Here is a 71,930-nt window from a genome sequence, read left to right as displayed (position 1 = left end):
CTTTGGAAAACAGTAGGACATTCTTCAAGATGTGCAATTCCTCTCCTCATGCAGATGGGCACAAGGAGACATGTTCAAGGTTATTCATAGGAACACTGTTCCTTTTTTATTATTTTTTAAGTTTATTTATTTTGAGAGAGAGAGAGAGAGACAGAGTACACAAGAGGGGGAGGGGCAGAGAGGGGGAGGGAGAGAGAGAATCCCAAGTAGACTCCACCGTTGGCACAGAGCCCAATGTGGGGCTCGAACCCACGAACTGTGGGACCATGACCCAAGCCGAAGTCAAGAGCCGGACGCTTAACCGACTGAGCCACCAGGCACCCCAGGAGCATTGTTCTTAATGCAGTCGGAAATATCCCATATGTCCATCTGCAGTAGAGTGCATAGATAAATTGTGGCATATTCATATAATGAATATGATTCTACAGTGATTGTCAATCTTTTTCATCCCAGGACTTCTTTACTTCTTAAAATCTACCAACTGCCCTCAGAGAGCTTTTTTTTACATGGTTACAGCTCTATGTACTTGCCAGATAAGACATTTGAACTGAGAAACTTTTGATATATGTATGTATTAATTCATTCTTAAAATAATAAACATATAACATAACAATTATATTGTTATGAACAATAACTTGGTTTAAAAAAAAACTAGCAAGAATGGCAGAATTACTTTAAATTTTGGCAAATCTCTTTAATGTCTTCCTTTATAGAAGATAAATGAGTGGGGTGCCTGGGTGGCCCAGTCCATTAAGCGTCTGACTTCGGCTTGGGTCATGATCTCATGGTTTGTGAGTTTGAGCCCCGTGTCAGGCTCTGTGCTGACAGCTCGGAGCCTGGAGCCTGCTTCGGACTCTGTCTCCCTCTCTCTCTCTGCCCCTCCCCTGCTGGTATTCTGTCTCTCTCTCTCAAAAATAAATAAACGTTAAAAAAAAAAGAAGAAGAAGAAGATAAATGAGTTCTTGAATCTGCTTCTGCATCCAGTCTGTTGCAATACTGCACACCGTGTAGCTTCTGGAAAGCTCCACAGTACCCTCGTGAGAGAATGGAGATTAAAAAAGGCAAATAACTTCTCAGGCAAACTTATATACTATGGATGTGTAGTTGGTAGTATGAAAACAGTTTTGACTTCTTGGATGGCCTGATTTTGAGAAGCACCACAATGTAGCGATGAAAATGTGCTACATCAGTATGTGGGATGTCATAGACTGCTCTCACAAATATCATATTGAACAAAAGAATACATTTGGGGGGGAGGGGGGTAGAGAGGGAATGGGGAGTTATTATTTCCTGGGTACAGAGTTTTAGTTTTGCAAGATGAAAAGAGTTCTGGAGATGGATGGTGGTGAAGTTTACACGATCCTGTGAAGCACTCAATACCAGTGAAATGTATACTCACAAGTTGTTAATATGGTGAATCGTATGTCATGTGTATTTTACTACAATTTAAGTTTTTAAAAGAATATGTTTGGGGCGCCTGGGTGGCTCAGTTGGTTAAGCGTCCAACTTTGGCCCAGGTCATGATCTCGCGGTCCGTGAGTTCGAGCCCCGCGTCGGGCTCTGTGCTGACAGCTCGGAGCCTGGAGCCTGTTTCAGATTCTGTATCTCCCTCTCTCTGACCCTCCCCCATTCATGCTCTGTCTCTCTCTGTCTCAAAAATAAATAAAGGTTAAAAAAAAAAAAAAAGAATATGCTTGGTTAGATTCCATTCATATAATAACATTTCAAAACAGCCCAAACTAAACGAAATTATTTAAGTACACATACATGCGTAGTAAATCTTTAAGACCAAGGGGAATTATTATTGCAAAATCAAGATGGTCAGTACTCTTGGGAGAGAAGAATGGGGCTGTAATTGGAGATTGATGTGACTAGTACTGTACATACTCTTTTAAAGATTTTACTTATTTTATTTATTTATTAAAAAAAAATTATGTTTATTTAATTTTGAGAGTGAGAGAGACAGAGCACAAGAGGGGAAGAGGCAGAGAGAGAAGGAGACACAGAATCTGAAGCAGGTTCCAGGCTCCAAGCTGCCAGCACGGAGCCTGACATGGGGCTGGAACCCACGGACCATGAGATCATGACCTGAGCCAAAGTCAGACACTTAACCAACCTAGCCACCCAGGCGCCCCTTAATTTTTTTTTAATGTTTACTTATTCTTGAGAGAGACAGAGACAGAGTGTGAGCAGGGAGGGACAGAGAGAGAGGGAGACAGAGAATCTGAAGCAGGCTGCAGGCTCTGAGCTGTCAGCACAGAGTCTCACATGGAGATCGAATTCACAAACCGCTAGATCATGATCTGAGCTGAAGTCGGACGCTTAACCGACTAAGCCACCCAGGTGCCCCAGATTTTTTTTTTTAAGTAATCTTTAAACCCAGTGTGGGGCTCAATCCCACAACCCCGAGATCAAGAGTCACATGCTCCATCAACTGAGAGCCAGCCAGGCACCCTGTATGTAATTACTCTTTAAGCTGAACATATTTTATGCATTTTCTACATGTATATGTATATATAATGGATTACTCTCATTAAAAGTCAAAAGGCATTCAGAGAAGAAAGGACAGACTATTGAGCAAACAGTACTATAACAATTGCAAACCTATGTGCAAACAAAAATAATCCTTGACCCATAGTCAAAAATTAACTCAAAATGGAGGACAGGCCTAAATGTAAAACCTTAAACTATAAAACGTCCAGAAGAGGGGTGCCTGGGTGGCTCCACTGGTTAAGCATCCAACTTCGGCTCAGGTCATGATCTCACAGTTCTGTGTGAGTTTGAGCCCTTCATCGGGCTCTGTGGTGACAGCTCAGACCCTGGAGCCTGCTTCAGATTCTGTGTCTCCCTCTCTCTCTGCCCCTCCCCCATTCATGTTCTTGTCTCTCTGTCTCAAAAATAAATAAAACATTAAAAAAAATTTTTTTAAACGTCCAGAAGGAAACATAAGGGATTTGTTATCTCGAGTTATGCAAAAAATTCTTAGATAAGACAGAAAAAGCACAATCCACAAAAGAAAATTTTGATGTGTTGAACTTCATCAAAATTTTAAAACTTCTGCTCTTTAAAAGACATGAAGGAAATGAAAAGACAAACCTAAGAGAAAATATTTGCAAAACACATTCTATATATACAAGAAAAATACAAAGAACACATGAAACTCCATAATAAGAAAATGAACAACACAGTTTTAAAAAAAGTTAACATATTTGAATAGATAATTCACTAAAGAAGATACATAGACTGTCAGTGAACAATCTGAAAATGAAATTAAGGAAATGAAAAGACAAGCCACAGACTGGGAGAGAATACTTGCAAAACACATTCTATATATATACGAAAAATACAGTGAAACTCCATAATAAGAAAATGAACAACCCAGTTTAAAAATTGTCAAAATATTTGAAAAGACAATTCACTAAAGAAGATACAGACTACCAATGAACAATGTGAGAATGAAATTAAGAAAACGATTGCATTTACAATAGCATGAAAAAGAATAAAACACTTAGGAATAAATTCAACAACAGAAGAGGAAGATTTGTACAATGACTATTACAAAACATTGTTGGAAATAAAGAAGACCTAAATAAATAAAAAGCCACTCTGTCTTCACAGATCAGAAATCTTAATAATGTTAAGATGGCAATACTTCTGGTTGACAAATTCAGTGCAATTTGTATCAAAATTCCAGCAGGAATTTTTTTTGCAGAAATTGATAAGCTAATCATAAAATTCATATCCTTGAATATCCAAAACAATCTTGAAAAAGAACAAAGTTGAAGGACTCTCAATCACTTCCTTCAAAATTTGCTATAAAGCTGCAGTAATAAGAAAGTGTAGTACTGGGTTTAAGGATACACTTACATAGATCAATAGAATAGATTTGAAGAGTTCAGAAATAAACTCTTATATTTATGGCTAATTAATTTTCAACGTTGGGTGCCAAGACTACCCAGTGAAGAAAGAACAGTCTTTTCAACAAAGAGTCCTGGGACAGTTGCTCTCACACATAAAAAGGAGTGGAGTTGGACCCCTACCTCACACCATGTGCAATACTTAACTGAAGGTGAATCGTAGAACTAAATATAAAGGCAAAACTATAAAATGCATAGAAGAAAACATAGGAATAATTCTTTGTGACTGTAGATTGGGCAATGATTTCTTAAATATGACACCTACATATATATATATATATATATATATATATATATATAAAATTTTTTATCAAAATTAAAGCTTTTGTGCTTCAAAGGACATCATCAAGAAAATGAAAAGATAAATCACATAATGGGAGAGAAAATATTTGCAAATTATATGTCTGATAAGGAACCTGTATCCAGACTATATAAAGAACTCTTATAACTCAATAACAAAAAGACAACCCAATTTAAAAATATTCAAAGGATCTGAATACATATATGTCTAAAGAAAATATACCAATGGCCAATAAGCACATAAGATGCTCAACATCATTGTGTCATCAAGAAAATGAAAATCAAAACCACAATAAGATAGAATTTTATATCAACCCACCAGATGGCTGTAATCAAAAAAGAGGACAATCATGAGTGTTGGTGAGGATGTGGAGAAACAGGAACCCCCATACATTGCTGATGAAAATGTAAAACAGCATAGTTCTGTGGGAAATAGTCTGGTGGTTCCTCAAGAAGCTAAGCATAGAGAGACACCTGGGTGGCTCAGTCGGTCATGACTGACCAACTTTGGCTCAGGTCATGATCTCATGATTCACGGGTTTGAGCCCTGCATCAGGCTCTGTGCTGACAGCTCAGAGCCTGGAACCTGCTTCAGATTCTGTGTCTCCCTCTTTCTCTGCCCTTCCCTGGCTTTCGTTCACTCACTCTCAAAATAAATAAACATTTAAAAAACTTTTTTTTTTAAGAAGTTAAGCACAGGGGCGCCTGGGTGGCTCAGTTGGTTAAACATTTGTCTTCACCTCCGGTCATGATCTCACGGTTCATGAGTTCGAGCCCCACGTTGGTCTCCGTGCTGACAGCTCAGAGTCTGGAGCCTGCTTCGGATTCTGTGTCCTCCTCTCTCTCTGCCCCTCCCCTGCTGTGCTCTGTCTGTCTGTCTCTCTCTCTCTCTCTCAAAAATAAGTAAACATTAAAAAATTAAAACAAAGAAAAGAAAAAAGACCGACGATGCCATGTGCTAACAAAACTGCGGACTCACTGGACATCTCCTCCATCGCTGGTGGGAATGCAAAACGAAGCTTTGGGAAACAGTTCGGCATGTTTTCTTTTTCGTAACGTCAAACATCCTCTTACCAGATGGCCTGATAACCCATTCTTAGGTATTAACCAAAGAGAAATGAAAACTCATGTTCATGGGGAAACCTACACGTTAATTTTATAGCAGTGTTATTCATAAACGCCAGAACAAGAGGTAACCCAGAGAGTCGACTGCTGAGCATGCCAACAGCGGGGCATGCACCCAGCGGAAGATTAGTCAGCAACAGGAGGGAATGGCCTGCTGCTGTTACAGCAAGAAGGAGGCATTTCAAGAAGCCGGCCTCAAAAGGCAATAATCTGTATAGCTCCATTTACGTGATAAGCTGGAAAATGCCCATTTATAGGAACAGAAAACAGGTCAGTGGGTGCTAGGGGCCGGGAGTAGAGAGGGGCTGACTGCAAAGGAGCACACAGCAATTTTGGAAGTGGATGGAAATACTCTGTATCTTGGCTGCAGTGCTTGCTACGTGATTGTATGTCTTTGCCAAAAATCAGACAAGTGCAGGGGCGCCTGGGTGGCTCTGTCGGTTAAGCATCTGAGTTCAGCTCAGGTCATGGTCTCACAGTTTGTGAGTTCGAGCCCCACATCGGGCTCTGTGCTGACCGCCTGGAGCCTGCTTCAGATTCTGTGTCCCCTCTCTCTGCCTGCCCCTCCCCTGCTCATGCCCTGTCTCTCTCTCTCTCTCTCTTGAAAATAAATAAACATTAAAATTTTTTAAGAAGTCAGACAAGTGTAAACTAAAAAGGAGTGAATTTTTCTGTATGTAAATTATACTTCAATGAATCTTCCTTAAAAACAACAACAACAACAAAACGAGAGGCACAAGGGTGGCCTGATCCGTTGAGCATCCAACTCGGTTTTGGTTCAGGTCACAATCTCCCAGTTTGGGGGTTCGAGCCCCACATCGGGTTCTATGTGGAGCCTGCTTGGGATTCTCTCTCCCTCTCTCTCTGCCCCTCCTCCACTCACTCTCTCTCTTTCTCTCAAATAAATAAATAGGAAGGGGAAAATGAAGTGGTCCTTCCTCTACATCGCTGGACCAACCATTCAATTCTATTTTCCCTTCCCAGAAGATAGTCACTGTTACCAGTTTGTAGATCCTTTCAGGCTTCTCAGAAATAGTCTAGATATATACAAGTGCACATGAATACTTCTATGTGTATATACATTTACATGTGTATAAATTTACATATGTCCTATGTGTATGTATATGTATAAATAACTTTGGGAACATATGATACACTGGTCTTTGCTTTGCACCTAACTATATGTTTTAAACATCCTTCCACATCATTTTATAGCGGCTGGTCTCATCCTTTTTTCTTTTCTTTTTTTTTCTTTAATTTTTTAAAAGTGTTTATTTATTTATTTTTGAGAGAGAGATGACGAGCAGGGGAGGGGCAGAGAGAGAGGGAGACAAAATCCCAAGCAGGCTCCGTGAACTTGAACCCACCAACCGTGAGATCATAACCTGAGCCAAAACCAAGAGTTGCACGCCCAACTGACTGAGCCACCCAGCCGCCCCCTTTTCTTCTGCTTTTTTAAAGCAGGCGGGCAATTTGGCTAACCTCGAATTGCAGACTGCCTCCACAGGGGTGAGTGACAACTGGAACATCGGCTCACTCTGCTTAGCTTTAGCCCTGAATACAAGCGTTCTGCTAGAGGTGCGAGCAGAGCTCATACAGAGAATTTGGGGCTCCCCTCCTCTCGATGTTCCTCTTCCAGGACTCCCGACTCAACACCCCGGGGCTGTTTGCACACCCCCCTGTCCTCTGGCTCTTCCGGCAGGTAAAATCAGGTGTCCTGGCAGAGTTTGGGCCACCGTCTCTCGGCACAGATTTGCCACACCTTTGAAAACGGGACACTCACCCTGGACGTGTCCCTTTCTTCCAAGTGACGACATCCCTCTGGCACCTCCCTGTGTTGGGTTGTTCCCCAGTGTCTTCAGACAGTTTGAGTTTGTATGGGGGGTGGGGTTTGCGATTTTGCGATTTGTCCAGTTGAATGTTATTGTCTGCACAGGATCCATCTGGGAGGAGATCGGCAGCCATGACTGGGAGCGGAATTTTGCCTCACTCTTTAACTGCCACATTTCACCTTCCAGACACCCCTTGCAAGAAAGGTGTCATTCTGCCTCCTGTCTGCAGAGCAGTAGGTGATACGGGCCCATCGGACCCCAGATCATTTGAGCATTTGGGAATGGCCTCTGTTTTGGCTTTGTTTGTTTGTTTTCCTGTTTGTTTTGAAATAAAACACTTTCACTATGACCTTGGAAACGTCACTTAACCTCAGTTCTCATTTGTAAATCTGAATAATCATGAGACTTTCCTCACGAGGCAGTCCCGAAGGGCAATGAAATGGGCAACCGTGGCCGATGTTTATATGCGGTACTTCGTGCAGGGACCGCCCTCAGGGGCTTTATTCCTTGCAACGGCCTATGAATGAGGTATTATTATCATCAGCTCCATTTGACGGTGAGGAGACTGGGGCACGGTGAGCTTACGCGACTCGCTCCGTGCCCTCCTGCAGGCAGTGGCGGAGCCCGGCTTCGGCCAGAGGCTGTGGCGTCTGCATCCGGGAGCTCAGCCACGTGCCCCTGGAACGGGGGTCTTAATCCTGCGTGCGTCAGACTCACGTGCCAGTCCTGCAAATATCTGCTGAGTCAGACTCCCCAGCCTCCGCGTTTGCTATCAACCTCCATGCCTCGGCACGGTCGGTGCTGGAACACAGGCATTCCCCACGCTGGCTTCCTTCTCCTGACTCACCGGCTCTTCACCAAGTTCTAGGACTGGACTATTAGGGTTGCCTCTGACCCATTCCTGACACATCTATGTCACCAGCCCGCATGTCAGGAGGAACAGGTTCTAGCTGCCTCAGGGGGAAACAGCCGTCCTGGGATCATCCTTCTCCACCTGTCTGAAGCTATACCCGGTCATGTGACCAGTGCGAGAGCTACTGTGAGCCACGGTGGATGTGTCACCCAACGTCGCGGTCTTTTAAGTAAACTACACCTGACAACACCGTGTTATCCCTAGCTCCTTCAGTTTCCTGGAAACTCCCAGGATGTTTCAGAAGGCAGAGTTCAGCTGTAACTTGGATGGTAAGAACCCATGGAACCAGCCATAGTCAGATGGCCCTGAACGTTAAAATAGGCTGGCCCTGAGTTCTCATACCCCTTTAGGACATTCCTCTCTCAAATCAAAATTTCTTAGTATGGGTGGGGGTGGAGGGGGGGGGCGCTGGGCACCTGGGTGGCTCAGTAGGTCAAGCGTCTGACTCTTGATTTCGGTTCAGGTCATGATCTCACAGTTTATGGGTTTGAGCCCCGGAGCCTGCTTGGGATTCTTTCTCTCCCGCTCTCTGCCCCACCCCCACTCGTTTTCTCTCTCTGGCTCTCTCTCTCTCTCTCTCTCAATATAAATAAATAAACACTTTAAAAAATTATTTGTTTAAAGAGCTTTTATGGTCCAACATGGCCCCTGCTTATCTCTGACCTGAGCCCAGTCACTCCCCATCACGATCCACACTTGAGCCGCACCAGCCTTTTGACTGTCATGAATGTCACCTCAAGACTCTTACACTTGCCATTCATCCTACCTAGAGACTTCTTCCCCTGGCACCTCACACGGCTAGTTCTTTCTTGGCATTCAAATGCCAGCTTCAAGGTCACCTCCTCACAGAGGCCATCCGTCTGGTGTAAAGTCTCCCTTCTTCTCCCTGCCCCCTCACTCTCCATCTGGCTAACCCTGTCTTATTTTCTTCATAATACGGCTTTCCGTAACTGTCTCCCCTTTGCTCCTCTAGGTGTTTACTTTATCTCTCTAACACTAGGAGAGCGAATGCTCTGCCCGTCACCGTCCCTGCTGTGTCCTGAATGCTAGAAGCCAGCCAGGAACCACGTCTAGAACACTCCGTAAGTATCTATGAGATGAATGAGAGCCTCTGCCATCAGCACTTTCTGTCTCCCTACCCCCACCCCCCCACCCCCGTCCTCCAGACCAGTGTCCTCCAGCAGCAAAGCCAGCAAACTGAAGGCACATTGTGTCCCCGAGACAGGCACAGGTGTAACACACGCCACCAAGAACACCTGGCGGGGAGAGTAAGCTCACCGACTGGATTTGAATCCTGGCTCTGTCACTCCTAGCTGTGACCCCGGCCTCACCTCTGCAGTGTGTGACCTTGGGCTCCTCTCTGAGGGGCCTGTTGTCTTCCTGCGTGAAGTCAGGAAAACAATCAGACCTACCTCACAGGGGCATGGAAGGTGAAATGGGGTAGGACACGTGAAGCACGTAGCACAGTGCCAGGCCCATCAGATCGGGCGTCCCGGAAGCAGGGTCGGGGAGGGGCACGCACAGAGCCTGACAAGCGTCCCCATTTGCACTTCCTCAAGGGAGGTTCAGGAGTCTGAGGGGACTTTCGAGGCCACTGCCCTGCTTTAATCTGCCAAGCTTGTTACTGCCGGAGAAGCCACGCAGAACCACTTATCAAGAGTCCTTTTGGGGCTTCCCAAATAATTACCCAGCACCTGCCAGGTGCCTTACAAAAGACACAGATGAGGCAGATGAGGAGGTCTGGGAGCTTCATCTAGGAGCAGAGACAAGATAAAAGCACACGACCAAAGAGGGTACGTGGAAGACAGACAGAGGAGGGCCAACGGACAGTCTGTTGGCAGTCCCCCGGCTTTGCTCCTCGTACCTGAAGACAGGGCACCCTTCCATGGGCCCCTCTCTAGGATGCCTTGGCAATAAAACAGAGTCAGTGGTTTAGAGAATGCCCTTCCCATGCAGGCACACCCCTTTTTAAATCGCGGCTCCTGTGTGACCTCAAGCACATGACCTCACCTCTCTGAACCTCACTGCTGCATTTCTAAAATAGAGATACCAACTGGGACCCATTCACAGGGTTCTTGAGAGGATTTAAGGAAGTCTGTATTAAAAGTACTTGGCACAGGGTGGTGAATAGGAAACGCGAGTGGCAAATGCTAGCTGTTTTGTTTTTATGTTTATCCCAGTTGGAAGCGGTTCAACTTCAAAGAAACCTCTCTAGCATTTGCCACTTGCATTTATTATCCCAACAACATGTCCACGGCGCTTCTGTGCCAGGCTCTGTCATGGAATTGTCTTAACAACCTCATAAGGAAGGTGCTATTTTTTTTCTTTTTTTTTTTTTTTTAACACATAACATAAAATTTACCATCTTAACCATTTTTAAGTGTGCAGTTCAGCGGTGTTAGGCATATTCACGTGGTTATGCGATAGATCTCTAGAATTCTTTGTGTTCCTTTTTGTTTTTGCAAAAATGAAACTTTATAACCATTGAACATCATCCCCTCACTTCCCCGTCCTGTAACCCCTGGTTTCTGTTTCTAGAAAGGTACTATTTTAACTCTGTTTCACAAGTCAAGAAACCAAGATCAGCTACAGAATTTGAGGGACTCGGAGCAAAATGAAGACGACAAATGAAAATTATGAGGAATATCAAGATGATGACAGCAGAGCATTGCACCAGGCACAATCACATAGGACCCATGAAACGGGCCCTGGAGGAAACCAAGGGCCAGAGAAGTTAAGTTACTTTCCCAAGGTCACACAGCAAGTTTTGGAGCCTCTAAAAATCCTTTATTTATTGTAAACTCCCTGCAGGCAGGGGCTTTGAGGTCACTGGTGGCATGTTCTGATCCCGGGTCCTCAGGTCTCCACGAGTTTGATGGCCAAGTCCCCTCTCTGATTGTTTCTGAACGCCAAGAAAACGAGAACCAAATTATAAACGTATAAGCTAAACACGAGTTTTATTTACAGTTATGGCATTCAGTGCTGCAAAAGAGTTTAAGGAGCTAACCTATTTTTTGTTTCTGTGAAAGAGACTTCATTTTTTCTGTGAGATTCTTTGCTGGTGATGGGAAGAAAGGAGAGATAAAATCTCAGGGGCACATCAATGCATTAATCATGGTCCTAATCTCATGACCTCTTATTATTATTATTATTATGCCCTTTTAGTTTAACTATTCTTTGTTTATTTTCAGTGCAGTAACGATTACCTCTGAACTCACCCAAGAACTAGCTTATTGCTGATAATTCATATCTCCTCTGGGCTCCTTACCCGTATCATTTTCCCATCTCAGACATGATCACTGTCCCGAATGTCACATGTCCTGGTTGCTAGTTTTCAGATGTGTTACATTTGCATGCCTAGCTAAATGATGTATTGTTTGCTTAAAAGCAAATTCATAGAAAGGGTATTTTGAAATTCATAGAAAGGGTATTTTATGCCATCTTCTGAGACTTGCTTTTTTGACTCAAGAATAGCTGAAAAGAGTCCATCGCTGTGTCGTTACATAGACTGGTATTTTATTTATTTTCACTAGTATAGAACATTCCATTATCTGGACAGACTGTAATGTAGTTATCCATTGCCCTCTCATGGGCATTCAGGCTGTTTCAGATTTTTGCTATTAAAAAGAGAGCTTCCGGGGCGCCTGGGTGGCTCAGTCGGTTGAGCGTCCGACTTTGGCTCAGGTCATGATCTCACAGCTTGTGAGTTCAGGCCCCGCATCGGGCTCTGTGCTGACAGCTTGGAGCATTCTGTCTCTGTCTGTCTCAAAAATAAATAAACATTTAAAAAAAAGAGAGAGAGAGAGCTTCCATGAAATTCTCATGTAAGTACATGAGTCAAATTTTGCCTTGGTTATATACCCAGGAGTGCAATTGCTGATTCATAGGGTATAGTAATGTATAGTAATGCTAAAATTTGCAAGAGAATGCCAAATCACTTTCCAAAATTACTGCTCTGAAGTATACCCCCCGGTGATCATAGGGGATCCCACTGATCTCCATCTCCCGCATATGGTATTGTCAACTTTTATAATTTTTCCAGTTGAATGAGTGTTGAATGAATAAATGATCGACTAATGGGGATACTATAGATTGTTCAGAAAAAATAAGTTCCTATGGTCAATCAATAACCTTTAACTTTAGGTCAATCAATAAATTAAGCAAATTAAGTGTGCTTTAAAATGTTGCCAAGAAGACAAAATGAAAAATTTCAAGTAAACTGTTGCAAAAATCTTACGAAAACTACAATCATTCCATCTGTTAGGAAATGCCATAAAATATAAATAGTTAAAAAAACAAAAGATAGGGGTGCCTGGGTGGCCCAGTCGGTTAAGCCTCTGACTTCGGCTCAGGTCATGGTCTCTCAGTTAGTGGGTTCCAGCCCTGCATTGGGCTCTGTGCTGACAGCTCAGAGCCTGGGGCCTGCTTCAGATTCTGTGTCTCCCACTTGCTCGCTGCCCCTGGCCTGCTTGCGCTCTGTCTCTGAATCTCTCTCTCAAAATAAATAAACATTTTTAAAAAATTATAAAAAACAAAAGATAAAAACTCCCTTTATAAAACACATGTATAATTTGCATCAAACCATAATACATATTTTGTGCTTTTCTCCCTTTAACAACAATATATTTCACAATTTTAAAAGGGATAAAATGGTCTTTGCTTTATGTTATACACTATACACAAATAATTCAAGGAGATTACAGAGTTTAATTTAAAATCATGATGTCCAGGGGTGCCTGGGTGGCTCACTCGGTTGAACGTCTGACTTCAGCTCAGGTCATGATCTCACACTTCGTGGGTTCGAGCCCCACGTTGGGCTCTGTGCTGACAGGTCAGAGCCTGGCGCCTGCTTCAGATTCTGTCTCCCTCTCTCTCTGCCCCTCCCCTGCTCATGCTCTGTCTCTGTCTCAAAAATAAACAGTAAAAAAAAATTTTTTTTTAAATAAAATCATGATGTCCATACATAAACTGGGAAGAAACAGAAGCAAATAAATATCTAAGGTGGGTGCTGAGTGGCTAGGAACTACTTTTTACCATGCACAAGGAAAGGCGAAAAACATTAGGAATAAACATTGATGGGCTTTACTGCATAAAAATGCAAAACCTGGGGGGCCTGGGTGGCTACTGGTTGAGCAACCCACTCTTGATTTCAACTTAGGTTGTGATCCCAGGGTTGTGAGATTGAGCCCTGCATTGAGCGCTGCGTTGAGTGTGGAGCCTGCTGAAGATTCTCTCAGGGATCCTGGGTGGCTCAGTCAGTTAAGTGTCCGACTGCAGCTCAGGTCATGATCTCACACTTCGCGGGTTTAAGCCCCACATTGTGCTCTGTGTTGACAGCTCAGAGCCTGGAGCCTGCTTCAGATTCTGTGTCTCCCTCTCTCTCTCTCTGCCCCTCCCCTGGTTGCGCTCTCTCTCTCTCTCTCTCTCTCTCTCTCTCAAAAATAAACATTAAAAAAAAAGATTCCCTCTCTCTCTCTCTTCCTCTCTCTCTCTCAAATGCAAAGCTTTTTGTAGGCTTCAATATTAAAGAAAATATAAAGGTAATCAACCATCTGGGGAAGATGCATTGGTGATATAAAGGATCTATCTTTTGTGAATTTGGGCTGACAACCTGGAGGCCAGACTCAGAATCTGGTAACATGACCACTGTTGGGGCACTTAGTGGGATTAGATTATAAACATATACAGCAGCCTGGGCAGGACAGATCCCATTCTAACTTCCAGAGCCTGGATCGTAGCACAAGTGTCCTGCAGGTGACTGCCGGAGTTTCTTGGGTCTCCCAGTTCTGTTCACTGAAACTGAAATTGTGGCATACTAAAATAAGGTAGGAGATTTACTAAGTGTATATGTTCGGTGGAGATGTGACGGTACAGTGGGTTTGGGAATGACCAAAGTTTAAAATCCTAGGAGGGGGGAGGTCCAGAGTTGCTACATACAAGAAGCTTGGAAAGGTAGGTACAGTACAAAAGGCTTTTCCAGGGCTTACAAGAATATTGGGGGGGGGGGGGGGGGTAAGAAGTGGCAGGGAAATCAGCTCCATATTACCAATGGAAATTTACAAAGTTGTGATTCATTGAGGGATTTAATGAAATGAACCAAATGTAACATTTTGTCAATTAGGCCACCAACTGAGTGAAATCCCATCACAAGCGCCATTTAATGCGGCTGTGGGTGAATTTTGACCTGTTTGATGTGATACAGAATGAGGGCTCCAAAATCTTTGTGAAGGGCTCTTGGCTGAAGAGAACCATTGGAACAAATCATAACACGGACTATGGTTTTTCCAAGGACACAAACTCATCTTCTGGCAGGATGCTAATACACTCTACCCTAAGGATGTGGTTCCCTTTGAGTTCTGTCAGGCTGATTTAAATTAGCATTGAATTAAGTCTGAAGAGTTAGCCAAGGAGCAGTGAAAGAATATAGATTACCACTTTAGAGTGGTGAATACAGATAACAATACATCATTTCCTGTGCACCTTTTCTTTCATCAGATGTAATGTTCCCCCTTTCATTCAACAGATTTTTCTAGAAAAGCAGCCATTCTGAAATGGACCCTAGAGCATGAAAATTTTGGTTACCAAAGAAGATAAAGGTGGGAGCAATTTGTTATTTGCGGAAAAGCACTGATGCTAATGATGTGGTTGAATTAAATTGTATTTGTGTCTCCAGGGCTGCCCTTGACTTGCCAAAATCTTACTGCCATGATCTTTCTATGGATCACATAAAAATGTATTTATTTAACACATTTATTGAGTGCCCACTATATCCGGGCTGGGGTTCTTTTTCTATTTATTTATTTTAGAAAGACAGAGATTTGGAGCCTGAGCAGGGGAGGGGCAGAGAGAGAGAGGGAGAGAGAGAGAATCCCAAGCAAGCTCTGCTCAGAGCCCAACTCCAGGCTCAATCTCACGACCCTGGGATCATGACCTGAGCCAAAATCTAGAGTCAGATGCTCAACTGACTGAGCCACTGGGCACCCCAAGGCTGGGGTTCTAAGAGTTGGGTATATCGCATAACCAAAAGAGATAAAATCCCTATTCTCTGCTGTGGTGGGGAACAGAAAAAATTAAAAAATAAATATATACCATGTCAAGTAGTAATGAATGCTTGGGAAAAAATTAAAACAGTAAAGAGATAGAGAATTGTGGCCATCCTATTTGGATAAAGTGGTCTCAGGAAGATTTTCCTGACAAGACGATGACTGATTTAAACCAAGTTCAGGATGGGCTCCTGGGTGGCTCAGTCAGTTAAGCTTCTGACCAGCTCCGGTCATGATCTCACCAATCATGACTCGTAGCCCCTTTTGGGGCTCTGCGCTAACAGCTCAGGGCCTGGAGCCCACTTTGGATTCTGTGTCTTTCTCTCTCTGCCCCTCCCCTGCTTGGCTCTGTCTCTCAAAAATAAATAAATGTAAAAAAATAATAAATAGGGGCGCCTGGGTGGCTCAGTCGGTTAAGCATCCGACTTCGGCTCAGGTCATGATCTCACACTTTGTGGGTTTGAGCCCCGCATCCGGCTCTGTGCTGACAGCTGAGAGCCTGGAGCCTGGTTCAGATTCTGTGTCTCCCTTTCTCTCTGCCCCTCCCCTGTTTACACTGTCTCTATCTCTCAAAATAAATAAACATTAAAATAAATAAATAAACCAAGTTCAGTAAGGACCATGTGTACGTATTTAGGAAATCCCTGGCAAACTTTGTCCCATCATGGCTGTGTGATGTTGTTCTCAGTGACTTAACTTCTCTGACCCCAACCCTGTAAAAATCCAGAGAGGATAAGAAAAATGCATTGTAAATTGCAGTGGTTACTGCAGTTTATGAATGCAATTTTGTTACAGTATGAATTTTATGGATGTAATAATAACTTCCCCATGCCCCCAAGGAAAAAAATAATCCAATCCACTGAGGGGGTCCTCGGCACAGCTCCCTTCATTCACAATTAGGAATGGGATTTCGGATCTTGCTACAGAGCAGGCATTATTCCCCTGATTCTGCGAAATCAGAAAGTTTTTGATTGCCAGCTTCAGTTCCCTCATCTATAAATCGGAGATAATGGTAGTGCTGAGCACTTAGGGGTTTTTATGATGTTGCTAAAATGACATTTATTGAGCTACATGTGAGACACAATGAACCATATGCCAGGCGTGGTCCTAAACAATGGAAACATATTCATTCATTTAATTCATAACAAGCCGGTAGACCGAGTACCATTTAACCTGCACTACAACCAAGGAAACTGAGGGACGGAGGAGTTAAATCTAGAGTCCCACAGCTAGGATTCCAACCAAGACAACCACCCACCCACCCCCCCCACCCCCGCCCCCCGGTGCCTAATACATAGCAAGAGCTCAATAAATCTTTCTAGTGGTGGTCGGTTCCAGTTAGGGGGCTGCTCCAGAATTTCCACTTAGGAAGAGCGTAAGGTGGCTGGTTTGTTGGAAGGGGAGGCTAGGGGGCGCTTGCATAGCAACCATAGTTCATTGCATAGCAACCATAATGTTTACTTGAACTGGTGGACTTGGGGGAGTTGGTGGGGACTGCGGAGAAAGGGAGTTAACCCGTCACCCCAAGGCACTCCGCTTTGCGGTGGAGACTAACCAGCACGGTAGCAGGAGAAATCCGCGCCCCACCCCCCCGTCCCCGGAGCCGCCCCGTGAGCCGGCCCTCCACGCATCGCCCCCTCCCTCTCGGGGCGGATGGTTTCTTCCGTTCTCCCGGCTGTTTCAGGTTCCGCGCTCCAGAGTCACAAAGCGCGGGGTCACGTGGGCGGGCCGGTGCGCTTTGTGACGCCACGGGCCCCGCCTCCCGGCCCGCCTATCCGCGCACGCCAGCCCCGCCTCGCGCGCGCCGCCCGTGCAATCCCTGCTTAAGAGACCCCGGAGTGGGGCGCTCGCCCGAAGCCAGGCCGCGTCCGCCATAGTGGCTGGCTTGGAGGTGTCGCCGGCGCTGGGTGAGGGCCCGAGAGCGGCAGGGGGGCAGAACAAAAAGAGAGCCCCGAAGCCCTTGCCGTTGCCCGGCCGTTTCCGGGCCTACTCTTGCGGTTCGGGGCCGAAAGGCGACGGGAGCGAAAGGCGAGAGAAGCGCGGAGCACACGGCGAGAGGAAGCGTCGGGGAGCCTCGGCGGCGTCCCCAGGGTCCGCCAAAGCCACCCGGCCGCTGGCTGGGGCCCGGGGTGGTGAGGAAGTGCTTCGAGGCCTAGTTGAGGCCTAGTACCGGCTTTGTGTCTGAGGCGGCGGCGGCGGCGGCGGCGGCGGGGGGGAGGCGGAGCCGGGGGCGGCCTGCGAGAAGGCCTCTCCTCCGCCGACCGCGCGTTTTTGGCCTAGGCCGCGGGCCGCTCGTGGCCTCCGGGGAGCAGGCGACAGGGGTTTGTGTGTGGGGGGGCCTGGGCCTGGGGAAGCTGACGCCGGTCGTCCGGAAGCCAGGAGGAGGCGAGAGGCCGCTCGTGGACTCCGGGCCTAGGCCCTCTCCCCCAACCTTCTCCCGGGGCCTGGGTCACCCCAATCCACGGAAAGAGAGAACAACCGGGAGGTGCGGCCGCGCTATGGACCCCTGACCCCGCGGGGTCATTCGGACTCTAACGTGTGGACTGACCGCTACTGACTGCACCGCCTGCCCCCCGTCTCCTGCCGGCCCTTAGCATGAGCGAGGGGGACCCAGCCGGGTGACATTGTGCCCGTTGGCGGATTCTCGATTTCCCCTTTCCCCGTCCTCGTCCGCTTCCTCCCGTATGAAGTGCTTCTGAGTACCGGGGTCGGGAGGGGCGGTTCTGGATTATTGTTTTTACGAACCCCTGCTTGTGGTTGGGGGGTATTTAATCTCAGGCCTTAGGGTCCTTCGGTGTCTTTTGAGTGTTTCTGTGTGTACATATTTTGCTCTTAAGTTTATAAATATACATATATTGAGAGTGTCCACGTCTCCTCGCTGAACCTTAGGAATCCTTTGGCACCATGTCCTGTGTGCATTATAAATTTTCCTCTAAACTCAACTATGATACCGTCACCTTTGATGGGCTCCACATCTCCCTCTGCGATTTAAAGAAGCAGATTATGGGGAGAGAGAAGTTGAAAGCTGCCGACTGCGACCTGCAGATCACCAACGCGCAGACGAAAGAAGGTAAGGGCCACATGGGCTCCAGATACTTGCTGGTTGAAGATAGATACCGGTAGTGCGAGGGCCTGGCAGGAGACTAACCGCCATTACGTCTCCTGTGGGACTGTTCATTCTAGTACTTTTGGAACAACTTTCCTGGAGACCCGAGGGTTGCTGCAGTCGGCCTGGGAGTTGAACTGGGTTGTTTGATTTCTGCGTTCTTGGGAGCATCGGTAACTGGCTAATCCAAAAACGTGGAAGTCTGATTATCCTTCTCAAATGTTATTTAAAATGAAGATTGGGGTGGGAGAGGCCGGGGGGTGTTACATCCAGGTTCTTGGGGTGCTTGTGCCTTGTGGCGTTTTCCAGCTTGCTTTTTCCTCGGAAGGAGGGGAGGAGAGCATATTGCAGGCTTCTTTTTTGTTAAAGCAGCGTAGAGATACTTCTCTAACTTTGTAATCTGACAGCGGTTTGGGGTTCAGTGGCAAGTTTTCTGTACTCCTTTTCTTCCTGTTTGTGTGTACTTAATTTATTTTTATTTTGGAGTTGCCTGTGTCGTGGAGAAGGGACCTTCACTTAAATATTTTTTGAGGAATTAATCCAGCCTGTCTTGAATGTTTTTGGAATTGCTTTTGGAACTTGATATGTTCTGATGTCACCACTTTTGTGTGTAGATTGCAGAATTAGTAATTAAGTGGTTGAACTCTTAATTCATCACGGTAATCTTAAAATTCAGCAGTTTAGTAAAGATTAGAAGTAAAGGGTTTTCTTTTTTAAAGGAGTAATTGCTAGACTTTACATGATTTTATTGTTACTAGGGTACAGAAAGTAGTAGGCCGCTACCGCATGAGTTTCAAACAAGCCACTGATTGGAATCTTTAAGTTCTTTATCCTTTTTAAAAGCATTTTATAATGTTGAGAATTTAACATTGGGTATGACAATGTGATAAACTGGCTTTTCAGATTATGGCTCTGCATTTGTTTTGGCTTCTTTTTCTCGGTACTGTAATGCTGATGTGTAGTTTTCAGTAGGTCAGTCTTTTGAGTTTTATTAATGGGATGAGAGGAAATAATGTGAAGTTCTAATTAGGTTTAGGGTCTTTTATTGATCACTGAGTTTTTTTTTAATCACCAACTTTGGCTTAAGGTGTGACTTGTGTTCTTTTAGTTGAAATTGGGGGGGGGGGGTCCCTCACTTCTAGCCTATACGAGTTTGGGGTTTTTGAGATTTTATTTTTAATCTCTGTGCGCAACATGGGGCTCGAACTCGCAACTCCCAGATCCAGAGTCCTGCAGGCTCCACCAACTGAGCCAGCCAGGCGTCTCTAGCCTATTGTTTTTAATAGAGCACATCTTGTCATGTATAAGAGCTGTTTTCCATTTATATCCAGGCATAAGTATACTTGCGTTATGTTAAGGAATGGCACTACTGGCATGACTCAAAAATATTTATTAAGGAAGACCTTTATTTACTCACATGGTAACATCTAAAAAAATATTCTCTGCTCCCCTCCCCCTTTTAAAGTGTCCTAAGGGATTCTTCACATGAAACTTTGGTAATTGTAATTATGTGTAGAATCCTCTACTTAAGGAAAGGAAAAATTGCTGATCATCATGAACAGTTGAGAAACATCTGTTTTAAACTAGTATTCAAGAAAATACCTTAAAAATACTTTTTAAGGCCACCAAAAGTGTCCTTTAAGTATTGTCACACTTCACAGAACAGATGGATTTATGAGACTTTCAGGATATATTGATATGTTAATAATACTTGTAAGTAAGAGGAAAGAATATAAATGAAAGTAAAGAATACAAAGACAATTTTAATCATATGCTAGGCAAGTTTTGTCTTTTACTGGAGTATTAAATGATTTCATCATTTGGAACTTGACTTTGTCCATCCTCTCCACCTAGTAATTGAATACAACTTTGTTAGATTGGAGTAAGAGTTGATGGAATTCTTGTCAAAAATCTAAGGGTTTTGTGGCGTTGTTGTATTTTTTCCTAAGCCAGGACATTATATGATGTATTATTTTTACAAACCCTGAAAACCAGGGAAGTGTTCTGCCTAGCAGCTTATTTTCTTTTATATATTTATGTGAACTGTCCTTACTGGAGAAAGCTTTGATGTTACATTGGTTAAGAGAGGGAGCTTCTGGGGCGAGAGCATGTGCATTTTGTTCAATCCTCAGATTAGGGGTGGAAAAGATATCATTGATAGTAGTGCAGAGGGTAGTCACTTAATGAGTTTTAATGGGAAATAACATCCAGTGTCACAGGCAGTTGAATAAGAATGGGTTGGGTTTTAGCACCATCCAGTGAATTAAGAGAGTACAGAATTAATGTTTATAGCCTCATAGTTAGGAGATTGCCCAGGAGAGGATGCTGAACTGGATCACTTTAATTTGTTTGAATTAATGTTTAAATTACCCAGTGTATCACATTTCTGTAAAACACTCCTTATTGGAAATCTGGCCATGTTTAGGACCCTTAAATCTGATGAGACCAAAATGCTTGGATCAGAATTTCATAATATAGATTTAAGAGTCTTGCTCCTTTATCTCTAGACTATATTTCAAAACAAATCGTAAATGATCCTTCCTATATATTTTTTATAGCTTTCCCGTTGTTTTTCTGTGTTTCAGTTTCCCCCCTCCAAAACAAAACAAAACAAACCTTCATTCTGAACTAAGTGTGAAAGATTTGAAAGCTGAGAATGAAGTATTTTTAAAAGACTCTTATTATCTTTATCCATTTCTCAGATTCATCTTGTTTTTCATTCCGAAATCCATGGTCTTTATATTTTTGGGTCAGAAATTACTTTGGCACCTGGAAAAGGTCTTTTGAACCTAACAGGATACTTAGCAAGGTATTTTAAGGGTAGGAAGTCACCAGTGTAATTCAGGTACTTAAAAGGTCAAATCTGGTGTAGGGGCACCTGACTTTTAGTCTGACACAGTATTGTGCCGATCAGATTAATAAGTTGTGGTGGAAAGCTACAGTGAATGCTTTTGTTATGTGTTTAGAAACTTGTTGTCAAGTGTTTTTTGTTTCTAGAATTTACTTTTTGAACATCCCCATCTTCCAATTTTTCTTACTCAGAGCTTGCTGGAAATTTGGGACTATCATGAACTATCAAAGCAATGATGATAGTCCTCTCATGGTATGCCTGAATCTGGGAAATTGCATCACATACAATTTGCTACTTGAAATATACTGAAAAGAACCTTTTCTTGAACAATTTAGTTTGTAACAGGAAATAACTAATAGTGTTATGATTAAAATTAATTACATGTGTGTACACACACACACCCATAAATATATATAAGCTTAAAATGCTTGTATGTGTGATAAATTGAAATAACTGGAAGAACAGAGGTAGTCGGCCACTGCAAGTAAACTCTGTAATCTTATGAACCCTGATGCCTGAATGTGTGATTTAGGGAGATGGGTACATTCTTGCATCTGTCTCCCTGTGGTGGGTTATTTTTCTTTTTGGTAATTTTACAAATCCCTTCCTCAGGAAATCTTTTTACCCATAGTTAAATTAATTGGTCCAGTTTCTCTTTTAATTTCATTCTTCCAGAAGTATTGCAAGTAATAGAGAATTAAAAGAGTAGAAAATAGGATCCATTCATCCTCCCTGTTTTCTTCTCAGAAAGTGACATCACTGTTCTTCCAGTTGCTTAAGCCAGGAACTCGGTTACTTATGCCTTATTGCTCTTTTTCCTTCATCTTCTCCCCTCCCCCCCCAATTAAATCCATTGATTGCCTTATCAGTTCTACCTCAGAACATTCTGATTTCCATGTCTTCACCTGTCACAACCCAGCACAGACCATCATCTCTTACCAGGACTTCGCAGCAGCCTCCTCATTAGTCACCCTGTTTCTACTCTTGTTCCCTTATGGGTTCATTTTCCACATAGATACCAGAGTTATCTTTTTTGTTTGTTTGTTATTAGTGTAAATCATTGTCATTTTTGTTTAAAATCCTTCAATGACTTCCTGTTGTACTTAGAAACAAAATATAAATGAATATGTGTGACCTGTACTTTCTAACTGTAGTTCAAGTCATTCTTTTCCTTTCATTATCTTCCAGCTATGCTGGCCTTTTAATGATTTTTTTTTCACCTGCTTTCTTTCTGTCTTTAAACACTGTCCATCTTTTTTGCACATCTGTCTGGCTTCTCAGTCTTTAAGTCTCAAGCATCAGTTCCTAGAGAGGCCTTGAATCAACATTTTATGCAAAGTTGCATCCCACTACTAATTCTTTTTATAAAACCCTTTTCCTCTATTCAAAACATGGCATAATTTCTTTTGTAATACTCATGTTGAGGGGCTAGCAGAGACAGAATGTCTTCATTTAAATTACATATTTTTTCTCATAGATCAGATGTTTAGCGTTATTGGTTAAAGTGGAGAATGACTTAGTCTTACTGAGATTTGGGGTTCCATAGAAGTAGAGGCACCAGAGCCAAGAACCTGCTGGCAGTATTTGGTGTCCTTTGAAGAGAACCTCCTTATGGATGTGGATATTTGTTCTGACATTATCAGTATTCTAGAGGCAAGGAACATGCTCTCTCAAATTTAAATTCCTTTTCCGTAAAATTTGTCTTTGGTTGAAGTTTTCTAATTCTTGAGGACTGACTTACCCAAATCGCCAAATAGAAATTCAACTCTTTATCTTTTTTACAGAATATACTGATGATAATGCTCTAATTCCTAAGAATTCATCTGTAATTGTTAGAAGAATTCCTATTGGAGGTGTTAAATCTACAAGCAAGACATATGTTATGTGAGTGTTTATCAAATCTCATGTATTTAAGTCCTCAAAATACTTTTTTATTTTGTGAGGAAGAACAAGTATTTTAGAACTGAACTCATTACTTTACCCTAATAAGTATATCTTCTTAATCCTTAAAACGGTGAGGATGGGTTTGTTATTTCCTATCTCTTCCCCCAGTTAACCTGTAGTCAGTGGTAAGAGCTATCAAGAAGAATTTTTTTGCTTTGTAATATTTACAGAGACAAAATGATGCTCAAATCGGCGAATAAGTATTTGCATACATACCCTTTTGTTTTTTATTGGCACACTTTTATTTCTGACTGTTCTTTCACTACACAAATATATATACCTATGTATACATATATGTGTATATAAGTGTGTTGAGAGATTTGTCCTAAATATTTTGACAGCATCAGTAATACATTTGCTTCTCAACAAGGGGCTTTTGTTGGGAGGCTGTTGAGTATAGGATTTATTAGCACAGACTGGAATCAGGCTTAGGTTTGACTCCAGTTGCTGCTTCACACCAGTTGTGTGACTTTGGGTAAGTTCCCTAAAGCCTCAAAATAGATTCCTCAAAATAATATAGGGATATGAGTACTTCCCTCCAGAGGAAAGCTGTAAGAATTGAACAGTGCCTGGCGTGTGGTAGATGCCCATTATTGGACTAAGAACACTGCAGTATCTTAGCACTAGGCTAGAGTTTAAGAAATTCGGGAAAGGAGCAGGATTCACACTTAGTCCCTGCTTTCTTGTAATTTTAATGGTGATAGAATTATGCTAATGTGAAAAGGGTAGTGATTTGAAATTCTGGCAAATTCTACTTTTGGCCAGTGAAAAATTCTGGAATTTCCCAGTGCTCGGAAATGGAATGTGTTCTTGGAATTGAGGTAAAACAGTTATTTCTTGGAGCTTTACCTTGTAGGGGCAAACACTCATTCTAAGACGGTCATTAGTTTGCTATAAAGTTATATACTCCATATCCCAGCATTGAGATCTTTTGTGTAATACCTTCTGTGTAGTAACAGTTTTAAAACCTGAATACTTTGTTTTTCTTGTAAATACCAAGTGAACTGTGTGCTTTTAGCTGTGTAATTTTAAGAAATTATAAGGAAGTAATTCCTAGAATTTGTTGTGAAATTACATTTTAATTTACTAAGTGCTTTTTAAAAACAGTAAACGTGTAGTTTTCAGTTGATTTTTTTTTTTGGATACTAAGAAACTTAGAGAATTATTTGAAGTACATGGGAAAATAAGTTGCCTCTTACAGAATTGCTTGTTAATTCACTGTGTGTGAGGTTGCCTTTGTAATATATTTGCCTTGTAAAATGGCTCTAAGTTTGTTGAGAAAAGGAAAGCTTCATTTTTATCTCAGGACTTCCAAATTACATGCAAACTTAGAAACTCCTTTCAGATGTTCCCTCACATTTCTCTGTAGTCAGGACAGCATAAACTTCATCGAAGCATTTGAGCATTGTATTTAGAAGCTCAACCCCCATCCCCTTTCCTGTGTGGACTTTTAAGAATTTCTTCTTGGGCTTTATTTGTTATGTACTTGAAAAAATCAATCTGTTCATTTCTTCATAACCATCAGACTCATTCTTTGAACTAAAATAGTGTCAGAGTATGTTGCATTTTTCTGAAACTTAGAATTCTTGTTTAACTTTGGTCATTGTTTTGAGACTTTTTAAAAAATTAAAGTAACTATCACCTGTTTTTCTGGATTTGACATTTAGTTTTTGGAGCCCAGCAATTTCTCAGGGATCCAAAGTATAAATGTTACCAGTGGTCTTCTTTCAAGAAGATCTGATGTGTGAAAGTTTACATTTGTTACCTATTAAAAAAAACTGGGGAATGATGTACTGTGGTTGTTCAGTCTATTAAATAACTACAAAGTTTCTTAACAAGATCTTCATGCTACCTTTGAGAAAACATTTATTGTTTTCACGTATTCTAGAATTCCTTGGTATGGAATTTTTTTTTTCCTGCAGATCTGTCTTAAACTGTTTAAAGGTGGTAAAGATTAACCTAAGTAATGTATTTATTACTCTAGATACGCCTATTCTAGAATTCCTCTGTACCAAGTTGTTTTGTTTTTTCTTTTGTTGTGTTTTGTTTTTGTCGCAGGTATGTCTTAAGCTGTTTAAAGGTAGTAAAGATTAATCAAAGTAGTGTATTTATTACTTTGGAAATTGGCTGTTTTTAAATGTTTGTACAAAGGAGAATTGTGTTCATAAAGACATGTAATTAGACATATGTGTTAAGATGTTTTAGCACAATTCAAAAATAACTCATAATTAATGTTGTTTTTGTTTTTGTTTATTTTTTAGAAGTCGAACTGAACCAGTGATGGGAACTTCAAAAGCAGTATGTAAAAACACAATCTCACACTTTTTCTACACATTGCTTTTACCTTTATAATGTAGCAGTGAAGTGAATCATTTAGAACTTAATATCCAACTGATCATAGTACATATTGTAAATAAAATGTATTTTGATGACAGTTCAGTTGAATATGGATATATGTGGCATAATTTGCAGACTTATTTTGTAGAAATGGGTAATTTGTGCCCCCCAAAAAACGCTGTTTCATATTAAATATAGCATTCTCCCTGTATGACACTGTGTTGTACAGTTAATGTATGATTCTTTTTAGATCATGTAGGTTTTACACTAATGAACATGATAACATGTTCTACATCTGTCTGTCTATAGTTAGTATTTTGTATGTATGTACAGGCTGTTGTGTGCTTTTTGTTTCTTGCAATAAAAAAAATGTTTGGAGTGTATATTTTGCCATTTTTCACGTTGTATCACTTAGTTTTTGTTAGTTTTTTTTTTTCTGCCTAATTGATGGCTTTAAAAATGCATTAGCAACATGCAAAACTAATATGAAAGTTTGATGCTTTCTCCAAGTTCAGACACCTATAGAAAAAAGCTTTCCAAAGACTTTTGATGCAGCTTTATTATTCAGTTTTGCTTTATTTGGCAATTTCCAGCTTTTATTCTTTGTTTATATCTGTACTATAAAAGCGAGACCTGAAATTTGGGCCCCCTGAGTACATAAACGTCTCAATGATGATTTATACAATTCAGTACATTGTTTTCAAATTTTAATACAAGGTCTTCCAGTTCTAGCCTGTTCAGTTCTCCAAAATAAAATATTTCCCTCTTATAAGATATTAAAAAGCTGCATTAATTATAAGCTAATTGAAAGCTGTAGCTTATCAAAGATAACTCCCCTTAAGTGGAATAACATCTTAATTTTTATTATCATAGCTAAAGTACAACACCATGTTGACTTGAAGGTCTTAAGTAAAAGGTAGTGGAAATACCTAAGTTGTGAGGTGAAATGTGTTTCAGAAAGTAGGTCTGTAGTAACGGAGTTCTGTAAACTTGATGGTTCTCTAAACATTTTACTGCTCAGGCTTGATTTGTACACAATACGAGATGTCTGAAATCTTCATTTTAGAATTCAAGGATACTGCTTGCTGTTTCACTTTATCCTTTTTAAATACTACTGATCTTTAATTGTGTATCAGGCATTTCACTAACCTTGGATCATTGCATCTTAAACATGATAATATAGAATATCTGAACTTTGGACTTGTTCTCTAAAATATATGGCCTTTAGTTCTCATGGAACTAAATACAGTGATTCGAAGATCAAAATTTAGAGATTTGGGTTTTTTTCCCCACCCTCTGGGGTATATGGGCTTTTTTTTGTTTTGGGGTTTTTTTGTTGTTGTTGTTTTGTTTTATTTTTTTGTTTTTTGGGTTTGTTTTTGTTTTTTGGTGGTTTTTGGTTTTTTTTTTTGTTTTTTGGTTTTTTTTGGTTTTTAAAGCATAATGCTGTAAAAAAAAAAAAAAAAAAAAAAAAACAACAAACAAACTGTCCAAGTTTCTGTTTTGCTGGTGATTGGTTTAAAACTGATTTTATGTATCCAAATGCTAGCACAAATCAGAGTGACTATCCTGGTGACTGTAGTGGTTAATGTAACACGTTTTGTATAAAATATTTTTATATAGTATTTAAACTAATTCAGATGAAGTTTTATTTCTTGAAAACAGTTATTTCCTTTTTGTTTATTAGCATGTGTATAAACACAAATCACATGTTCATAAATAAAGTTAACATTCTTTTAGCCTTGTGTGTTCCCTGGCATGTCTGTATTACACTTATAAGAAGCAGTTTATTTTATGCTTATTTAGGTTTCTCTTTTCTTTTCTTTTCTTTTTCTTTTTTTTTTTTTAATACTTTAAAAGTGGCTTTAATTTTTAGGTAGAATTGTCTGAAATGGAGACATTAGATAACTTAATATCCCCACCACTTATTTGCTTGGGGTACATATGCTGGTGTTTAGGATGAGAGAATATATTCATTAAGCATAATTAATGCCCATCTTATGACTCATGTATTCTTGTACACATTCACAAAAGCCAAGTAAGATAGAGCCACTAAACCAGATTTCTAAATGCTGATTAATAAAAGTAAATATGTGTACATTTTTGGTAACTTAAGCCAACTGTAATCAAGGATGGCTGTTTCTGTCTGCATTCCTTAGCTTATTTTATTTAGCCATCCTTCATGTTGGTATTCCAAAGCTGGATGTTCTTCCTGTTTACTAAATATCAGAATTGTATTTTGTAGGATCCTTTAATTTCAAGCAAGTGTAAGTGGCATAAAATATTTCATATTCTTTCTCCCAGAAGCAAGACCACAAATTAGATGTGGGGAAGTGGGTTAATTTTAATGATGTCCACAGTATGCATTGATCAGTTTTTATGAAGACGACTTTTTTTTAATGTGGTACATTTTTTAAATCATTAGTATCTGAGAGTTAATACATTTATTGCTGCCTAGTACATGTAAATTCCTAGTCATTTTTAAACCATTCCTTGTTAGCAATTTTCACTGATTTCTAGTACCTTGCTTTTTGTAGAAAACTATTGGACACCTTTCACAATTTATGGTAAATTTGACTTTCTCATGGACTTTAAGGTATTTAAGATGCTAGAATGATTGGTGGGGAAAAAAGTGATATAGATGTTGTTGAGTATCTGAAACCACTTTATCCAGTACTAATGACAAATCGACAGAAAACTAAAAGGACCAGATGGCCTGACATAAGAACAAAAAAACAGATATATCATAGTGGGAAGAACAAAAAATGTTAGTATTTTAGTTCTAGCTGTAAGAAAGTTAATATAACTGCTTTCTCTTAAGGAAATGATGAGTGTTCATATTCTAGATAGTAATGGGCTATTTTGAAGGGTTATTAGTTTCATTGGTTAGAAACAGTATAGATGATGCTTGACAGCACTTTGGTTCTTGTTACTTAAATTCACATAGTTCCTAACTAATGCAAAAAGTAACCCTTTTCAAAATAGATTGAGATGATCAGAATTTATTCTGGATAAAAATAGGATGTTTATGTTTTTGTTTTTGTTTTTAAGCTTCCTTTGAGATTAGTTCTGTAATGAAAACACTTAAGAGCCAGATGAGAATAAGAACACATTGGTGAATTATATGATTGCATATTAGGAATATGGAATAGTGCATTACAAATTCTGGGGCAGCCCCTCAGTGGGGAGCTAAGAACCTTTTGTTGAAGTAAGCGTCCCAGTAATACTATCCATTAAACTGACTTTTAAAACCCTAAGATATTTAGAAGATATATTTTAAATTTAGCAAACATGATTTTTATTGACTGAACTCCTGCTGTGGTAGGCATTGTGCTAAGAGCTTCATATTGAAACTGGTAACATTTCTATTTGGGGCTGTAAGTCATGCTGCTTTTATTTTAATACTCTTAGTTCTCTGGAATATTTGAAAAATACCTGATGAAGACTCCCTTCATTGTTGTTATTTTTCTTTGATCCAGACATCTTGTTACATTCTCTCCATTTTAAACAAGAGTTCTGACCAATAATGCATGAGAAGCTTACAACATGTTGAATAAGCAACCCAATTACTATATAGGAAACAAATAATGTTTTCTTTTTGGTACACTTAACAGGGAAATCATATCTTTAGAGTTAGATGGGAAAGGGGTGTGTGTGTGTGTGTGTGTATACAGATACACACTTTTTAAAAACTGATATTAAAATCATTTCAGGGGGTCAAATAGTGAAAAATCTTAAAATACCACATTTGAAAATACATTTTAAAAATCTTTCTTATTCAATATATAATACTTTCTCCATTTGATTAAATTAACTTTCTTCACGCGTTATTAAAGTCCCTCCTCCTAATAGCCCTATTTGCCTTTGCTCCACACTACCACTGGTTTTCCTTTTTTTGGTTTAACATCTTTGCTCTGATAAAATTGCGGTTTCTTTGGCAAGAAGCCATTCTTGCTCTTTGTATGGGAGAATAAACAAACTTATTCAGACTGAACAGTACATGCTTAAAAAAAGAGAAAAAAGTAGCAATTATGTGGGAGCTGTTTTATTAAAGCAATTATCTGAGCCTTTAAAGAGCTGCTTGTTTTTACCATGTTCTATAATGGCACTCCAGGAAAGTTAGATTTCTTATTCTCTCTAGTGTATATTCTCTTGAGCATTATCAGATTTAGAAACCATTAATAGACACGGACTCTTCTTTAATATTCAGTCACTGCTCTGAACATATTTTCTGTGATATATTTTTCTTTACCCTGTTTTTTGTTGTTTTTTTTTAATATTGTAATTGAGTCCCCCTCAACTTAAACCTTTATTATATGTGTGAAATATGTAGAGAAGGGTAAAGTGGGGTGAGCTACAATTTCAGCTTTAAAACAGGGAATAACATTCTTTAGAAAACTTCTAAGAAAATGCCCAATATTTGAACATTAATTGGCAATAGGGACTAAATGATCACTTTCAGATGTTTTCAGTGTGGAACTTGAATGTGTGTTTAATTTTTTGTGAACAGATTGATGACTCTTCTGCATCTATTTCTCTGGCCCAGCTTACAAAGGTATATATATATATATATATCTATTCTTGCAAATATAAATCTTTTTCTAACATCGTATTTTTTTAAATGTGGAACAATTGTTTAAAGAGGGGTTGGGGAGGATATGTCTTACAAAAATATTGTACACATTGTTACTATCCTGTAAAGAGTAGTTGCCGCTTTGAGAAGATAGGGGGAGTGTTTTGTCAGCCTCACCATAATGTTGGAGTATTGGTCATCTTCAAGACAGAAGAAACACATGAAGCTACACTTATTTGGTGGGTTTTTTTTCCCCCCTTACACATTTTGTTTAATTATACATTGGAAACTAACAAAGTTCTGGAGGAATTCCCTGGTTTTGGCTGTAAATTATGTGGACTTTCTTTATGCAGCCAAAATAGAAGCTTTCCTTTACATGGACAATTGCACGGCTATTTCTTGAATATTTGAATTGATCCCATGAAGGTCAACATTTTAAATGTGTTACGATTGTTTCTTTATGCTCTAGACTTGTAGTCTGTCTGCATTAGAAAAAGTTTTAGACAACCTAATTTGTTTGAACACAGACTACAGTGAATTGTGTAAATGTGTAAAGCTGTTTGCAGGAATATACCAATGTGTATGTTTGGCAGAGGGGCAAATTGTTACCTCCTGAAATAATTGTATATGCCATGTTTTGCGATAAAATTGCTTGCATTTTCTGCTCAACAATGTGTACCTTTTGTTTGGGAAAGCACTAGTGATGGATTACTTTTTAAAGCAATAGATGTAGCTTGCAAATCGTGCCTTAAAAAAAAAAAAAAAAAAGACATTACAGATTAGGCAGATTTTTGAGGACCAAGAAGGAAGTCTTCCAGTTTTCCAAAAATCCTTTTTTCCCTACTATCAAAGTAAAACCAGACTTAGCAACCAAGATTAATGAGTTAGATGGATTTTCCATTAGTGCTGTCCCTATCTTATCCTTGACTTTGTTATAGGTTGTATCCTTTTCCCCTAGAATGTATCCCAAAAGAAATGTCCTAGTAACAAATATAGCTTTTTAAGCTTTTGTTCTGGGGAATCTAAACTTTAAAATCGATGATTCTAAAACATGAAGTGGGCTGAAACCATCGTCTCTTAACAATTTTCTAATGCAAAAGTGGTCTAGCATAGAGTTTACATCTTAAGCAGTTTATAGTTCATGGTTTTAATTCTTATGTGCTGTAAGGACCCTATTTGAGTTTTGGTCTGTTCCTACCATTGTTTCTTTGTGGGAAGCAGTTGGGGAATTTTGGAGGTTTGGGAGATTTTTTTTTAACTACTTGTAAATTAATGTTTGGGTTCAAACAAATTAGTTGTTCAACATCTGTAATCCAGTTTTCTGTAAATGTTGCTGTTGTTCTAAGCTCTGTTAATGTTAAGCATTCTTTGTATATAAAATTACAATAAAATGTTAAAACTGGTTGCTTGTTTTGTGGATGAATGTAAAGATAAAACCCAATGAATGGCTGATGTGAGTGCTAGATGCTTGAAGCTTCAAGTTATCAGGACTCACTCCCTTAGACCCTGGTTATATCTAGACTATTCTATATAATACCTTAAAGATCAAGTTCATAAAACTTCGGAGAATCGGATTTAAAATGATGAGTGCTCCGTTGCATGTGCTTTGCACTTAATTTGAAACTGATTCTACTTCTTAAAGAGCCTTCTGACTTAATATCATCTGCATAATGTTCAATTGTTTTACCCATAACCCTACCTCCAAGTTGTAAATATAAAGTCTTTATGCTACGACACTTGAATTATTTTTAAGGCTTAAAATGTCAAGTGTTTCCTTAATCTGTTTTAACTCTTAGAGGAGTCATATGTAAATCTTAATGTAAGGTACAAACAGGGTCTAAGGTTTGAGTGCCCCCAGCAAGACCTTCAGCCCTGCAGACACCCAAACGTCATGTAATGAATGACCTAAGGAACTCCTGATGCCTCTTCTAGGTTATACGTGTAAATAGCTTTCAGTTTTAGGTTTTATGCAAGATTAGATACTGCTCTTTACAGGATGAGTGGTGTTGTCTTTGGCTGTGTGGTCTTAAATGTGTTTCTAATGTGTGTGTCAAATAATTACCTGTTAAACAGACTGCCAATCTGGCTGAAGCCAATGCTTCTGAAGAAGATAAAATTAAAGCAATGATGTCGCAATCTGGCCATGAATACGACCCAATCAAGTAAGTCCATAAGTGCTTCATACTAATAGGTACATTGGGGTGGATTTTCCCCCCCAATCAGAAGCTTTATTCTTTCAAGGTTTTGTGTACATGTAATTCTGTTTCCCTTTCAGTTACATGAAGAAACCTCTAGGCCCACCACCTCCATCTTATACCTGTTTTCGTTGTGGTAAACCTGGCCATTACATTAAGAATTGCCCAACAAACGGGGTAAGTCCAAAGTAGAAACCATGGTACACCTTGTTTTTCTTACAATGATTTCTTAGCTATCGGATTTTTCTTGGTAAATACTGCCTTCTCTATTACAATGGCAAATGAGCTCAGGCTGTGGAGCCAGATTGCCAGGTTTCAGATCCTGGCTCTGCTGCTCAACGGTTGACTGAGCTTGGGCAGGCCACTTGACTTCTTCAAGCCTGTTCGGTCTTCTCTATGAAACGGACATGGTAATAACAGTATTTACCTCGCATGGCTGTTGTGAGGTTTAAATGAGATCATATATGTAGAGCACTACAAATACTATAAGCAGTTAATAAGCACTGCGTGTTAGCTAATATTAAACAAAGGGTAACTGCTTGCTTTCTTCCTCCTTTCTCCTTTCCCCTCCAAATAGGATAAAAACTTTGAATCTGGTCCGAGGATTAAAAAGAGCACTGGTATTCCCAGAAGTTTTATGATGGAAGTGAAAGATCCTAACATGAAAGGTGCAATGCTTACCAACACTGGAAAGTATGCGATACCGACTATAGACGCGTAAGTATTCTAGTTACGTATGAACTGTGAGGCCACAGCCCGTCCGGGCGCTGGTGTTTTATGTAGGCTTGGGGTCGCCACTTGGCTACTTGGATTTCTTGTGAGCATTGTATAGCAAGACTGTTGGTCTCCACATGTTGCATTTCTGTGTGAAGAATGAGAGGCTGCAGTCTGCTCCATTAAATGCAAATTTAGAATGGATTTGGGGGTTTTTGTTACCACTGAGTGCCACTTCCCTTGTGGGCTTCTAATTTTTTCTTTTTCTGTCATACCCTGCTTTCTTCTTCATTCACATACATACTCCCACATGATCTTCTATGCTATCTACATGTGTTAAGTGAAAAAGACCAATGTCTTAATCATTCTGAGAAACAGAAGGCTTAAGCACAAAAGTTGTATAAGATGTCAGGGCAAATTTAAGTGCCAAGAATAAATAAAGAACTGAGTCCTCTTGAATAAGTTTGGATGTACCGTGTGAGTCTTAAACTTCTAAAATAACGATTTATTTTACAAACCCATTAGTTCAGATGAGCTACAGCTCTATACCCTACAGCTTAATGCTTATTTGGAATGTGTTTTCAGATCTTGTTTTAGTAGCCAATTCTTAATGAAGTGGATAGACCTGAAAACCTACTAGTGGTATAATTCAACTGACAACTTCTCATTTTATCTGCTTTTATTAATCCCGCTAATTACCTTTGTGGTTACCCTCACCAGTTATGAACTCACATGATACAGAGCACAGTATTAACTGTCCCTTTGGACTGGGTTCTCCAACAAGTCCTCCAGTGGGTTATGAAGTGAGGGCGTCCTCAGGACATACCTTGAGAAACATCCATTTAGAGAATTAACAGTGCCCTTGTTCATCGTGACATGAAGAGAATGAGTAAAAGAACAGTTGTCCTCAGCCTCATGCTGTAGCGTTGAAACGCAGCATAGTGCGCAGATGAGGGTGATGAAAACGGCAGTGCCGTGGAATGATCTTGAAAAGATTTTATGGTTTTGAGTATACACTTTAGTAAATAGATTGTTTTCATTCACAGATAAGGATTAGTGTTTTCCTGAACTCCCAGCCTTGCTCACTTTCTCCGTTTCACCCCCATCAATTTTTGATCAGTCACCATCCTTTGTCTTGTGGTTCATCTTAGAGCAGTCTGTTTTTATGCTGTTTCTGATTCAGACATTTCATACGTGCTTCCAAACAACTTAGGTTGAAATGGATGGTTTTTACGGACACAATTTAAGAGCAGACCGCTTCATCTTAATATAATATATACAAGTAAAAGTACTTAAATGGAAGTTTGTGTCGGAAAAATTAACATCACCCTTGTGAACCCTAACTAATAATTAACTTCATTGTTTTTGAATGCTGAAATGCAAAAGCCCATTTGTGCCAGACACACAGCAAATACTGGGGAAATGGGAGCCCAAATATTTTAAATGAAACTTTCACCGTCTCCACTAACACCACTGATAAGCAACTCAGACTCTTCTTGTTTCTTTTTCTATCCTCTGTTCTTCTTTTTTTTTTTTTTTTTTCTTTCTTTTCTCTCTTTTGGGCAGTGGGAGACTCCTCTTTCACAAATTGGGAACAATGGGGCATAAGCAAATTGATACTTATTTCTGGAGTCGTGGTGATGTCTATGGAGCAGCTGCAACACAAATAACACACCTCAGGTACCCTCCTCTGTACAGCTGAGATGCTTTCATTTTCAGCAGTGAGATCGACACACTCTGTTCCTAAATGAGATAGAATTTACCTAGGGATTCCTATGTTATACAAATCTGCCTGATTAGAGAAGATGTGGGTGTTGGAAGCAGTGGTGACAAGTCTGAGAATAGTGTACTTTGGTTTTTTATTTTATTAAAAAAATTTTTTTTAATGTTTATTTTTGAGAAAGAAAGCGAGCGAGCAGGGGAGGGGCAGAGAGAGAGGGAGACACAGAATCTGAAGCAGGCTCCAGGCTCTGAGCTGTCAGCACAGAGCCCGACATGGGGCTCGAACTCACAAGCTGTGAGATCATGACCTGAGCCAAAGTCAGACGCTCAATTGACTGATCCATGCAAGCACCCCTAGTGTTTTATTTTCAATATGTTTAATATGCAACATTTCTGCAAAATGTATTTCTACCAGAAAATGGACCCAAAATGACTGAAGTGTTACTTTATATTCTTGTAACACATATTCCAATCATTGAAGTCATTAGTATTTCTTAGTTGGCTATAAATAGATTAATCTCTCTTTTAAAATACTAATTAGAAGTAGACCACTGGTTTTGAAGTCTGATGATTCTAGCTACTAGCTACTGGTGTGGTTGGTTGCATAATATTTCCCTTGAACTGTCCCCCTCGATTGTATGATGTCAGCACCAGTTTCCATTTCCTATATTATAGCATGCTCTCTGATACCTTCACAGGTTTTGGGGACTGTTGCTCTATGGAAGGGAATTCCCTCCATACCCCCCACCCCCTCAAGAAACATGGTAGGATAGAGAAAATTGTGGTTAGGGTGTTGTCATGTCCAAGTTCAAATCCTGTCTCTGCCACTTAAGCATAAACTTGTGGCATTGAATGTGTCCCTTTATTCTCTGGCCCTGAGTTCTAGAGTTGTGGATTCTTAAGATCCTTTTAGCCACTTTTATAGCATTTGTTTCTTTTTGTTATACTTGTTTAGGATTTTGTTTTGTCTTTTTGTTGCTTAGGGGGAGGATGTTCATGACTACTCCCTTATTTTGGAAGGTATTATACTTGTGTAAACGAATTTGGCATCGTACTGAATTATAAGCTCCCATTATGGTATAGTAGAACATGTACTATCTTAGTAATACTTTGTTTTCTTAACAATGTTAAAACAGTAAAACCTTCTTTTACAGAGAAGCATATGCAATCGGGAAGAAAGAAAAACCACCTTTCTTACCAGAGGAGCCATCTTCTTCTTCAGAAGAAGATGATCCTATTCCAGATGAATTATTGTGTCTCATCTGCAAAGATATTATGACTGATGCCGTTGTCATTCCCTGCTGTGGAAACAGTTATTGCGATGAATGTAAGAAATGTTGAACCTTCAGAAATACACGTCTTAGAATATGTGTATTTATTTGGAAGGGCTCTTTAGCAACATTGTATGTTTTAATCAGTATGAAATGTTGATAATTGATCATTTAGTTCATCATTGCACCTTTAATAGCAAGAACTGTTTTTGTCACTACATTTTTTTCTTTTTTCTTTTAATTTATTTAAAAAAAAAATTTTTTTTTTTAACGTTTATTTATTTTTGAGACAGAAAGAGACACAGCATGAACAGGGGAGGGGCAGAGAGAGAGGGAGACACAGAATCGGAAGCAAGCTCCAGGCTCTGAGCCATCAGCCCAGAGCCCAACGCGGGGCTCGAACTCACGGACCACAAGATCGTGACCTGAGCTGAAGTCGGACGCTTAACCGACTGAGCCACCCAGGCGCCCCTACATTTTTTTCTTTAAACAACAGCCTCTGTCCTTTTAAATATTAGAATTGACCATTTCTTATACCTTCATTAGGGTGACTGTACTAAGGTTTTATAAAATGTAGGACTTTTGTTTCCTACACATTTTATTTTAGTTTTTAAAGTTTATTTATTTTTGAGGGGGGGACGCACAGAGAGAGGATCCAAAGTGGGCTCTGTGCTGACGGCAGAGAGGCCCATGGGGGGCTAGAACTCACGAACTATGAGATCATGACCTGAGCAGAAGTCGTACACTTAACCGACTGAGCCACAGACGTACCCCTGTTTCCTACACATTTTAAATGGTATGCAGAATTTTGAAAGCCTTTTGGGCATTAGATATTCTAGAAATATTTTTAAATGGTACCTAAATCCCTTTCCTGGATGGTGGAAAAATAGTTTATTCTAAAATTCCTAAGTGTAATTGAGAACTGCTCTCTGTAAGCATACTACCCAACATTTGCCTTGTGGTTACTTGTGATTTTTTTCTGATCTTTTATATTGGGTTGGGTTTTTCTGCCACTTATTTCTTACCAAGATGAAAATGGCATCATCCGAAAATTTCACTGCTTAGTCCTGTTTTGGCCTTTTTCATTTCATAGCTTTGGAATATAAATCTTTATTTTGGGGCCTCTCCAGTGAAGACCAAAGTCAAGAAGAGGTCATTTAAGATTTGTTTCCAAGTGTCTTAGATTTAACAAACCACTTGCATTACTGAATTTTTTACTACACTGAAGCATAATCAGTGAATCTGTAATTTAGTGTTATTCCTCTGTACTGTGCTGTAGTTGTTGCTGATTTCCTTGCCTGAACAATGTTTCTGTTTTTTATAATTCCCTTTTCTCTTAAGTTATTTATGTAATCTCTATACCACATGTGGGACTCAAACTCACAACCCTGAGATCAAGAGCCGCATGCTTTTCTGATGGAGCCAGCCAGGCACTCCTCCTCCTGATGCTCTTTTAAAAACCCTGTTAGCCCTGTAAATTTTTTACCTTTCTAGACTATATATTATTTCTATTTTTTTCCCCTATACTATTCCAATTTTTAGCTAAACAAAGAGAATAGTATTTAGGAAAGAGTGCTTTTTCTCTCAATTTAAATTTTTGTTTAAATTCTATTTATGACTTCTGGTTTTTGTTTTTTTTTTTTTTTTTTAATGTTTATTTATTTTTGAGAGAGACAGAGACAGAATGCGAGTGGGTTGGGACAGAGAGAGAGGGAGACACAGAATCTGAAACAGGCTCCAGGCTCTTGAGCTGTCAGCACAGAGCCCGACGCGGGGCTCGAACTCACGAGCCGCGAGATCATGACCTGAGCTGAAGTTGGACGCTTAACCAACTGAGCCACCCAGGCACCCCAATGACTTACGTTTTTAAGGTAGAAGTTACAGCAGAGGAGTGCTATCAGGCGAGAGTCTGTACTTTTAAGTTTTTCAATCTTAGAAATGATAAGTAATGTGTGCTTGGAAAGAGTAATGTAATATTTAAACTATTTCACATAGGTATAAGAACAGCACTCTTGGAATCAGATGATCATACATGTCCAACATGCCATCAGAATGATGTCTCTCCTGATGCTTTAATTGCCAATAAGTTCTTACGACAGGTAACTGACTTTGTATCCCTTTTGGAAAATTTTTAAAAATTTTTGGTGGTTTAAACTGTGCTTGAGGAAATACCACCTTACATTTTCCTGCATCTTTCTGTTTGGTATCTATAGGCTGTTAATAACTTCAAAAATGAAACCGGTTATACAAAAAGACTACGAAAACAGTTACCCCCACCACAGCCCCCAATACCACCTCCGAGACCACTCATTCAGCGGAACCTACAACCTCTGATGAGATCTCCAATATCAAGACAACAGGATCCCCTGATGATTCCAGTGACCTCTTCAACTCACCCAGCTCCTTCTATATCTTCATTAACTTCTAATCAGTCTTCCTTGGCCCCTCCTGTGCCTGGAAATTCATCTTCTACCCCGGCTCCTGTACCTGATATAACTGCCACAGTGTCCATCTCAGTCCACTCTGAGAAACCAGATGGACCTTTCCGGTAAGTCTGTGTATCTCTCTGGTTTTTCATTGTTGTTTATTGCTTTAGTAGTTGTTATAGTAACTGGTAAGTATCATCCTTGTGAACCACTGTGCTCAGTAAGGTGGGTGACTCCATAAAGTAACCCATTGCTAAACGGGTACTTTTAAGAGATGACTCAGTCTTATTGGAGGAACAGGCAAATGAAGGAGTTTCACTTGGCAAATGATTAAGCATCCCAGGATAAAGAACTATACGAGTTGCCAACCACCCCTGTTAAGTGTTGAATTAAAACTCACTTAAATCCTACTGGTTCAGACATGAAAAGGATCTTTGGACATGTAGTCCAGTAGTTCATAAATTCTTTTTTTTTTTTTAATGTTTGTTTATTTTTGAATGACAAGAGTGTAAGCGCACATGACCACAAGTGGGGGAGGGGCAGAGAGGGAGAGAGAATCCTGAGCAAGCTCCGCTATGTCAGCGCAGAGCCCAACTGGGGGCCTGAACTCACCTTGAGATCATGACTAGAGCCAAAACCAAGAGTCGGACATTAACCAACTGAGCCACCCAGGTGCCCCAGTGGCTCATAAATTCTTGAGGAATCAGCCACTTAAAAAAAAAAAAAAAAAAATAGATGCCAGGGGTCTGTGCAGACATACTGAAGCAAAATCTTGAGGACTGGGACCTTTACATTTATATTTAAGACCTCAGTCAGAATTCATTGGCTTTTCAGTGGTGGAGCTGGAAGTAGAATTTACTCTTAATCCTGTATTCTTTTGGTCCCACAATTTGATTTTCTTCCTTTTTTAAAAAAAAAAATTTTTTTTTAACGTTTATTCATTTTTGAGAGACAGCGTGAGCAAGGAAGGGGCAGAGGGAGAGAGACACAGAATCTGAAGGAGGCTCCAGGCTCTGAGCTGTCAGCACAGAGCCCGACATGGGGCTTGAACTCACGAACTGCGAGGTCACGACCTGAGCTGAAGTCGGACACTCAACCGACTGAGCCACCCAGGCGCCCCTCTTCTTTTTTTTTTAAGCTTTATTATTCTTACAACTGATTTCTCTCCCATCTATATAGATGGGACTTCTTAAAGAGATTTCCTTTTTTTTTTTTTTTTTTTTCCTTATCACTTTTGTATCCAAAGAGCTCTCCACTTGACCCAAAAGTTTTCATCAACGCATCTTCATGCAGGTGGTGGGTGAACAGACTTACTAAATTATGTACTGTAATTTGCTTACTCTTACTCCTCCATTTCTGATGACTTTTTCACATATTGCAAATTCTCTTGTCTTCTAGGGATTCTGATAATAAAATATTACCAGCTGCAGCCCTTGCATCAGAACATTCAAAGGGAACCTCTTCAATTGCAATTACTGCTCTTATGGAAGAGAAGGTAAGTTTTATTGGCTTTTAAATGTGAGATTTATCTTACAGTTTTCTGATGGGTTTAATTTTTTCTTTTTTTAACTCTCCCTCTTTTTTTTTTTTAAACTGTTTCTTTTTATGCATGTTTTTTTCCTAAAGGGTTACCAGGTGCCTGTACTTGGAACCCCATCTTTGCTTGGACAGTCACTACTGCATGGACAGTTGATCCCCACAACTGGTGAGTAAAATCATTTTGGGTTGAACATTTTCTCCTTTAAAAAATAATTTTAACTTTATTTAACATGCAATTTCATATTTACCTACTGTTCTTGTTTCCAAGGTCCAGTAAGAATAAATACTGCTCGTCCGGGTGGTGGTCGACCAGGTTGGGAACAGTAAGTATATGTTTAAAATAATCTCCAGATGATTGCTTTCAAACTAGATAATGGGAATTATAATCTAGTGTGTTGCTGAATGTTTCTTATTGTAAACCCCCCTTTTTTTATGACATGTTAAGACTGAGCTGAAGTTGGATGCTTAACCAACTAAGCCACCCAGGCTCCGCTTTTTACTTTCATGTCTTAACAAAGTGATCTTGACAGGATCTCAGTTAATGAATAGATAAGATTAATTGAAATACTATTTTCTTTGAAAGAGTATTTGAAATACTGAATCATTCATTGTGCTAATAGATGGGGGGGGTGGGGAGCACGAGAGCATGGGGGAGGGACAGAGAGGGAGACACAGGCTCCGAAGCAGGCTCCAGCCTCTGAGCTGTCAGCACAGAGCCCCATGTGGGGCTCAAACTCACAAACCGTGAGATCCTGAGCTCAGCCAAAGTCGGATGCTTAACTGACTGAGCCACCCAGGTGCCCCTCGTTTTTCCTATCCTTAAATGGATTTTCAAATTTTGATTTAACACATAGTAAGATTAAAGGCTACCAAACATAGAATTTCTCATTTTGAATAATCTGTGTTAATGAGATTTTATTGCATATCAAAATATATAGGATATTATTTTTTGCCCTGTGAAATACAAGGAATTATGATTTTTATAAGATGTTCTATGGTATTAAAAATTAGTATGTTTACTTATTGTCTATGTATGCAATCATTTGTGTCTTAGTCTATATCAACAGGCTTACGTATTTGCATAAACTGGCTTCTATTCTAAAACTATGATTTTTCTTTTAAAGATAAATCAAATATTTTATTTAAACAAATAGACTAAATGAGAGACTTAGCGGATTCTTTCAGTAGAAGGAGCAAGGGATTTGGAGACAGGTAGGCCTGAGTTGGAATTCCAGACCCTGCACTTGGCAGTGCCATGACACCGAGCATGCGATTTTAGTTCTCAGCCCCATTGCCTCATCTGCAGAATTGGAACAGTGCTAGTTCCACCGGCATGGCGCCTAGCAGATGAAAGGGCTCTTCTCTTCTGTAACAAGTTCACAGTCACTTGTAGGATGCTAAATGAAATACCATGTTGCGGAAAATATTGTACATTGAGGTTTAGTTATTGTCACAGTAAATTAATGAGGAAAATTAACTCAAGTAAGTGTAATGCTTGCTCCTATCTCCTCTACCTGGAACAAGTTTCCGAATGGGGATCAGGGAGAGGAAAAATCTTCTAGAGTAGTTAAAATAGGTATCTTTTAAGGTCTACACGCTAGGAGGTTGTATATTATACTCAAGCCCATTTTATCTTTCTTTCCACACAGTTCCAATAAGCTTGGATATCTGGTTTCTCCGCCACAGCAAATTAGAAGGGGGGAGAGGAGCTGCTACAGGTATGCTTTTTAAAATTTTTGAAAAATTAATCTGATGACACTGCTGAAAAATAGAACACAAAGAAACGAAAGCATGGCAGTGGCAAGGGAGGGAGATGACTTGCTTTATGCTCATCTCACTTCAGTCCTCAGTAGTTGATCTTGAGGCCTAGAGAAGAACAGGTTACATTTAGTGTTTTAAATGATGCTTTTAGGCTGCGTCTTTAATACTCCTTCCCAATGACTACTTTCTTCCAGCACACAGCAGAATATTAGGTTACATTTACTCTTTTGAGGGTAGAAGGAAGTCACTAAGGCCCAGACAGTATTTAAGATGTCAGTTTAATTTAAGGCAAAAGTTAACTAGCTTACCTCTCAAGCGTGAGAAAGAATTGCATTTATTTCTCTTCTAGACTCAATTGTCCCAGTCTTCTCCCACCTTCTCTTTTCCAAAAGAAGAGACAAAGAGATTGTTCGGGGCTCCTGCCCTGGACAGGCAAAAACCATGTTATTCTGCAAAGTAAGCCGTAGGTCTTATTGAGGTCGTTCTCGCCACCAGGGTAAAGGGCCTCCAAATGAACTTTATAATAAGAATATTAAGGGTGTCTTCTAGTGCTCTACTGAGAATTGCTAAGTAACTCTGTTACTAGATCACATGTTAATAGAAGATAATAGTTACCAATTCAGATTCTGAAGAGGCTTAAAATCTAAACCCTGGCTGCTGCTGTTCTTTGTACCAGTTACCTAGAATTTAAAGAACCGTTAGCTTAACAGAAATGAACCCATGTTTTAAAGAAGCCACTGTTTTTTAAGAGCGACAGTTCAGAAACTTGGGCCAGCACTGTAATTTTCACCTAACCCTTTGAGAGAAAATAATTGAGATTTTTAGCTGTTGCTTACAGATGTTAAAAGTGGAACTTACTTTCTTGAGGATGAAAGAGCATAGGGAATGTAATCTGTGGTACTGTGGTGGTATGGTGTGGGGACAGATGGCAGTCACACTGTGAACATGATGTAACATGCAGACCTAACTGAATTGCTGTGTTGCACACCTGCAACTAATAATGTAACCGTGACTATACCTCAGTGTTTAAAAATGTAATAAATAAAAAGTACTTTAAGTACAAAACACCCCACAAAACCATGAAGCCATTTAACAACTAGGTTTCCAAAGACATTTTAACGACATAGAGACATGCTCATGATATAATGTCAGGTGAGAAATAAAATTATGTAAAACTATAAAAATAAAAAATACCTAATACGTATTCTACATTGAAGGATCTTTCTACACTTCCTACCTCAAAAGATTACAGGAGGTGGTTTTCCATTTAAAGTTTTGATCTTGGAAGGCTTTTTGGGGAGGCCTAGGTCAGAGAGGCATTAGCCTTGTTAGTTCCTTTAAATGACAGATTGGGAAGTCACCAAAGATCATTGTGGAGGGGTAATGAATCCGAACTTCACAAAAGAGAACTTCTAAATATAGCAGCACCTCATGGAGAAGGCGCTGTAAACTTGGATCATCTCAATCCCCAGGTGGCCTTAAAAATTTTATTTACATATAAATATCAGTGTTATTTGAATAGTTGATTCTATTCCATTGTTTGTAAGTTTGAAGATAATTATGGATAGAAAAGACAAGCTTACTTGTCTCGGGTGATGTTAGTTTGAAGGAATAATATCTTGGAATTTATTTCTCCAGAAGTATAAACCGCGGACGACACCACAGCGAAAGATCACAGAGAACTCAAGGCCCATCACTACCAGCAACTCCAGTTTTTGTGCCTGTCCCACCCCCTCCTTTGTATCCACCTCCTCCCCATACACTTCCTCTCCCTCCAGGTGTTCCTCCACCACAATTTTCTCCTCAGTTTCCTCCTGGCCAGCCACCACCTGCTGGATATAGTGTCCCTCCTCCAGGGTTTCCGCCAGCTCCGGCCAATTTATCGACACCTTGGGTATCATCAGGAGTGCAGACAGCTCATTCAAATACCATCCCAACAACGCAAGCCCCACCGTTGTCCAGGGAAGAATTCTATAGAGAGCAACGACGGCTGAAGGAAGAGTGAGTGTTTCAGTGTGAAATTATCATACACTTTCATTTTCTGATGTAACATTAAACAGGTTATCTTTGGAAACATTTTCTACTGTTTCCAGTTAGTACAAAAAAAAATCACCTAAAAATTAAACCAAAGCCATACAAGCAACTTCCTCAGGGACTCCTAGTTATTTATAGTTTTAAAGTGGAAAACTAATGGCAATTTCATTCATTTCATTCATGATCTAATTACATTTGTCTTGTTAGTTTTCTTAAATGGTTTTTGTTAACTTTCACTCTTTAACTTTATTTTACTAGGGAAAAGAAAAAGTCCAAGCTAGATGAGTTTACAAATGATTTTGCTAAGGAATTGATGGAATACAAAAAGATTCAAAAGGAGCGTAGGCGCTCATTTTCCAGGTTAGTGTTTTGCAAGCCTTCACAACAGAATTACAAATGGGACTTTGAATATCCAGGGATTAGCTATGGATATAAATAACATTGCACTTACGGAATTTTTCTGATTCGATCCAGGCTTATAGAAATGGAGATGTAGCTTATTTCCCAATATTTGTTTATTGAAATATTGTCTCAATGTAAATTCTATTGTGTAGAACTAGCAGTTATGGGGATTAAATTGCCCTTGTCCCCTGAAGTTACTTATAGTGTGAAATAATTGGGAAAATGTTTGTGAAAGGAAAGAAATAGAGGACTAGCCAAAGAACATTTCTGAGGACGCTTTTATCTAAGGCTACAGCTTCTTGCTGGAACATTAACCTGTGTAATTATGAAGCAGTGGTAGAATACAAATTGTTTTATCGACAGAAAAACTGAATTATAAAAATTCCCTGGAAGTTTGTTTAAAAGACTTACTTTTTAAGCTTACATTTGTGGTTCCTTTCAAAGTGCTAGACTGTTGGCCAACAACGTAGGACAAAGAAATTACTCCTATTTAAATAACCAGATAGGAAATAAAATTTAAATTTAATTGGAATTTTGTTTAATGTTAAGTTAATTAGCTCATATAACTCACGGTACATGAATGCGCTTCACTCTAATTGTCAAGATTTCACTTTTGTTTTGTAACAAGTGATTGCTCTGATCTTTGTGTACTTTATTCCATTCCAGTAGAGGTCACTGTGCCTCTCTAATCATCTAAGATGAAATTTGGTATAAAGAAAGATGGAACCGTGAGGAGAGCATGCTAGAATCTGAGTCTGTATTTTATTTTGCAAATATTTCTCAACTATCAACTATTGTTTTGTTTTTTGTTTTTAGGTCTAAATCTCCTTATAGTGGTTCATCATATTCAAGAAGTTCGTATACTTATTCTAAGTCAAGATCTGGTTCAACACGTTCACGTTCTTACTCTCGATCATTTAGCCGCTCACACTCTCGTTCCTATTCCCGATCACCTCCATACCCCCGAAGAGGCAGAGGCAAGAGCCGAAATTACCGTTCACGGTCTAGATCTCATGGATATCATCGATCTAGGTCAAGGTCACCCCCCTATAGACGATACCATTCACGGTCAAGATCTCCTCAAGCATTTAGGGGACAGTCACCCAATAAACGTAATGTGCCTCAAGGGGAAACAGAACGTGAATATTTTAATAGATACAGAGAAGTTCCGCCACCTTACGACATGAAAGCTTATTACGGGAGGAGTGTTGACTTTAGAGACCCATTTGAAAAAGAGCGTTACCGAGAATGGGAAAGAAAATATAGAGAGTGGTATGAAAAGTATTATAAAGGTTATGCTGCCGGAGCACAGCCTAGACCATCAGCAAATAGAGAGAACTTTTCTCCTGAGAGATTTTTGCCTCTTAATATCAGAAATTCTCCTTTCACGAGAGGCCGCAGAGAAGATTATGCTGGTGGACAAAGTCATAGAAGTCGAAACTTAGGTGGCAACTATCCAGAAAAGCTTTCAACAAGAGATAGTCACAATCAGAAGGACAACACAAAGTCAAAAGAGAAGGAGAGCGAAAATAATCCCGGAGATGGCAAAGGAAACAAACATAAGAAACATAGGAAAAGAAGAAAGGGGGAAGAGAGTGAAGGCTTTCTAAACCCCGAGTTATTAGAAACTTCTAGGAAATCAAGAGAACCTACAAGCAGTGAAGAAAATAAAACAGACTCATTGTTTGTTCTCCCAAGTAGAGATGATGCTACACCTGTTAGAGATGAACCAATGGATGCAGAATCCATCACTTTCAAGTCGGTGTCTGAAAAAGACAAGAGGGAGAAAGATAAACCAAAAGCAAAAGGTGACAAGACCAAACGGAAAAATGATGGGTCTACTGTGTCCAAAAAAGAAAATGTTGCAAAACCTGCTAAGGGACCCCAAGAAAAACTAGACGGAGAGCGTGAAAAATCTCCTCGATCTGAACCTCCACTTAAAAAAGCCAAAGAGGAGACTCCAAAGACTGATAATGCTAAATCATCATCTTCCTCCCAAAAAGATGAAAAGACCATTGGTACCCCCAGAAAAGCTCACTCTAAATCAGCAAAAGAACACCAAGAGACAAAACCAGTCAAAGAGGAAAAAGTGAAGAAGGATTACCCCAAAGACGTGAAATCAGAAAAGCTAACTAATAAGGAAGAAAAGGCCAAGAAGCCTAGTGAGAAAAGTAAGCCACCTGATAGCAAGGGAGAAAAAAGAAAAAGAAAAACCGAAGAGAAGAGTGTAGAGAAAGATTTTGAGTCCTCTTCAACGAAAGTCTCTAAACTGGAAATGACTGAAATAGTGAAACCATCACCAAAGCGCAAAATGGAACCTGATATTGAAAAAATGGATAGGACCCCTGAGAAAGACAAAATTTCATCATCAACTGCCCCAGCCAAAAAAATCAAGCTCAACAGAGAAACTGGTAAAAAAATTGGGAGTACAGAAAATGTATCTAATACGAAAGAACCCTCTGAAAAATTGGAGTCAGCATCTAGCAAAGTTAAACAAGAAAAAGTCAAAGGAAAGGTCAGACGAAAAGTAGCTGGAGCTGAGGGATCCAGCTCAACTCTTGTGGATTATACAAGGTATCTGATTATGGGTGGTTGGGCATGGATGTTCGTTTTCGGAAAGAGTTTCCTTTAATTTTATCCACGTTTATGCTTTTAAAATGTAACCTATAAATTAAGAAGGGGTTAGGTTTGGGACACCTAGGTGGCTCAGTCATTTGAGCGTCCAGCTCTTGGTTTCAGCTCAGGTCGTGATCCCAGGGTGGTGGGATTGAGTCCCATGTTGGGAAAGAGAAGGCCTGGAGCCTGCTTAAGATTCCCTCTCCCTCTCCCTCTCCCTCTCCCTCTCCCTCTCCCTCTCCCTCCCCCTCCCCCTCTCCCTCCCCCTCCCCCTCCCCCTCCCCCTCCCCCTCCCTAAAAAAGAAAAAAAAGAAGTGTTTAGGCTGGTTTACTCCTGTCTTTAAAGAAAGGCGTTGAAGTAAGTAGATTTTGTGAGCCAGCATTTATTTTTATGTAATCCTGTCTTTAAATCATTTAATCTCTATTAGAGTAGGGTAATTGGGTTTTGAGAATTAAAAGGACACTTATGTTTAAGTTATTAGCCTTTATGTATTTATCAGCGTTTAGGGGAACCTGAGTGGCTCAGTCAGCTAAGTGTCTGACTCGAGGTCTGCTCAGGTCATGATCTCTTGGTTCATGAGGTCAAGCCCTGTGTCGGGTTCTGCAATGATAGCTCAGAGCCTGCTTGGGATTCTCTTGCTCTGCCCCTCCCCTGCACATGCCATGCACACAGGCTCTCTCAAAATAAATATTTTTAAAACTCTTATTTATCAGTGTTTAGTAATAGCAAATTTTTCATTAACAACATTTTAATTCTTTTTAGCACGAGCTCAACTGGAGGCAGTCCTGTGCGGAAATCTGAAGAAAAAACAGATACAAAACGGACTGTCATTAAAACTATGGAAGAGTATAATAATGACAATACAGCTCCTGCTGAAGACGTGATTATTATGATTCAGGTTCCTCAGTCCAAATGGGATAAAGATGACTTTGAATCTGAGGAAGAAGATGTTAAGGCCACACAGCCTATGTCAAGTGTAGGAAAACCCGCCAGTGTTATAAAAAATGTTAGCACTAAACCGTTAAATACAGTCAAGTATACTGAAAAAGAAAGTGAGTCGTCAGAGAAAATTCAGAAACTCACCAAGGAAGTTAGCCATGAAATTATACAGCATGAGATCAAGAGTTCAAAAAACTCTGCATCCAGTGAAAAGGGGAAAGCCAAAGATCGAGATCATTCGGTGTTGGAGAAGGAAAACCCCGAAAAGAGGAAAAACAGCACTCAGCCAGAGAAAGAGAGTAACTTGGACCGTCTGAGTGAACCAGGAAATTTTAAAAGTCTGTCTCAATCTTCCAAAGAGACAAGAACTTCAGAAAAACATGATTCCGTTCGAGGTTCCTCGACTAAAGACTTCACTCCCAACAGAGACAAAAAAACAGACTATGACAACAGAGAGTACTCAAGTTCCAAACGTAGAGACGAAAGGAATGAATTAACAAGAAGGAAAGACTCCCCTTCTCGAAGTAAAGATTCTGCATCTGGACAGAAAACTAAGCCAAGGGAGGAGAGAGATTTGCCTAAAAAAGGAACAGGAGATTCCAAAAAGAGCAATTCTAGTCCCTCCAGAGACAAAAAACCTCATGATCACAAAGCCACTTATGATACGAAACGCTCGACTGAAGAGACAAAATCTGTAGATAAAAATCCTTGTAAGGATCGTGAGAAGCACACGTTAGAAGCAAGGAACAATAAAGAATCGGGTGGCAACAAATTACTGTATGTGCTTAACCCACCAGACCCACAGATTGAAAAGGAGCAAGTTACTGGGCAGACTGACAAGAGCGCTGTCAAGCCTAAGCCACAGTTAAGCCACTCCTCCCGACTTTCCTCCGACTTAACTAGGGAAACTGATGAAGCTGCTTTTGAACCAGACTATAATGAAAGTGACAGTGAAAGCAACATATCTGTAAAAGAGGAGGAAACTTCGGGAAAGATTGCTAAGGAACTGAAAGATAAAGTCGTGGAGAAAGCAAAAGACAGCCTGGACACGGCAGCAGCCAGCCAGGTAGGCACCGCCAGGAGCCAGAGTCCAAGCAGCCCTAGTGTTAGTCCAAGCAGAAGTCATAGCCCTTCTGGCAGCCGGACCCGGAGCCACAGCAGTAGTGCCAGCTCCGCAGAGAGTCAGGACAGCAAGAAGAAGAAGAAGAAGAAGGAAAAGAAGAAGCACAAGAAACACAAAAAACACAAGAAGCATAAGAAGCATGCAGGCACTGAAGGAGAGTTAGAAAAAAGCCAAAAACACAAACACAAGAAAAAGAAGTCCAAGAAGAGCAAAGATAAAGAAAAGGAGAAGGAGAAAGATGACCAAAAAGCGAAATCTGTCCCTGTATAAAGGGACAGATTTTAAAAATTGACTTAATTACTAAGTCATCTGTATTAAATTTTGTTATAATGTAAAGAGATTCAAGCCTTGTAAATAATGATATGGAAGACCCTGTGCTGCACTTAAAATATTGCTGCTTGATTATTTGATTTTTACATCAGAGCTTTATAACACGAACTTTTGTACAGAATTGTGAGTTGTGACCATGTAACATGAGAGGTTTTGCTAGGGCCTATTATTTTTAACCACCATTAATTAGTTGGGGTGGAGTTTACTGTACTGTGAAATTTTCACATTTGAATTTTTTTAATTGCCTGGCAAAAGCTGATATCAGTTCTAAAATATCAGCAGAATGATTTGCTGAATTCATTACAACCCCGTTATGTCACTTTTTGATTACAATAAAAGTTTTCAGTAAACTTTTCAAATGTCGAATATTTGCATTACTTGAAGAAAGTGTGTCCTGTCTCTGCCCCCCTCCCATTTCCTCATTTAAAATATCCTTGAGCCTGTAGTATAAGCCGAACTGAGTGTACAAAATTAGGAAGCAAACATGGTGGATAGACTTCATCAGTGGGCTGGTGGTGGATGGCCAGAAATAAGAAATCAGGATTAATTGGAGTTCTGGGTGGGAAAAAAATCTAAAAGGGCCTTAAACATATAAAGTAATTACAAGTTTGGACTTGCATTTTAGCCATGAGGAATTGTGATTTGTTTACATGGTCATGTATTTTTCTGGAAACCCTGATAAAGGAGTATGAAACTCATTGATGAGTTGTCAGCTAGAGAGCACACACCGGTGAGCCTCTAAGGCCTACTTGGTTTGCCTGGTTGACAAAAGCAAGCTGCAGTAGGTCCGGGAACACTAGGTTAGACTCTGATGGGCTCTTCCTTTGTGTCTGCCGATCAGGAAGTATTGTAGGCAATGAAAAGCTATCGAAAGGTTTTAGGGGGGTTGGGGTAAGAATAGAAACACGGCAGCACGAACAGGGATCAAGACAGCTGCTAGGAGGAGGAGAAGAAAGATCAGCTCCGGTCTGAGGGTGGCCCTGGAGTACCACTGGACTGTGATCATGTAACAGGAAAGGATTTACATTAGCAGCAACTTGCTTCTGTTAACCTCGTGTCTCTGTGCCTTGTCAGGATTTCCAGACTCTGCCATGTGGATAGTAATGCAGACATACATACTTCATTGAATGTGTTTTTTAATGCAGCATTTAATATTCAAAGAAAAATTAATGTGGGTGACACATGTTAAACAGCGTCATTCAGAACTGAGTTAAGTTTATTGAATGTTTCTCAAAAGTAAGTTTGTTAAAATAAGTTAAACCCAACTTTCCTTTAAAGGGCTCCATCACTGGGGATAAGGATGTCTGTTCTGCCCACTCGCAGCCCCACCCCACCCCCACAACACATACTGCTGTTTCTACTTTCAGATACTCCAACTAGGCTACCCTCTTAACTCTTACTGTAAATCGGGACCCCAGATCTAGATCATATCTCCCCCATTCATTGAGGATTTTAGCACCCAGAATTCTTCAGCATAAATTTCATCATGTGAAGTCAGTTTCTTTACCAAGCCTCTGGTCTTTGATTTTAATCTCAGCTGACTTTTATTTAACTGCAGTGCACTCGTATGACAGTTTTCCAGAATTCCTCATCTGTGATGATTCTGCTCATAAGTTGAAACCAGTATTTCATAGGTAGCCTGGTCTTCCAGCTCCATCCTCAACTTGGGCCCGAGGTTTTAACTCTTCTCTTACTCTTTCTACTGTCTGTGGTTGCCTAAGCCCTGCCATTTCCACATGACATTCCCCAAACCTGTCCCCTCTTCCCCATCTTCCTTTTCCAAAACAGTGGAACTCCCAAACCTAAACAAGGGTGCTGAATGGGGTGTTTAGCGAAATTAAAGTCTTGAGAGAAACGTTAAGGAATGACTGCCAGGCACTGTAAGGTGCTTGTGTCTATTTGATCCTTAAAAATTCTAGTGGCTCTAGTGGTATGTCTGATACCCCTTTGAGGAGGAAATTCCACTGCCTATGAAGCTGCAGGCCAACCTTGGGTGCTCAAACCTCAGTGCCTAACTAGTCCAATTACCCCTGCCATGGGGCAGAGTTGGGCAACATGGAAGGCCCAGCTAGAAAGTTGGGCAACATGGAAGGCCCAACCAGAAACCCCTAGTTTTGCTGGTCCCCAGAAAGTCCACGTTCTGTCTCCTTACCTAATGCACTCAGCTGTTTTAATCTGGCTGGAATTTTCTTCCGCCTCTGCCCCCGTCTCACAATTTCCTACTGATTGTTCAAGAGTTAGCTTGCCCTTTTTGAACTACTCCCTCGCAGTACCTGCCCGCCCACCCCGGTGCACACCCGGGATACAGTGGCATCGCTGAATATGCTGTGGTGACACTCCAGTTGTTTTCTATGGGCTTTGATCGTCTTTCTCACGGGACTGAGAGCCTCGAAAGGAATGTGTGGTTTATATTCCAGAAGCCAAACCACGCCTTGCACATAATGTTTGATAAGACAGAGTAACTTTTTTTTTAGATTGAAGTTAAATTTTGCAATCTTCCTGGAAACCAGCGATGTGTCAACATTTGTAAGGGAGGAAAATAATTTTTGAGCTACTACAGATTTGGAAGATAGTAGCCTTCCAATAACCAGCTGCCTCACTGTGCCAAGGATATTGCAAAGCCTTACAATCAGAGGCCTAAGAATAACTCCTTTGCTAGTCTCAGCATGCCAAATGAAGAGTGCTAAGTCCCCTCCAAAATGTTTAAGCCTAGGATTTCAGAGAAAGCCAGTTAATGGTTTATTCATTCCGATTTGTGCAAGTGTCCCCATCTGTCTTGTCCACTTTTTCCTGTCTTTAACTCCTTCAATGAATGCTGTTCTTATTGTACCAAACTACACAGAACAAAACCTCTGATTTGGAGCATGCTCGCTCTTCTTTAAGTCCTTTTATATTACTGCTATTTACGTAAGCCAGCTTCAGCTGGTCTCTTACTTTAACAAAGCCTTGCTAATACATAGGTATGTATAGATAGTGTGCCCTACTTTTTCTATTTATGTATCCTAAATACATCCTTTGGCATTAACATTTTTCATCAACATTTTTAAGAATTGTAATCATGAAAGAAATAAAGTAAGCCACTTAAATCCTTGATAAAGGGTAGTGTGGCACTGGTATATGTGGATAACAGTACCCACTAATAAAAATGGGGTTACCAGGAGTGTTCAGAGATTTCATGAGAATTCTTTTCAGCAATGTAGTCTCAACACTTCGTCAAGGCTTCTCTTTGTTATAGGCTTTTGAGATTATTTTTAAGATCATGTTAAAAGGACTTGGAAAGAATAGCTATTGCTAATTTGAAGGGGGGGAAAAAAGCCATTGCTAATTTATGCATTTCTAAAAAACTAATGGTGGGTGAACAGTGATCCCGTATTAGAACCAACACCAGAATGAATCTTGCCTTCCCACACAGAAATGTAGCTACGTAGTCATTTGCTATGAAGTTGGCTTGGCCAGTGTGGATCTTTTTCAATTTAGTTTTTCATTTTTAAAGTCTTCAATACTAAGAGATACTAGTAAAAGAGTGGACATTCACTGAAAATTCAAAATAGTTTCTTTTTGTAGAAACATTGACACTAAATTTTTTGATATTTATAAGTACGTTTTAACCTAGGCTTAATAACACACAAGGAAATATGGTAGACCGGTTCCTTTTCATGTCCTAAAACTTAAAACTAATAAATTGGATGAAGGATGCCTGGCTGGCTCAATTGGTGGAGCATGCAACTTGATCTCTGGGTTGTGAGTTCGAGCTCCACGTTGGGTGGAGACTTAAAAACAAATTGGATGAAAAGTGAACATAGGAGAAAATTGTATCAGTGCTAGAACCCAGGGAAAGGATGGGAGGAGCAGACAGTCAGAAATGGGGGAACTTGGCCACAATGCCACATTTTAAAAGTTGTGTTTTTGTTTGTTTTTTGTTTTTGTTTTCAAACTAAAGACAGATGCCCAGAATTCTCTTCCTTGACAAAGCAGATGGCCTTTTGGGAAGTGCAAATAGAAGATCTTGAGCATTATGAATGCTTCATAATCGGGAGGGACAATGGTAGGCTATGGAGCATATGAGGACTACTCCCTCTGTGGTCATTTTAATATGGGAATTGCACAAAGGAACCCTGAAACCTAGGCTGCAACGTTGATGGGGATAGGAGAAGATTCCACCCGAAACCAGATTGGCTGTATGTGGACTCATTGCCAGGAAGGGGGTTAGACCACAGAGGCCTCATTCCCCCGGCTGTTACAAGTTGGGGTTAAAAACCAAAGGTACACAATTTTCAACTCATGATAATATTGGTACTAGAATAGGTAGATCAGAGGAATTGAGTAAAACTCCAGAAATTGACCCACATAAGTAAGTAATAACAGTTGCAGCATAAATAAATGTGAAAAAGATCAATTTTTCAGTAAGGAGCTTTGAGAGAGCTGGATTACCATTTTGAGAAAAATTTCACATCTTAAAATTCTAGATGGATTAAATAAATATCCAAAATTTTATTTTACTACCCAACCTGAGTATTGGTCAGTTTTCCTTTTTCGAGGATCTTTGATAGTTTAGGTCTTTATTTTTCAAACTGACCGGTCGCCTGGAAACCCAAGATCTTCCCCAATATTTCTGATAATACTTGTGAGATGTGGTTTATCGTAGTTGGCTCCTTTCTGACTCCCTGGTGTCCATTCCCGGTGCTGATTCTTCTCTTCGGATCTCACTACAGTAGAGTCTCAAGTCTTCATAAGTTTTATGACATTTCCCTCAGAATACATCACACCCTCTCATCTCCCTGTGTCCAGTGTCATTACTTCTTTTCTCTCCTACACCATCAGCTCTTCCTCTTTCAAGGTATTTTTCTGAGGCAAGAAACCATCGCCCTGTGATGAATTATGCCATTAGAGAGCAGAGGACGCTGCTGGCATTTCTTTAGAATAGCAATGCCTTTCTTCCCTGTACAATTTTTAAAAATTACAAACTCAACTATTGTACAGAAATACAAATGGCCAATTGACATTTGAAAAGGTTAAATGTCACTGGCAATAAAAACACCAGTGAGATGAAGTTCCTCTGCCTTCAGGTATTTAGAGTTGCCTGCAAGTCCCAAACCAACCCAATTCTCCCTCACCTCATCCCCTTGGCATTTCCACCAGCATTTGTCCCGTGGTTAATATTTCACTAAGTTTGCTTAGATCGTAATACACATCCTCAGTTTGCAGGCTTTTAAATTCTGTGTTTATTTCTGACAAAGTCCTTGCATAGGACTTCAAGTCTTCGAGTTCTTCAAGACCTAAAACACCGGAGTCTCCTGCTCCCACCCACTGCACCCTGACTCCAGACTCCAGCTCTTCAGATGCAATCAGTTCCAACTCTTCTTTCTTTGAAAACAAAACACAAACACTTGAACATAAAAAGTCTTGATTTTTCAGTTTCAAGTATTAGCTACTACTGACTCTAGCCCCTCCCCATCCCCCCACAAGTCTCTTCTCCCATCCTCTAAATAAAAGTTCTCATCTGGACTGAATTGAAATGCTATGGACATTCTTAGGCCTTTACATCTGTACTTCAAAATCAAATCATTTGGTATATTAGGATTCTTTTTCCTGTAAAATTTTGGTTTCCCCAGAATTAATAACTGGCTTATTTTAAAAAGTGTTTCATTTCCTAAAGATTACTCAAAAAATGTAAACCTCTTCCTCAGTATATTCAAATAAATCAAGTGGTCTTTTAGTTTATCTTTTTTCGTGTGATACGTCTCCTATGAAAATTGGTTGTCCTCTAGGCCAGCCACACAGCTATGACCCTGCAAGCTTCTTTACTACCATCCTGGGAATTTTCCTCACCCTCTCCCTGCAATGGATCTTTGTGTCTTCCATTCTGTGTCTTTCTCTTTCCAGGTTTTCTTCCTTATTTGCGGTGAAGGGCACATTCTCTGGTAGATTCTTGAGAAAGGCTGCGTGAAAAGGTAAGTTTTTTGACAGCCTGTAACATCACGAATGTTCTGACTCCACCCCCACACCTGATTTATGGTTTGAGTCAAGAATTGTAGGTTGCAAGTTATTTTCACTCATACTTGCAAGCATTTCTCATAATCTAGCTTCCAGCATTGCCGAGAAGGAGTTCAAAGCCATTGTGATTCCCGATCCATTTTTGTGATATCCTTTGAAGCAAAGGGCTGGAACTCACAAACCTTGAGATCGTGACCTGAGCTGAAACCAGGAGTCAGGCGCTCAACCAACTGAGCCACCCAAGCAACCCCACTTTGGCGGTATTTCTAATAAATCTTTGTCTAACCCAAATTCAAAAAGCTCCTCCCAGGTTTTCTTCTAAAAACTTTATAACTTTGGGTTTGCACTTAGATTGGTGATCCAGTTTTTAATACCAGCTTTATTGAGATCTATTTCACATACCATAAAGTTTACCCCTTTGTCGTATAATCATATACAGTTCAGTGGTTTTGAGAGTATTCACGGAGTTGTGCGACTATTACCACCATCTAATTAGAACACTCTCATAACCCTAAAAAGGAAGCCCTTACCCATCGGTCATTCCCCATTCCCTCCTCACCTCAACTCCTGGCAACTACTGATCTACCTTCTGCCTCCATGGATTTGCCTTTATGGACATTTCGTATAAATTGAATCATACAGTATGTGGTCTTTCGTCTCTGGCTTCTTTCGCTGAGCATAACGTTTTCAGGGTTCATCCGTGTTGTAGTATGTGTCAGTATCCCATTCTTTTCTGTGACGGAACAATAATCCACTGTGGCTCTACCATCACTTGATGTGCATTTGACTTGTTTCTCCTTTTCGGCTATTATGAACAATGTGGCTAGGAACATTCATGTACAAGTTTTCCTGTGGTTGTGTATTTTCAGTTTTCAATCCTATAAATGGAATTGATGGATCATATGCCAAATGGTTCCCAAAACAGCTCTATCTTTTTATTTTTTAATGTTTATTTATTTTTGAGAGGGTGGAGGGAGGGACAGAGAGACAGGGAGACACAGAATCCGCAGCAGGCTCCAGGCTCCAAGCTGTCAGCACAGAGCCTGATGCAGGGCTCAAACCTACCAACCATGAGATCATGACCTGAGCTGAAGTTGGATACTTAACCAACTGATCCACCCAGGTGCCCCACCTACCTTTTTTTTTTTTTTTTTTTTTTTAATTAGAGGCTTCATGCCCAGTGTAGGGCTTGAACTCACAAACCCCAAGGTCAAGAGTCGCATGCTCTACTGACTGAGCCAGCCAGGCATTCCAGCTCTACCATTTTATATTCTCACCAATAGTGTACAAAGAGTTTCAATTTCTCCATTCTCCCCAACACTTGTTCATCTTGTTGTTTATAGCTATGCTGGTGGGTGTAAAGTGATATTTCATTGTGGTTTGGATTTGTGTTTCTCAGATGACTGATGATGGTAAGCAACTATTCATGTGCTTAATGGCCATTTGCCTATCTTTTTTTTTTTTTTTTTTTGGCAGAAATGTCGATTCAAATTCAAATCCTCTGCCCATTTTTCATTTGGGCTATTTGTCTTTTTATTCTTGACTTGCCGGGGTTTTTATATAGTCTCGATACAAGTCACTTATCAGATATATGATTTGCAAATATCTTCTCCCATTCTATGGACTTTTTACTTCCTGTATGATCTCCTTGGAAGCAAAGTTTTAAAATGTTGATGATATCTAATTTACCTTATTATTTTCTTTTGTCACTTGTGCTCTGGTGTCACATCTAAGAAAACATTGCCTAGTCCAAGGTCATGAAGATCTACTTCTGCATTCCGAGAATTTTATTATTTTAGCCCTTATTTTGGGTCTTTAATACATTTTGAGTACATGTTTACATATGATAGGAGGTAGTTGTCCATTTTTATTCTTTTGTGTATGGATGTTCCCTTGTCCTGGCACCATTTGTTGAAAAACTTGTTTCCCCACTGAATCTTGGTACCTTCTCCAAAATCAACTGGCCATAATGGTAAGGCTTTATATCTGGATTCTTAATTCTGTTCTGTTGACATACATGCCTATCCTGTACCAGTGCCACAGTGTATCTTTATACGTAAATTTTAAAATTGAGAAGTATGAATCTTCCAACTTCTTTTAAAATCTACATGTATAGAATATTCTGGGTGCCTTGCATTCCCGTATGAATTTTAGGGTTAGATTGTCCATTTCTGGGGGAAAAAAGACATCTGGGATTTTGATAGGGATTACAGTGATCTCTTTTGGTGGTATTGCCATCTTAATATGAATATTAAGTCTTCTAGTCCATAAACACAAGATACCTTTCCCTTTATTTAAATCTTCTTTAACTTCTTCCAGCATGGTTCTGTTGTTTTCAGTGTACAAGTTTTGTGCATTCTTGGACAAGTTTATTCCTAGGTATTTTATTCTTTTTAATGTTATTGTAAATTGATTTGCTTTCTTAATTTTTTATTGTTCATCACTAGTGTATAGAACTACAGTTGATTTGTATGTATTGATTTCATATTCTGCAAACTTGCTGAACCTTTCATTAGTTCTAACAGCTTTTGGTGGAGTTCTTTGGGATTTTCTGTATATAAGGTCATGTCATCTGGAAAGAGTGGTACTTGTAGTTCTTCCTTTCCAATTTGGATCCCTTATTTTTGGTTTGTTTTTTATGCCTGACTTTTCTGGTAATGTTAAATAGAAGCGGCAAGAGGAAACATTCTTGTCATGTTCTGCTGTTAGGGGAAAAGCAGTCAGGCTTTCATGATCAAATAGCACTGAGTTCTTCATAAATAACTTTTACCAGGTTGAGGGTGCTTCCTTCTCTTGCTAGTTTATTGAATGTCCCTGATTCACTGAGTCCAAGGGTGTTGGACTTAGTCAAATGCTTTTTCCGTGTCTATCGAGGTGATCTTGTGATTTTTGTTTTTTATTTAATATGGTGTATTACGTTGATTTATGTTCATAGAGTAGACCAACTTTGCATTCCTGAGATCCCCAACTGGTCATGGTATATAATTACTTCTTTATGATAACTGAATTTTTACTTAGGAATTTTTCATCTATAAGGGATATTGGGTGTAATGTTTTTTGTTTGTTTAAGTTTATTTATTTATTTTGAGGGAGAGAGAGACACACAGAGAGCAGGGAGGGGCAGAGATAGAAGGGAAGAGAGAATCCCAAGCAGGCTTCACACCGTCAGTGCAGCAGAGCCTGATGTGCGGCTCGAACTCACGAATGGTGACATCATGACCTGAGCTGAAACCAAGAGTTAGATACTTAACCGAGTCACCTAGGTGCCCTGGGTGTAATGTTTTTTCTCGTGATGTCTGTTTGGTTTTAAGATCAGGATAAAGCTGGCCTCATAAAATGATTTGGGAGGTGTCCCTATGAGTCCCATTTAGAGTTAATTTTTGTATAGTGCAAGAAGATATGGACTGAAGTGGGCTTTGTTTTTGTTTTGTTTTGTTTTTTAGCATTTGTGCATACATTTTGTTAGTGCCATTTGGTGTAAAGACCAACTTTCTCTACCAAGTTGCCTTTGCAAGTTTGTTGAAAATCAATCGATCGTATTTGTGTGGGCCTATCTCTGTAATTCCTATTCTGTTCCATTGTTTCTGCATCTGTCTTTACCCCAGTACTGTACTGTGTCAATTACTGTGGTTCTGTCCTCCAATTATAGTCTGACTCAAAGTTTCCCTCTACTCTTCTGTGCCTTCCATATTACCGTGAATTTTAGAATCAACAGCATTTCATCGCGGTAAAATATACATAACACAACCTAGCATTTTAGCCAATTTTAGATGTATTGTTCAGTGGCATTAAGGACATTCATACTATTGTACGGCCATCACCACCTTCCATCTTCTTCATCATCCCAAACTGAACGTCTGTACACATTAAACAATAACTCCCCATTTCTTCTTCCCCCCAGCCTCTGGCCACAACCATTCCATTCTGTTTTCTGTCTTTATGAATTTACCACTCTAGATACCTCACATCAGTGGAATTATGACATTTGTCCTTTTGTGTCTGACTTATTTAATGTAATCTTCAAGGTTCATCCATGTTATAGCACATGTCAGAATTTCCTTTCTTTTTAAGGCTGAACAATATTCCATGGCATGTATATACCACATTTTTGTTTATCCATTCTAATGTTGGGAAATTTGGAATATTGTCACCTTCTGGCTATTGTGAATAGTGCTACTATGAACATTAGTAATATGGACTCAACTTCTCAATTTTTATTAAAAAGAAAGCCTTTTGGGGGTACCTGGGTGGCTCAGTCAGGTAAGCGTATGACTTGTTCTCAGCTCAGGTCTTGTTCTCGGGGTCGTGAGTTCGAGTTCTACACTGGTTATGAAGACTATTTTTAAAAAATGTCTTCTGGGGGCGCCTGGGTGGCTCAGTCGGTTGAGTGTCCGACTTCGGCCCAGGTCATGATCTCACAGTCCGTGGGTTCGAGCCCTGCATCGGGCTCTGTGCTGACAGCTCGGAGCCCGGAGCCTGTTTCATATTCTGTGTCTCCCTCTCTCTCTGACCCTCCTCTGTTCATCCTCTGTCTCTCTCTGTCTCAAAAATAAATAAACATTTAAAAAAATTTTTTTTAAATGTCTTCTGGGATTTTTATTTTTATTTTTTATTTTATTTTATTTTTTTAGCATTTATTTATTTTTGAGAGACAGAGACAGAGCGTGAGCAGGGGAGGGGCAGAGAGAGAAGGAGACACAGAATCTGAAGCAGGCTCCAGGCTCTGAGCTGTCAGCACAGAGCCTGACGTGGGGCTCGTGAGACCATGACCTGAGCTGCAGTCGGATGCTTAACTGACTAAGCCACCCAGGCGCCCGTCTTCTGAGATTTTTAAAAAATATTTTATTTAAAAACATTTTTTTAATGTTTATTTTTGATAGAGACAGAGCATGAGTGGAGGAGGGGGAGAGAGAGAGGGAGACACAGAATCCAAAGCAGGCTCCAGGCTCTAAGCTGTCTGCACAGAGCCCAACGTGGGGCTTGAACTCATGAACCGTGAGATCATGATCTGAGTTGAAGTCGGATGCTTAACCGACTGAGCCACCCAGGCGCCCCAAGATTTTATTTTTAACTAATCTCTACACCCAGCATGGGCCTCAAACTCACAATCCTGAGATCAAGAGTTGCACACTCCACCAGCTGAGCCAGCCAGGCACCCCTCCTTCTGGGATTTTTGTTAAGATTGCATTGAGTCAACAGATTAATTTGGGGAGAATTGATGTATTAACAATACTGAGTCTTCCAATCCATAAACCCATGGATGTTTCCATTTATTTAGATGTTCTTTCATTTCTCTCAGGGTTTTGGAATTTTCAGTGTACAGGACTTACATATTTTTTTAAAAAACTTTAATGTTTATTTATTTTTGGAGAGAGAGAGAGAGAGATGGAAAGTGAGCAGGGGAAGGGGCAGAGAGAGAGGGAGACACAGAATCTGAAGCAGGCTCCAGGCTCTGAGCTGTCAGCACAGAGACCGACGCGGGGCTTGAACTCACGAGTCTTGAGATTATGACCTGAGCCGAAGTCAGGTGCCATCCAGGCACCCCAAGACTTACATATTTTTGGTCAGAGTTGTCCTCAAGCTTTTCATATTTTCATGCTTTCGTACACAGTATTTCTTAAAATTTCCATTCTGTTTGTTGCTAGTGTCTGGCAACAATTTTGGAAATTGGGCTTGTATCCTGAAATCTCACTAAACTTACATATTAATTCGAGTAGTTTTTTTCATACATTTTTCTAGATAATGATCCTGTTGCCTACGAATAAAAACAGTTTTACTACTTTCTTTCCAATCTAAGGTGCCTTTGATTTATTTATTTATTTTCTTGCTTGAGCACCCTAGCCAAGACTTGTAATACAGTGTTGGATACTAGTAACGAGAACAGACATTCTTGTCTTGTTCCTCATCTTACAGGGAAAGCTTTTAGTCTTTCACTACTACGTGTGATGTTAGCTATAGATTGTTTTCATAGATGCCCTTTATTAGGTTGGGAAAGTTCCCATCTATTCCTAGTTTGCTGAGAGTTATTTGTAATGGCTGTTGTGTTTTGTCAAAAAAAAATTTTGGGCATCTATTGAAATAATTGTGTGGGTTTTCTTTTCTAGTCATCATGTGAATTACATTGATTAAATGTTAAATTGACCTTATATAGCTGGAATAAACCCCACTGGATCATTATGTGGTAGCCCTTTCATATGATATTAAATTCAATTTAATAAAACTTTGTTAAGAATTTTTTCATCTTTTTAAGAGGTATATTCATTTTTAGTTATGTTCCTTGTACTGTGTTTGTCTGAATTTGATATCTGAGCAGTGCTGACTTTGTAGAATTCATTGGGAAATATTTCTCCTTCAATTTTCTGGAAGAGCTGGTATAGAATTTGAATTATTTCTTCCTTAAGAATTTGGTACAGGGGTGTCTGGGTGGTTCAGTCTGTTATGCATCTGACTCTTGATTTCATCTCAGGTCATGATCCCATGGTCATGAGATAGAGCCCCACGTCAGGCTCTGTGCTGAGCGCGGAGCCTGCTTGGGATTCTCTCTCTCTCTCTCTCTCTCTCTCTCTCTCTCTGTTCCTTCCTTCCCCACCCCCCACACATATTCTCTCTCTTTCTCTCTCTCACATAAATAAATAAACATTTTTTTTTTAAAGAACTTGGTAGAATTACTCAGTGAAGTCATCTGGCCCTGTAGTTTCCCTTACTGAAAAGATTTTAAGTGCAATTTCAATTTCTTTAATAGACATAACACTTATCCAAGTTATCTATCTATTCTTGAGTGAGCTTTGACACTTTGTGTCTTTGCAGGCACTTTCCTACTTTATCAAAGTTGTCAAGTTCATCAACGTAAAGTTACCCATAATATCTTCTTCTTATCCTTTTTAATATTCATAGAATCTGGAGTAGTGTTAACTTTCTCACTCCTGATATTGATAACTTGTGTCTTCTCCTTTTTTCTCCCTGACAAGTGTGGCTAGAAGTTTATTAATTGTATTGATCTGTTAACATTGGCTTTTGGTTTCATTGATTTTTCTGTATTATCTTTTAGTTGTCTATTTTGTAAATATCTGTTCTAATTTTATATATCCTTTCTTCTGCTTACTCTGTGTTTTATTTGCTTTTATTTTTTTCTCCTAATTTCTTAAGGCAATAGCTGAAGTTATTGAGTTGAGGTCTTTCTTTTCTTTTCTTTTTTAACATTTATTTATTTTTGAGAGACAGAGAGAGACAGAGCAGTAGTTGGGGAGGGATAGAGAGAGAGGGAGACACAGAATCTGAAGCAGGTTCCAGCTCTGAGCTGTCAGCACAGAGCCCGATGTGGGGCTTGAACTCACAAACCGTGAGATCATGACCTGAGCTGAAGTCAGATGCTTAACTGACTGAGCCACCCAGGTGCCCCGAGGTCTTTCTTTTCTCGTATAGGCATTTAGTGTCACAGATTTCCATTTAAATACCATCTTAGCTTCATCTAACATTTTTGTTACATTTTAATTAGCACTCAGTTCAAAATTCTAGTTTCTTTTTTGATTTTTCTTTTCACCCATGGGTTATTTAGAAGTATGTTATTTAGTTTCCAAATATTTAGAGATTTTTCAGATATGTTACTGATTTTGTAAATTTTTTAATGTTTATTTATTTTTGAGACAGAGAGAGAGAGAGCAGGGGAGGAGCAGAGAGAGAGGGAGACACAGAATCTGAAGCAGGCTCCAGGCTCCAGGCTCTGAGCTGTCAGCACAGAGCCCGATGCAGGGCTCAAACCCACGGACTGTGACATCATGACCTAAGCCAAAGTCAGACGCTTAACTGACTGAGCCACCCAGGCTCCCCAATATATGTTACTGATTTTATTTTATTTTATTTTATTTTATTTTATTTTATTTTTTAAATTTACATCCAAATTAGTTAGCATATAGTGCAACAATGATTTCAGGAGTAGATTCCTTAGTGCCCCTTACCCATTTAGCTCATCCCCCCTCCCATACCCCTCCAGTAACCCTCAGTTTCTTCTCCATATATAAGAGTCTCTTATGTTTTGCCCCCCTCTCTGTTTTTATATTATTTTTGCTTCCCTTCCCTTGTGTTCATCTGTTCTGTGTCTTAAAGTCCTCATATGAGTGAAGTCATATGATATTTGTCTTTCTGACTAATTTTGCTTAGCATAATACCCTCTAGTTCCATCCATGTAGTTGCAAATGGCAAGATTTCATTCTTTTTGATTGCCGAGTAATACTCCATTGTATATATATGCCACATCTTCTTTATTCATTCTTCCATCGGTGGACATTTTGGCCTTTCCATACTTTGGCTATGGAACAATATTTGTTCTTCCTATCCAGGAACATGGAATATTTTTCCGTTTTTTTTGTGTCTTATTCAATTTATTTCATAAGCTTTCTATAGTTTTCAGTGTATAGATTGTTCACCTCTTTGGTTAGATTTCTTCCTAGGTATTTTATGGGTTTTGGTGCAATTATAAATGGGATTGATTCCTTGATTTCTCTTTCTTCATTGTTGGTGTATAGGAATGCAACCAATTTCTGTGCATTGATTTTATATCCTGCAACTTTGCTGAATTCATGAATCAGTTCTAGCAGCTTTTTGGTGGAATCTTTTGGGTTTTCCATATGGAGTATCATGTCATCTGCGAAGAGTGAAAGTTTGACCTCCTCCTGGCCAATGTGGATGCCTTTTATTTCTTTGTGTTGTCTGATTGCAGAAGCTAAGACTTCCAATACTATGTTGAATAACAGTGGTGAGAGTGGACATCCCTGTCTTGTTCCTGACCTTAGGGGGAAAGCTCTCAGTTTTTCCCCATTTGAGGATGATATTAGCGTTGGGTTGTTCATATATGGCTTTTATGATCTTGAGGTATGCTCCTTCTATCCCTACTTTCTTGAGGGTTTTTATCAAGAAAGGATGTTATGTTTTGTCAAATGCTTTCTCTGCATCTTCTGAGAGGATCATGTGGTTCTTGTCCTTTCTTTTATTGATGTGATGAATCACGTTAATTGTTTTGCGGATATTGAACCAGCCCTGCATCATAGGTATAAATCCCACTTGGTTGTGATGAATAATTTTTTTAATGTATTGTTGGATACAATTTGCTAATATCTTGCTGATGAGTTTTGCATCCATGTTCATCAGGGAAATTGGTCTGTAGTTCTCCTTTTTAGTGGGGTCAATGTCTGGTTTTGGAATCAAGGTAATGCTGGCTTCATAGAAAGAGTTTGGAAGTTTTCCTTCCATTTCTATTTTTTGGAACAGCTTCAAGAGAATAGGTACTCTTCCTTAAATGTTTGGTAGAATTCCCCTGGAAAGCCATCTGGCCCTGGACTCTTGTTTTTTGGGAGATTTTTGATTACCAATTCGACTTCTTTACTGGTTATGGGTCTGTTCAAATTTTCTATTTCTTCCTGTTTCAGTTTTGATAGTGTATATGTTTCTAGGAATTTGTCCATTTCTTCCAGATTGCCCATTTTATTGACGTATAATTGCTCATAATATTCTCTTATTATTGTTTTTATTTCTGCTGCATTGGTTGTGATCTCTCCTCTTTCATTCTTGATTTTATTTATTTGGGTCCTTTTTCTTTTTGATCAAACTGGCTAGTGGTTTATCAATTTTGTTAATTCTTTTAAAGAACCACCTTCTGGTTTCATTGATCTGTTCTGCTGTTTTTTTGGTCTCAATAGCATTAATTTCTGCTCTAATCTTTCTTGTTTCCTGTCTTCTGCTGGTTTTGGGTTTTATTTGCTGTTCTTTTTCCAGCTGTTTAAGGTGTAAGGTTAGGTTGTATATCTGAGAACTTTCTTCCTTCTTTAGGAAGGCCTGGATTGCTATATACTTTCCTCTTATGACCACCTTTGCTGCATCACAGAGGTTTTAGGTTGTGGTATTATCATTTTCATTGGCTTCCATGTACTTTTTAATTTCCTCTTTAACTTCCTGGTTAGCCCATTCATTCTTGAGTAGGATGTTCTTTAGTTTCCAAGTGTTTGCTGTCTTTCCAGATTTTTTTTTGTGGTTGATTTTGAGTTTCATAGCATTGTGGTCTGAAAATATGCATGGTATGATCTCGATCTTTTTGTACTCATGAGGGGGTAATTCGTGACCCAGTATGTGATCTATTCTGGAGAATGTTCCATGTGCACTGGACAAGAATGTATATTCTGCTGCTGTAGGATGAAATGTTCTGAATATATCTGTTAAGTCCATCTGGTCCTGTGTGTCATTCAAGGCCATTGTTTCCTTGTTGATTTTCTGATTAGTTGATCTGTCCATTGTTGTAAGTGGGGGTGTTGAAGTTCCCTACTATTCTGGTATCATTAATGAGTTTCTTTATGTTTGTGATTAATCGATTTATATATTTGGGTGGTTCCACATTTGGCGCCTGAACATTTACAATTGTGAGGCCTTCTTGGTGGATAGACCCCTTATTTATGATATAATGCTCTTCTTCATCTCTTGATACAGTCTTTATTTTAAAGTCTAGATTGTCTGATATAAGTATGGCTACTCCGGCTTTCTTTTGTTGACCATTAACATGATAGATGGTTCTCCACCCCCTTACTTTCAATCTGAAGGTGTCTTTAGGTCTAAAGTGGGTCTCTTGTAAACAGCATATAGATGGATCTTGTTTTCTTATCCATTCTGTTATCCTATGTCTTTTGATTGGAGCATTGAGTCCATTGACATTTAGAATGAGTACTGGAAAGATACTGAATTTATTGCCATTATGTTGCTTGTAGAGTTGGAGTTTCTGGTGGTGTTCTCTGGTCCTTTCTAGTCTTTGGTGCTTTTGGTGTTTGTTTGTTTGTTTGTTTATTTATGTTTGTATGTATGTGTGTGTGTATTTATGTATTTATTTATTTTCATCTTTTCTCCCCTCAGAGAGTCCCCCTTAAAATTTCTTGCAGGGCTGGTTTAGTGGTCACAAACTCCTTTAATTTTTGTTTGTCTGGGAAACTTTTCATCTCTCCTTCTATTTTGAATGACAGCCTTGGTGGATAAAGAATTCTTGGCTGCATATTTACCTGATTCAGCACATTGAATATATCCTGCCACTCATTTCTGGCCTGCCAAGTTTCTGTGAATAGGTCTGCTGCAACCCTGATCTGTCTTCCCTTATAGGTTAAGGACTTTTTTTCCCTTGCTGCTTTCATGATTCTTTCCTTGCCTGAGTATTTTGTGAATTTGACTATAATATGCCTCTTTGATGGTTGGTTTTTGTTAAATCTAATGGGAGTCCTCTGTGCTTCTTGGATTTTGATGTCTGTGTCTTTCCCAGGTTAGGAAAATTTTCTGCTATGATTTGCTCACATAACCTCTACACCTATTTCTCTCTCCTCTTCCAGGACCCCTATGATTCTGATGTTGTTCCTTTTTAATGAGTCACTGATTTCTCTAATTCTTTAAATCCTGCTCTTTTGCCTTAGTCTCCCTCTTTTTTTCTGCTTCATTATTCTCCATAATTTTGTCCTCTATATCACTGATTCTCTGCTCTGCCTCATCAATCCTTGCTGCCATGTCATCCATTTGAGATTGCAGCTCAGGTATAGCATTTTTTATTTCATCCTGACTAACTTTTACTTCTTTTATCTCCACAGAAAGGGATTCTAATCTATTATCCACCCCAGCTAGTATTCTTATTATTGTGATTCTCAATTCTGGTTCAGACACCTGGCTTGTATCTGTGTTGGTTAAGTCCCTGGATGTCATTTCTTCCTGCTCTTTCTCTTGGGGTAAATTCCTTCATTTCATCATTTTAAAGGGAGAAAAGGAATTAATGAGGTAAAAACAAAAAAAAATTTTGTTAGTTAAAATTAAAAACAACACACACACACACACACACACACACACACACATCAAATAAATGATGCTAGATCCTAGGTGTGTTTTGGTCTGGGAGTTGAAAGGGGCTTGATAGATTAGAGAAAAAAGAGGAAAGGGAAAAAAAGGAAATCGTTTGAAAATTTGAAAAAATGAATACACTGAAACAGAATAAAATCAAGTGATGGAAGTAAAATAGAATTTGAAAAAATTTACACAAAAGTAAAAAATATAGTAAAAAAAAAAAAGAAAAATATTTTTAATAAAAATTGAAAATAAAAATAAATTTTTCTCTTTCTGTATTCAAGAAAAATGAAAAAGAGAAAAAAAGAGAAATGGAAAAAAAAGAAAATTGAATACATGGACCAGCGAGCAGACTGAAATATGATTAAAATTACTTCATTTTCCCCTAGAAGTCAAACTGAAGCACTTTTTAGTCCATAAACTAACCAGGCAGAGAGTTTTATTCCTGAAGAGCGAGGTTGGCCCAGTTGGGTGGGGCTTAGTGTAATGGCTCCATTCTCCACTAGATGGCGCCGCTTAGCTTACTGGGGTGGACGGTTGTGGCGCTTGTAGGTGCGTATAAGCATGCGCCAGAGCGGCAAAAATGGCGTCACCCAGCCGCCCGGTCTCTTATCAGATCTCCACTCTCCGTGATCAGCAATCGCGCACCCGTCCTTTGTTTTCGGCTTACATCCATTCCCTGCTTTTACACCCTCCATGACCAAGCCCCAGGCAGCACCTCCCTTCTGAGTTTTATCTCAGATGCGGGTGTGTTTCCCGACTCCGTATTTCTGCGAGACTGTGGCCTCCAGCCGTTCTGCCCCTCTGTGGAGGGTCTCACTGAGCAATGGCCAGGTGCTGGCTGCACCCAGGAATGTTTGCGGTACCGTGCTGCTGACGAGGCCCAGAGACTGCGACCGGGTGCCAGCCCGCCCCAGAAAACGTTTGCGCGATAGTGTAGCAGCAGCGTTTCAGGGATTATGGCAAATCACAACATGCGTCTGGCACCAGGCTTCACCCCCAGGGACCGTGTTCCAGCACCAGCGAATGTGGTTTTTCTTTGGGGTCTGCCGAGGTGGCCACATGGACTCTACCAGATGCCCTCCCAGCAGGGGAACCGCCTCTCCCGTGTGGCCTGAAGACCCCCGGACTCCACTCTGCTCCCGGGGATTCGTCCTTCCCACCAGAGCACCACCAGGTATCAGCTGCGGCGTTTCAGCCTCTGCGCTCCCCATTTATAGAGTCTTAATGGAATTGAAACCCTCTCTTTTCTCCTTTCTCCCTTTTCAGTTCAGTCACTGTGGCTGTTTCCACTTTTCCATTTTCTCTCCAGCTGCTTTTGGGGGTGCTTTTCCTGCCCCGCCCCTTCCCCGCCCCCCCCCATCCTCTCTCCACAAGCAAAAACAACTCCCTGCCCTCTGTGGCTTCTCTCTCCCCCAGTTCACCTCTCTGCGCCGCTTACCTGCTGAGTTCTGGTTGTGCAGATTGTGGTTCAGGTTGTGCAGATTGTTGTGTTAATCCTCAAATCGGTTTTCTAGGTGTGCGGGATGGTTTAGTATTGATCTGGCTATATATTTCATGGATGTGAGACACACACAAAAAACTATATGTTACTGATTTCTAATTTAATTCCATTTTGGTAGGAGAAGACCTTATATGATTTTTATTTATTCGAGTTTATTGAAATTTGTCTTATGACTGAGGCTGTCATTTATCCTGGTAAGCATTCTATGCGCACTTGAAAACAATGTGTATTCTACTATTGTCATATGGAATGTCCGGTAAATGTCAATTAGAGTGAGTTTGTCAAAATGTTCAAGTTTTCTATGCTTATTTTCTGTATAGTTGTTCTATTAATTATTGAAAGATGGATGTTGAAATATCTGCCTATCATTGTGGATCTGCCTGTTTTTCCTGACTGTACTATCTCTTGTGCTTCATTTATTTTGAAGCTCTCTTATTTGGTGAATAAATGTTAAGTTTGTTATATGCTCTTGATTAATTAACCCTGTTGTCATTATGAAATTACCCTCTTTATCTCTTGTAGTAGACATCTCCCTATGTTTGATATTGATAGAACCAATCTACCCTTCTTTTGGTTAATGTTAGCATAGTATAATCTTTTCCCATCTTTGTGTTTTTAACCTATTTGTATTTTATATTTAAGATGGGTTTCTTTTAACATACAATTGGTTCTTGCTTTTTGATTCACTCTCACAGTCTCTGCTTTGGAATGGGGTGTTTAGATCATTTATATTTAATGTGATTGCTGATATGAATGGGTTGAAATCATCTTTGTTTCCCTTTTCCTTTTTTCTGTTTTCAGGTGAAATGAATATTTTTGTTATTCCATTTCATCTTCTCTGTTGGTATATTAGCTATGACTTCTAATTATGTTATTTTAGTGCTTGCTTTAGGTTTATACTATATATCTTACACTTAATCACAGCCCACTTTCAAGTGATATTCCACTTCACATATAGTTAGTATAAGGATCTTATACTTCTATTTCTCTTCTTCTGGTTTTCATGCTATTTTTTTGTCATATACTTCTAGTTATTTTGTATACCCACAATACATTATTATTATTTTTACAGAGCTTTAAATAAGAAATAAAGTATTTATATTTACTATTCTTTGTCCTCTTTATTCCTTTATAATCTCAAGGAATTGAGATTCCTTTATGTAGATCCAGATTGCCATCTGGCATCATTTTCTTCTGCCTGAAGGACTTCCTTGAACATTTCCTATAGTGAAGGTCTGCTGGTGATGAATTTTTTTCAGCTTTTGTATGACTAAAAACATTTTTGTTTTGCTTTACTTTTTGAAAGGTTTATTGCTAAGTGTAGAATTCTAGGTTGACATTTTTTCCTTTTACTAAAGGAAAGATGTTATACTGTGTCTCATATGCATTTTTTCCAACAGAAATTTACTATCATCCTTCCTTTTGTTTCTCTGTAAAATTTTCCACTCTCTCATTGCTTGTTTATTTTTTGTAACAGCTTTATTGAAATATAATTCACATATTGCACATTTAAAGTATACAACTCAGTGGTTTTTAGTATATTCACAGAGTTGTTCAGTGATCACTACACAACCTTAGAAGATTTTATCACCCCCAGAAAGAAACCCATACCCTTTAGCTGTTACCACATCCCCAATACCCTCATCTCTCCAGCCCTAATCTACTTTTCTTTACAGATGTGTGTATACTGGATATTCAATATAAAGGGAATCATATAATACGTGGGTTTTTTGATGTCTGCCTTCTTTCACTTAATATGTTTTTAAGGTTCATTCATGTTGCACCTTGTATCAGTATTTAATTTCTTTTTATGACCACGTAATATTTCATTTTAAGTATATACTACATTTTGCTTCTCTATTAATCATTTGAGGGACACTTAGATTTCCATGTTTTGGCTATTGTGATTAATGCTGCTATGAACACTTATATATTAGTTTTTATGAAACACATGTTTTCTTGGGTATGCAACTAGGATCAAAACTATTGAACCAAATAGTAATTGAATATTTAACTTTTTAGGTAATTGCCAAACTGTTTTCCAAAGTGGCTGCACCATTGTACATTCTCACCAGCAGTGTAGAGGATTCTAATTTCTCCCTATCTTTGCCAACACAAAAGCGTGTTTTTTTTTTAATTATAGCAATTCCAGCAGATGTGAAATGATCCCTACCCACTTTTAATATTTTCTCTTTATAGTTGGTTTTAAGCAGTTTGATTATGACATTCTTTGGTGTAGTTTTCCTTATGTTTCTCATGGTTAGTGTTTGTTTAGCTTTTTGGATCTTTGTGTTTATAGTTTTCATCTATTTGGAAAAATTTCAGCCATAATTTTTTTTCCTTTTTTTAAAATCTAGAAGACTGATTTTGTTCTTTGTTCCCTCTTCCATGTTTCTACCTAACATGTCTCATCTTTCCTCTAGTACATATGGAAGGTAATTATTGTAACTGCTTGCACTTCCTTATATACTAATTCTATTGTGTGCCATTTCTAGGTTAGTTTTGATTGATTATTTCTCCTCTCCGTGAGTTATGTTTTTCTGTTTCTTTGCATGTCTGTTAATATTGGAGATCAGATGGTAGACTTGTGAATTTTACTTTGACGTGTGCTAGCTGTTTCTGTGTTTCTTGAAATACTTTTGAACTTTGATAGGGGGTGCAGTTCAGTTACTTGGAAACCTGCTGATCCTTTCAAAGCTGGCTTTGAAAGTTTGTTTGGTTAAACCAGAGTTGTGTTTAGTCTAGGCATAATTCAGTCCCACCACTGAGGCAAAACACTTCTAACTGTCCTACCTGATACCCTGTGGATTAGGAAGTTTTCCATTCTAGGATAGTGAGCAGGAGGTATTCCTGGCCCTATGTGTACCCCCAAAACTCAGTCTCTCAAATCCTTTGGGGTAGTTTTTCCCATCGTGTTAGGCAGTTTTCTCACAGACATGTGATGTTATGTACTCAACTGAAGACTTGAGAGATACCCTTGCAGTTCATTTTCTGTGCAGCTCTGTCCTCTCCAGTGAACTGCCCTGCAAACTCTATTGGCATTGGCCTCCCTGGACTCCCAGCTCTGTCTCTTTGACTTAGGGAGACTGTCAGACTCCGTCTGAGTTCCACATCTGCACTGCAGCTTGGAAACTCTCTCTAGGGAGTAATATGGGGCAATAATAGGGCTTATCTCCTTGGTTTCCTTTGTCTTGAAGATCACTGTCCTTTGTTATCTGACATTCAATGTCTTGAAAACTGTTGTCATATATTTTGTCTTTTTTTTTTTCAATTTCAGGCAGAAGGGTACATCTAATTCCTGTTATTCCATCTTATTTGGAATCAAAGGGCACTCCCTCTTTTTTAAAAGTTAAGCATAAAGTTTTTTAATAGACTTCCTTCAACTGTTTTATTATATTAAATTTATAGTGTCTGTCCTGCTCTTTGTTCTGGCTGTGTGTTAAAAGAACTGGTGTTTTTAAATTTTGGATTATGAACTCATCTGTGATGGGAACTTAATCTGTGGGTATTCTTTGAGGCCTGGGCTTAAGGAATTTGCTTTTAGATCAGTTTTATGTTTGCCTGT

The 71,930-nt window shown here is 39.6% G+C and overlaps 1 protein-coding gene and 1 long non-coding RNA gene across 5 annotated transcripts; both read left to right on the top strand.

The window, feature by feature from the left end:
- The first annotated feature begins 7,981 nt into the window (after positions 1-7,981).
- Positions 7,982-11,705, top strand: LOC122209946. Of its 2 annotated transcripts, none has more exons than XR_006197852.1 (3): positions 7,982-8,356; positions 9,088-9,169; positions 10,626-11,705. It is a non-coding gene; the product is annotated as an uncharacterized LOC122209946 (long non-coding RNA). The 2 variants fall into 2 exon arrangements; XR_006197851.1 differs by having other exon boundaries at positions 9,061-9,169.
- A 5,222-nt stretch (positions 11,706-16,927) lies between these two features.
- Positions 16,928-49,377, top strand: RBBP6 (RB binding protein 6, ubiquitin ligase). Of its 3 annotated transcripts, XM_042921215.1 has the most exons (19): positions 16,935-17,037; positions 18,020-18,200; positions 22,872-22,971; positions 25,293-25,329; positions 29,879-29,923; positions 32,015-32,103; positions 32,217-32,313; positions 32,714-32,853; positions 35,727-35,899; positions 37,839-37,942; positions 38,057-38,391; positions 39,668-39,764; positions 39,896-39,974; positions 40,077-40,131; positions 41,458-41,526; positions 43,208-43,570; positions 43,862-43,963; positions 44,822-46,579; positions 47,385-49,377. In XM_042921215.1, the coding sequence occupies exons 2-19, from the start codon at positions 18,035-18,037 to the stop codon at positions 48,952-48,954; spliced, it is 5,379 nt and encodes a 1,792-aa protein (XP_042777149.1). In that variant the 5' UTR covers positions 16,935-17,037; positions 18,020-18,034; the 3' UTR covers positions 48,955-49,377. The 3 variants fall into 3 exon arrangements, with proteins under 3 accessions (XP_042777148.1, XP_042777151.1, XP_042777149.1); XM_042921214.1 differs by having other exon boundaries at positions 16,928-18,200; XM_042921217.1 differs by lacking the exon at positions 43,862-43,963 and having other exon boundaries at positions 16,929-18,200.
- The last annotated feature ends 22,553 nt before the right edge of the window (positions 49,378-71,930 follow it).

The sequence above is a fragment of the Panthera leo genome, chromosome E3, assembly GCF_018350215.1.
Source record: "Panthera leo isolate Ple1 chromosome E3, P.leo_Ple1_pat1.1, whole genome shotgun sequence".
NCBI lineage: Eukaryota > Metazoa > Chordata > Mammalia > Carnivora > Felidae > Panthera > Panthera leo.
This window is presented reverse-complemented; position numbering and strand designations above follow the sequence as displayed.

Excerpts from the sequence above, each read along its gene's own strand:
- RBBP6 (XM_042921214.1), top strand. The coding sequence starts at position 18,035 with ATGTCCTGTGTGCATTATAAATTTTCCTCTAAACTCAACTATGATACC. Across the intron at positions 41,527-43,207 it reads GGGGAGAGGAGCTGCTACAG|AAGTATAAACCGCGGACGAC; the intron begins GTATGCTTTTTA and ends TTATTTCTCCAG. Across the intron at positions 46,580-47,384 it reads ACTCTTGTGGATTATACAAG|CACGAGCTCAACTGGAGGCA; the intron begins GTATCTGATTAT and ends AATTCTTTTTAG.